Source organism: Schistocerca americana, chromosome 3 (genome assembly GCF_021461395.2).
Source record: "Schistocerca americana isolate TAMUIC-IGC-003095 chromosome 3, iqSchAmer2.1, whole genome shotgun sequence".
Taxonomy (NCBI): domain Eukaryota; kingdom Metazoa; phylum Arthropoda; class Insecta; order Orthoptera; family Acrididae; genus Schistocerca; species Schistocerca americana.
Genome location: NC_060121.1, coordinates 531178109 through 531250197, shown reverse-complemented (window position 1 = coordinate 531250197; position 72089 = coordinate 531178109). Strand labels below are relative to the sequence as shown.

Sequence of the window (72089 nt, the reverse complement as noted above, 5' to 3'; positions counted from 1 at the left end):
TTAGTCATTTACATCTGTATTCCCCAAGCATCATTTCTTTATGTGCCTTGGAGAATGCAGTACCCATACCATTGCCTTGTGTTCCATCTCCTGCTCGAATTATGTGTGCCAAATATTAGCAGCATTCCCATTCTGCCTCTACCACTGCAAAGGACAGTTTGTGTCCCGTGTATGGTGTTGCTTTCTGTGCCACCATTGTTGTCACTGCTGTTATTGTTACTGCTCGCCCAGAATGAAGTAGCCTATTCAAAGAGTTCATCTTGACAGTGTCGAGTTTTTTTAGTTTTGTGCATCATGAAACGAGTTTCAAAAATAATATCTTTCTTCTCTAAAAAGCAGAAGACAACATGTAAGTTGCTCCTTCATATTATATGACTGTCGTTTTTTGTTCCTATATTAATTGATTTCGGAGTTAAGGTTATTAAAGTAACATTATTTAAGATTACTCGCGAACTTTTACATTTTCTCGTCCACGGTGAACAGTTTTTGACACTGTGGCTGCAAAATTAACGTAGAAAGCTCATTCTTAATGGCTATTGGGGCCTAGGCCCACCAAAAATTTATCTCATATAATTTTACTTGATGTATTTTTTTCAGTATTGCATTACACAGTTTGGATATGACATTATTTTGATGCAGTATGAGCAACAGAGAGATCAGAGGTAATAAGGTTTAGTTTCAACTTCCCCAGTCGCACCCCACCCCCTCCAGAAAAATCACCTTTCTGCAATTTTTTCCACACAAACATGGAAAATTTTGTGGTCAGTGGGCTTAATAAAAATGATATATTATTGAAAAATGTTACTTTAGCGTTGTAGTAAATAAATAACAAATTGTGTATACCTGCTAAAAGAATTGAAAGTAAAACAAAATCTATGTCTTATTGTTTGTGGCAACTACTGTACATCGACTTCAACATGATGTATAATAAAGAACAGGTTTTATTTCCATCTACTAAATTATTAACAGTTTATGAATCATTAACATGAAATAAAGGAAAAAGGGATGAAATTAAGTGCTGAGAACAAATTATTCCTTTCCAAGAACCATGTTCTTATTATTGCTTCACTTTCCATTTCCTTGGTTTGAGAGTAGCAAACTCATTGATAATGTCACTGAAGTCAAACTTAGAACCTGTGTTATATGCTTACGAGAAGATAGTTGAATTTGACAGTCTGCTTGACTTATGCTCGAGCATAAATAGTTTTTTATAATAATTAATTTACTGAAACTGCTTTGAAATTATTGTAAATATCGTCCAAGGCATTTCTATGTTCTGATAAGTATCTCATAACCCACACATCGAAAAAAATTCAAAATATCCAAATGGGAGTCCATATCAGTGCTTTCGTTAAGCTGTGTCCACTGGAATTTTAAAGCAGATCTGCTATATCGATATTTCTGTTATATGTTGTATTTGGCAACAAAATCTGCTACATATTTCTCGAATTAAAATGTGGAGCTCTCATTTAACACTTTCCTGATAGGAAGTTAAAGTGAGGTGGAATTGTGTGTTATATGTGAGACTTGTTTCTCATGTTACTTACTACTCTGTCAGACATTAAACAGCTTCACTCAAGTCGTCAGTTTGTAGAAAGCGGCAAAAATGGAAAGACTTCAGTTGAACAGCACCTTATTCACTTCACGACCTAGTGCTTGGCTTTTGAGATCCTACAACACTGTAACGAAAATACCAGGAATAACGCCATTGTTCAAAATAAGCTAGCTGTATAGGCAGCTGCTGTATGAATTAAGCACAGTGTTGACACATAACACAAGTGATGCATACTCAGTATTGCATTCATCATTCATCCCCCCTCCCTTCACTGCCACTTGTCAAAGGGAAATGTTGCAAGCAGCAAACAGAGCCATCTCTGAATAGTGTTCCATAATCTAGTGCTGTATGGTTGATACTCGAGTATCCTTACAGTGACTTTAAAATGAATAAACTAGATGATTTGCTAAAAACGACCTTTAATGTTTACTGTGATTGAGCATAGCCTTACTCTGTACTGCTGTGACTTATAACCCACTGCATGAGATAACCTGATGACGCCCACGCAGACGAAACCCCAATAAAGAGTTTCGTGCAACCTATGAGTGCCCCGGGAGTATACAACATTCCATTAGAATTACTGACGGCCTTGGGAGAGCCAGTCCCGATAAAACTCTACCATCTGGTGAGCAAGATGTGTGAGACAGGCGAAATACCCTCAGACTTCAAGAAGAATATAACAATTCCAATCCCAAAGAAAGCAGGTGTTGACAGATGTGAAAATTACCGAAATATCAGTTTAATAAGTCACAGCTGCAAAATACTAACGCGAATTCTTTACAGACGAATAGAAAAACTGGTAGAAGCCGACCTTGGCGAAGATCAGTTTGGATTCCGCAGAAATACTGACCCTACGACTTATCTTAGAAAATAGATTAAGGAAAGGCAGACCTACGTTTCTGGCATTTGTAGACTTAGAAAAGCTTTGGACAATGTTAACTGGAATACTCTCTTTCAAATCCTAAAATTGGCAGGGATAAAATACAGGGATCGGAAAGCTATTTACAATTTGTACAGAAACCAGATGGCAGTTATAAGAGTCGAGGGACATGAATGAGAAGCAGTGCTTGGGAAGGGAGTGAGACAAGGTTGTAGCCTCTCCCTGATGTTATACAATCTGTGTATTGAGCAAGCAGTAAACGAAACAAAAGAAAAATTCGGAGTAGGTATTAAAATCCATGGAGAAGAAATAAAAACGTTGAGGTTCGCCGATGACATTGTAATTCTGTCAGAGACAGCAAAGGACTTGTAAGAGCAGTTGAACGGAATGTATAGTGTCTTGAAAGGAGGATATAAGATGAACATCAACAAAAGTAAAACGAGGATAATGGAATGTAGTCGAATTAGGTTGGGTGATGCTGCCAGAATTAGATTAGGAAATGAGACACTTAAAGTAGTAAGGGAGTTTTGCTGTTTGGGGAGCAAAATAACTGATGATGGTTGAAGTAGAGAGGATATAAAATGTAGACTGCGATAAATAGTTTGGACAAGAAGAGAATAGAAGCTTTCGAAATGTGGTGCTACAGAAGAATGATCAAGATTAGATGGGTAGATCATATAACTAATGAGACGGTACTGAATAGAATTGGGGAGAAGTGGAGTTTGTGGCACAACTTGACAAGAAGAAGGGACCGGTTTGTAGGACATGTTCTGAGGCATCAAGCGATCACAAATTTAGCATTGGCGGGCAACGTGGAGGGTAAAAATCGTAGAGGGAGACCAAGAGATGAATACACTAAGCAGATTGAGAAGGATGTAGGTTGCAGTAAGTACCGGGAGATGAAGAAACTCGACAGGATAGAGTCGTATGGAGAGCTGCATGAAACCAGTCTCAGGACTGAAGACCACAACAACAACAAAGAGTGCCTTTAATACTAATCCCATATATAAAACAGCTTCACACGCCTAATTATTTTACAAATGAGTTATTGTGTTAAATACTTGACACTAAGCATATACACTAGAAAAAGTTTAGAAAAGTTTTAAAATTACACTTAAAGTTTTTGTGAAACACTGGATGAATATTGTCTGGGTAATTTGCATCTCATTTTAAGCAGAAGCTAGTTTTCCAAACATCTAAATTAAAACGCCGTGTCTGGTTATAAAGTTTTACTGCATGAACAGCGAAAGTGTAGTAAATGATGAGCTTTTTTCCTTCCATCATTTTGCGGGCGATCTCAGCAACAACAAATTTTGTAAAGACTTGAAATTATGCACAAATGTTGTTGGAAGGCATTATTTGATGTCATTCTCAAACATTGACTGAATAAAGTATGTGTATGTGCGTATGTCAGTTACGCTATTTCAAGCGAAACTCAGTTTCTAATTGTAATATTTGTGTTATTGCATTAAATTTTTGACATAAGAATGACTAGATTAAGGCGGCATTTTAAAATCGAAATTCAGTCAATAAGTAACCAAAATAATGAAAACCAACTTTCTGTTGCTCCTGGAAACTGTCAGATACAACATGTAACTGGAACCAGGTTATGGGACAGTCGCTTAGTAATATTGATCACTTTGATCAATTCTGTTGTCTTTTCATTGTATATACAAAATTATTATTTGTACAGTTGACTTTAAGTAGCCAAAATAGCCACAGTTTTAATTAGAATTCAGTATTCAAAATAAAATTACGTCCTGCTAAACTTTTTATCTTAAATAGGAAACTAATGTAGTCATTTAATATTTTAAAGAAAGCATACTATTCACAAAAGTTGCAGGGTACAGAATTTTGTGTTTTTACCTGCCCCACAAGAGATAATTTTGGGTGTGTCCTTGATCATTTGTATTAAACTCAGGGCAGTCATGTAGGGTTCTGTAACTGTGTAGGAGACAGAGCAGCTAATCACTCATTTAGGCCAACAGCTGCTTGGACATGGAAACTATGATACACATGCATGCCTGCATGACAAAAGGGTTAAACACTTAATGTTTACGATATGTTACATATGCTTTTTAGGTTCCAGACCAGATGAATGAGCTGAGGGTTCAGAGCCTCCAATGAGTGACACATAGCAAGTCCATGAAGGTCAGATCAGTTGCTCTTCAACTTTTGTGCCTACAGATTATACTTCAGCTTCAAGTTTTTATTAATCATGAAAACGTCTTTTGTCTACATATTGGGACTAAGCCTTCAGACAGAGTACTTACACCATATTTCAGAATCACAGGGAACCTCCTGCTGAATACAGATTTCCACATTTTAATTGCAAGTGAGAGAAGGTTGAAAAACCATTTTTGAAAAAAGAGCACTTAGATAAACGAAAATCATGGTTAGCTTTCTCTCCATCAAAACAAGGCCTATTTTGTAATGTACGTCCTGTTTTGTACCTGATCTTAAGGGTAGTCATCATGGAGAAATGAAGCTAAATTCATTCCCCTAAGAAAATTCTCTAAGTTTCTAGAAAATGATGGTGGCTCGGAATGCTACAGCAAAATGGTGAATCAACAGCAAGCTTTTGGTTTCTCACAAAAACCCCAAGAAATCCATTGAAAATCAAGTGGACACATACACAATTAAAAGAGCAAAACTAAACCGAAAAAAGTTATTTTCTTGACAAAACGTAACTTTTCTTCGGAGGCAGAACACACCTTTTAGAGGGTATCGTGATGTTGGCTTTGTTTACTCAGAAGATTCCAGGCTAACAAATTAAGTTAACTTGAAAAAACTGATTAAATTTCGTGTCTTAGAAGGTAGAGGTACTGAGTTAGCTGCACAGCATAGTTCTGGTTGTAAAAGAGGTACATTTCTTAGTAAAACCGTACAAAATTGCTTGATTGAATGCTGTTGTGAAGAAACTATTTAGTAAACATTATATAGAATGCAAGAAATTGGATCCTACAGTATTTGGTTTCATGATACTGCTGACATTAGTCACAGAACTCAGAATACAGTTTTTATAAAATATGTTTACCAAAATATGATCAGAGAAGGTTTCATAGGTTACATCACTTCGCGAGAGCCAGAAAAAATCGGTGGAACAAATTCCCAAAGTTTACCACAAACATAAATTAAATGAAGACTTTCCTTCAACTCCTGAAAGTGACAGTGATCAAGAACAGTCTTTTGAAGATGATAAAGTTGACAGTATTTGTGACAAAGATAACATGGATGAAGAATGACTGGAGTCAAATTAGGTAAAACTTAGCTTATCAATATGAGAAGTCTTAATCTGAATCTTCGTAAGTGCATTGGTGTTGCAACATATGGTTCTTTGTCATGAATTCTGAGGTTCTGGGAGCAGTCACTACGATAAAGAAAGAATGCAGTAATGCTGAACGAGCCTCTTTTTTAATAATTCTTTAATCTTGTCGATTTTTAAGTGCTGAAAGTGACTGCATTTCTAATCTAAGGCAAGTAGTGGGACAACAGGATTATGATCCCACTCTGCAGTGTTCCCAAATTTATTCAAGATGGCGGATCCAAATAGCGGTGTTAGATGTGGCAACATCGCAATGATGTCATGGTGGGAAGATCAAATTTTGGCGGGAAAATAGGTCAATTGGGCTATCTCAACTAATCTTCCCCCTCTCCTGCCCTCTCCCCTTCCCCTCCCCCAGAAAATGGAGAGAAGTTCAAATTTTGGCAGGTAAAAAAGGGCACTTGGGTTACCTCCACTAACCTAAGAAAATGGAGGGAAAATTGCTCACTTGGGCTACCTCCACTAACCTAAGTCATACAATCATCCTTGGAATAGGTGGGATAAGAATTCAGCCTGTGCAGGGCTTCTGGATACATTGGACATAAGTCTTTATTTTGCATGCAGTGTTTATTTAAACAATTTGAGTTTTCACAGGCAGTAGATCCATCCAGTATGTTCACCACGAGGTCTGGAGTCCAACTAAACTAGTACACAGTACCGCCACCAGAGGGCACTGTCGTCCTTCCTGTAATGTAATCCAAGATGGCTCTCTGGGAAAAAATGGTGGGAACCAATAGCAACCATTATTCCAGTCATGTGTGAGACTTCAGCCAGTAGAATAACAGGATCTGGTAATGTCATTGGAGGGGGTATAGTAGGCTCAGCGGCTCTGGGACCTCAGTCTTGCTTAGTCAGCCAGCAGCAGCAACAGCAGCAGCAGCAGCAGAAGAAGAAGAAGAAGAAGAAGAAGAACCATGATGTGTCAACAACAGTCACAATCCAACGCAGCCCTGCAAACGGAAAGATATGAAAAAGTAAGTACCCACTATCACAATTTTGTCTGTGGTTAGCAATATTATTATTATTATTATTATTATTATTATTATTATTATTATTATTATTATTATTGGTTGTTTTCGCTTCTTGGTTCATATGTAATGTTTCCTCATCTTTGTTCAGCAGTACCCTTTGATGCGTCCAAGTGCCGACAGGCTGACCTCTGCTGCGTCCAGACCTGTAGCAACCTCGGCTGCCATCTTGTCGAGAACTGCACCGAGGACCTGTGGCAGCAACAACCTCCAGCATGTCTGAACCTGTAGCGACCATGTGGGATCCTGTAGCGCACATAGCCCACTTGCTGGAGCAGGACAAGGAGCTGTTGTTGTCTATCCCACTCATCGATTTGCGTGATGAGGACATGCGATCTGCTCCCAACACATCGAACACTGCTGGTGGTCCTAAACAACAGCAGGATGGAGGACAGTACTGGTCACCAACATACGACCCATCCCAGCAGAACATCCCTGAGCTAGTGGAAGCACAGAGTGCAGATGCTGTGGATAAGAGGGCATCAAGTGCAGCCATGCTTGTCAGTTCTGCATGCAATTTGACTCTGAGTGGAACGAAACGTGTAAATGTTGGTACAGAAGCACATCATGTCTGGGGCTTCCATGTGAGAACAGAAATTGAAAATGCTCCGAAGGGTGTTTAAACGCCAATTTCTGAGTCCGATTGGGACGAAATATACCGTGCAGAGCGCTACATCAATCAGCCGATGACTACAGAGTATTATCCAACTCGTCTCCCCCCCCCCTTCCACAGACATTCGCCTTACTGGTGTGACACTATCTATTACAACTGTATGATGACTCTGCACTATGTGTGAAATCAGGTGACAAGTGTGTTGATCTACGACACACCTCAGTTATGAACTTATACAATCTGGATACTGCATACGTCTTGCATTGGAGAGATTGAATAGTTGATTGCCAAGTATGGACTGTGCATACAATGATGCAAACTTCCTACGTGTGCATAGTTTTCATGTTGACGATTTGGAACAATACCTTTGTTTCCTCATGAACGGTGAGCCAAAAGGGAGACAGATTAAATGTGTGTGTGTGAAAAACCCGAGTACTGTGAGGCATCCATTGGCTTGAGGGATACATGCGTCATTTATTGCATGTCTAAAATCTTTGTTTGGCAGATACTGTACACATGCGAAGAAGAATAAGATAAAGAATGAGTGCTGATTTTTTTAAAATACTGCATCTGATGTATGATATTTAAATAAACAATGTATGTATATATAATCTCAAACTGTGGTTGTATTTTATTTCATACCATTCTCATTATAGACCAAGTATTATGCCTATTGATATCAGTATTTTTCAGTGCTACTCCTATAATGATAAGCAGCAGACAGTTACCCCAAACATCTTCTCACTAATCACTGACAAAATGAATCATCAAGATCCTCTTCATGGGTAAAATATATATAGCCAATATCTCTGTGCAGCCAATATAGCACAGTTGGTTAAGTGATGGAGCTATAGTGGCTATACATACTATTACCACCCCTTCAGGTGTATCTTTCTTATATTCCAACTACTTGTCAGTAACTGGCATAGTTAGTATCATGGCAGGGTTTGTGAAACATCTTCATCACAAGGTCTTAGTTGTCGGTGACTGGTCCTGTGAAGATGGAAAACAAGACCTGAAGATGAAGAAGAATGGAATACTCCTTCCCGAAAAAATACCAGCTATTATTGTAGGTCCATCCAATTGTGGCAAGACTAATGTCCTCAGAAAGTGATTCAAGGGCGGAAAGTGGTCCGAGAGAAATTACGATTGCTAAGGTTAGGGTGTATGGAACGACAGCAAACACTAGAACAGATCTTTAAGCCGCTTACTGAATCTCTGAGGCAGCTTTCAGCAAAAGCAAAACCGCACCATAACGATGGTGTTGCCATTGACGAATTCATTATCCGTCACGCCCCTGGTCAGATAGATAGAACATTCAACGTTAGCAGGGGGTAAGACCGCACATGTTAAGCATGCATCCTATAAATGTAACTGATGATACAATACAGATTGGTGACTGGTAGTTTGAGAGAACAGCTGGCTTAATGAATCTTATTTTTCTAAGACCTACCAAAGAACCTATAAATTATTCAGTTAATCATAGGGAAATGTACCGTGAATACTGCATTTTACTGATATACATAAGATCGCAAAAAGCCTGAGCAACAAGAAATATAAACCATTATAAAACCAATACTTGATGATGAAAACCACAACAACAACAGCGATGATGGTATTGATGTTGAGCATAAAGCAGTGAACAATCGAATCCCACAGTGTAGATATGTTATGACGACCCCAACGAGCTAATGGATCGACTACAGCTGCTCATGGCATCAGCTGCTGCAGGTGATACACCCCATTCGAATGTGGCTGTTTGAATAGTCTCTGAGCTTAGAGAGAGTGATATCATCGAATAAGTATGGAGACAGTAGCTGTAGATGTAGGAAGTATGCAGCAGACCTCAGCAGTTACGATGGCTAGGACAGTTGCAAAGTCTAGGAGAAAGAAGAAGGTTCTGCTGTTAGATAGTTCTCATGGTAGAGGTGTAGGCCAGCAGTTGCAGGAAGTTTTGGGGAGTGAGTACCAGGTCACCAGCATTGTGAAGCCTAATGCAGGATTGGCTCAGGTGACTTTTAACATAGGGGGGTTATGTAGGGATTTTACAAAAGAGGATCAGGTAGCGATAGTGGGTGGGGCTGGTAATAGTATTGATAGGAATGGGGAGTATGACATAGATGGTGACCTGGAAAAGATAGCCACTCAGACTGGAAACACGAATGTGCATTTCGTGGAACTGTTTCAGCGTCACAATCGGCCTCATCTTAATACAGCTGTCAGGTGTAATAACATGAGACTTGGGGGTGCGCTAATGACAGAAGGCATGAGTCACATTTCAGTGGTGTCGGTGGAGTCTATCAGCAGGACGGGTTTCACTAGACATGGCCTGCAAAGGTATGGAAAGGGAAGGTTGGCAAAGCTTATAGGTGACAGCATAGGTGGGGGTGGTGGGATCACTCATGGGAAAATTCCGGTAGTTGTGGGTGTCAGAGCTGTACCTTTTTTAGATTGAAGTCAGCTGACAGGTATTCCTGCCTAAGGGAAGTCTCTCTAACAAAGAAACCACTTTCGACAAAGCTTAGGTATCCGATTAATGAGGGAATTAGTATGTTTCATCAAACCATACAAGGCATTAGAGATAAAGTTAGTGAACTGCTTATAGATGTTGCCTCTGAAATAATTGGTATATCTGAACACTTCTTAAATAAGGAGATAATTCAGAGGCTTCCTTTACCAGGATACAGGTTGGCTGGCAGCTTTTCTAGGAGCTCTTTGCGGTGTGGGGGAGTAGCTATGTATGTGGAAAACGGTATCCCATTTGAGTCAATTGATGTTTCAAAGTACTGCACTGAAAAGGTGTTTGAATGTTGTGCAGGTGTGGTTAAATTTAGTGGAGCTTAACTTCTTACTGTTGTTATTTATAGATCCCCAGACTCCAATTTCACAACATTTTTGCTAAAGCTAGAGGAGGTTCTTGGTTCACTTTATAGGAAATACAAAAAGTTAGTTATATGTGGTGACTTCAATATAAATTGTATAAGTGATTGTGCAAGGAAAAGGATGCTGGTAGACCTCCTTAATTCATATAATCTTATGCAAACCGTATTCTTTCCAACGAGAGTGCAAGGGAACATTAGAACAACCACAGACAATATTTTTGTTCATTCGTCATTACTAGAAGGGCATTCTGTTAACAAAATGGTGAATTGCCTTTCAGATCATGATGCACAAATTTTAAGTCTAAAAGATTTTTGTGCTGCAACACATGTTAAATATAGTTACCAACTTTTTAGGAAAGCTGATCCAGTTGCTGTACAGACTTTTGTAAACCTTATCAAGGAACAAGAGTGGCAAGATGTTTATAGTGCTGATACAGTAGACGATAAATATAATGCTTTCCTCAAGACTTTTCTCGTGCTCTTTGAAAGTTGCTTTCCGTTAGAACGTTCAAAACAGGGTACTAGTACAAACAGGCAGCCTGGGTGGCTGACTAGAGGTATAAGAATATCTTGTAGAACAAAGTGGCAATTATATCAAAACGTTAGAAACAGTCACAATCTAAATGCAGAAGCCCATTACAAACAGTACTGTAAGGTGCTTAAAAAAGTTATTAGGAAGGCAAAAAGTATGTGGTATGCAGATAGAATAGCTAAGTCTCAGGATAAAATTAAAACCATATGGTCAGTCGTAAAGGAAGTGGCTGGTCTGCAGAGACAGGTCGAGGATATAGAATCAGTGCGTAGTGGGAATATCCGTGTTACTGATAAGTCGCATATATGCACAGTATTTAATAATCACTTTCTGAATATAGCAGGTGAACTAAATAGAAACCTAGTCCCAACAGGGAATCATATAGCGCTCGTAGAAAAAAGTGTTCCGAGACTGTTACCTGAAATGCTCCTCCATGATACTGACAAGAGGGAGATTGAGTTAATAATTAAATCACTAAAGACCAAGAACTCTCATGGATATGACGGGGTATCTAGCAGAATACTGAAGTATTGTTCCATGTATGTTAGCCCAGTTCTCAGCCATATCTGTAACTTTTCCTTTAGGAGTGGTCGGTTTCCTGACCGATTAAAGTACTCGGTAGTGAAGCCACTGTGTAGAAAGGGAGACAGGGATAATGTTGATAATTATAGACCTATTTCTATGCCATCGGTGTTTGCTAAAGTTATCGAGAGGGTTGTATATACAAGCTTACTGCAGCATTTAAATTCACATAATTTGCTGTCCAGTGTACAGTTTGGTTTTAGAAATAGCTTAACAACTGAAAATGCTATAGTCTCTTTTCTCTGTGAGGTTTTGGACGGATTAAATAAAAGGTTGCGAACGTTAGGTGTTTTCTTTGATTTAACGAAGGCTTTTGACTGTGTTGACCACAAAATATTACTGCAGAAGTTGGAACATTATGGAGTAAGGGGAAGTAGCTTACAATTGATTCGCCTCTTACTTTAAGAACGGAAAGCAGAAGGTAATTCTCCGCAATATTGAGAGTGGTAATGATGTTCAGGCCCAATGGGGCACTGTTAAATGGGGTATTCCCCAAGGATCGGTGCTGGGGCCACTGCTGTTTCTTATTTATATAAATGATATGCCTTCTAGTATTACAGGTGATTCAAAAATGTTTCTGTTTGCTGATGATACCAGCTTGGTAGTGAAGGATCTTGTGTGTAATCTTGAAACATTATCAAATAACGTAGTTTATGAAATAAGTTCGTGGCTTGTGGAAAATAATTTGATGCTAAATCACAGTAAGATTCAGTGTTTACAGTTTCTAACTCACAATTCAACAAGAACTGATATTTTAATCAGACAGAATGGGCATGTTATAAGCGAGACGGAACAGTTCAAGTTCCTAGGCGTACGGATAGATAGTAAGCTGTTGTGGAAAGCTCATGTTCAGGATCTTGTTCAGAAACTAACTGCCGCTATATTTACCATTAGAACAGTATCTGAAATAAGTGACATTTCAACACGGAAAGTAGTCTACTTCACATATTTTCATACGCTTATGTCATATGGTATTATTTTTTGGGGTAATCCTTCTGATTCAAAAAGGGTATTTTTGGCTCAAAAACTGGCTGTTCGAGCTATGTGTGGTGTAAGTTCGAAAACCTCTTGTCGACCCCTATTCAATAGTCTGGGAATTTTGACATTGCCCCCACAGTATATATTTTCTTTAATATCGTTTGTTGTTAGCAATATTAGCTTATTCCCAAGCGTTAGCAGCTTTCACTCAGTTAATATTAGGCAGAAATCAAATCTGCATGTGGAATTCACTTCCTTGACTCTTGTGCAGAAAGGAGTGCAGTATTCTGCTGCATCCATTTTCAATAAGCTGCCACAAGAACTCAAAAATCTTAGCAGTAGCCCAAACGCTTTTAAGTCTAAACCGAAGAGTATCCTCATGGCTCACTCCTTCTATTCTGTCGAGGAGCTCCTGGAAGAGCTAAAAAATTAAGCAAATTCCAGTGTTACATCCTTGATTTTCTTTATTTAAACTAATGACGTGTCGCCTGAATATGTTTCTTATATTTCATTTTATCTGTTTCTACAATCTACAACTGAATATGTTTCTTATATTTCATTTTATCTGTTTCTACAATCAAGTTATAATTTCATGTATTGACTCGTTCCATGACCATGGAGACTTCTCCTTAATGTGGTCCCATGGAACAATAAATAAATAAATAAATAAAATACAAGACAGTGGTTTGAGAAGTTCACAAACCAGCACATAAAACATGTCCTCTTAGGCGCATTATGATTAAAGATTTGGATGACTTATAGCATGCTGATCTTGTAGATATGAAGGAGTATTCAAATGAGGATAATGGATTCAAATATACTTTAATGGTTATTGATACATACTCCAAATTTGCCTGGGCATTACCTGTTAAACCAAAAATGGGTAGAAATATCTCGGATGTTTTTGAATGTTTGCTACAGACAGGGACAACCTCCAAACCTTTCACAGCGGAGAGTTTTAAATAGGTATTTCAAGACCGTGATGCAGCGGTATGGAATACATCACTGCTCAACATTCACTTACCTGAAGGCAAGTATCATAGAGTGTGTGAACAGAAAAATGAAAAGTCGAATGTGCATGTGTTTTAACCCTCGCGGCTCATACCAATGGACAGATATCCTCCCAGAAATAATTAATCAGTATAATCGAACCAAACATAGTACAATAAAAATGAGACCAATCGACGTTCGTGATAATGGACTCATGGATACGGTGCACTATCTCGTTAAAATGCTGGATCCAGGCACACAGAAATTTAATGTAAGTGATTTGGTACATACCTCAAGACACACGACGTCATTTGAGAAATCACACCTACCGAACTGGTCAACAGAGATATTTATGGTTTCAAAGGTGCAAAGAACGAATCCTAGAACTTAAATATTGAAGGATAGTAAAAACGAAGAAATTGCAGGCTGCTTCTACACCAAGGAGTTGCAGAAAAACTCAGAACTGGATGCGTTTCTCATGGAGAGAGTCAAAAGACGTCGGGGAAATAGAGAACTAGTCAAATTGCTTGGTTTTCTTGCAGCACAATCGGTTGGATTGATGCTAACGATTTGCTATATAATGGGGCGCAGAATCCATGACCACTGCAGCATCATAATATGCATGCTAGGAGACACATTAGAGGAGGTGGTGGTATTCTAGACAAACTGCCAGTGGAATTGCACATTCCAGGGTATAACTACTATCGACCTGGAACAAAGCTTCAGAAACGCTTGGCACAAGGTGATAAGGGGGTTAATCTGCTCGTCGAAACATGTATGGAACATGACATCGCATATGCTGCAAATAAAGATCTCTCAAGTAGTCATGTTGCAGATAGGATTTTAGCTGATAAGGCTAAGGCAATACGGAGAAGAAAGGATATTGGTGTAGGTCAATGCCCCACAGCATTTGCAGTTAATAAAACCATGCATGGAAAAATTAAGTTGGGTTTAGGACTGATGAATTTCAAGTGAGTTATGAATGCTGCACGTTGTGCACTTAAGAAGGAGAAGAGCAGGAAGCAGAGCAGTTTGAAGAACTGTGTCCTGACAGCGATGTATGCTGCTAAAAACGCACTGAAGCATAAAGGCGCTGGAAAAATAAAGAAGAGGATTCCTTAAAGCACCTCGAGTTCTACCAATACCCAAGACGTCTGGTGGTTTTCTTCCATTCGTCATCCCAGCCCTCTCCACATTCTTGGCGACAGGGTTCCTCGCTGGTGCTGCTGCAGCTATTACTCGAACAGTCAAGAATGTGCAAAACTCCCAAGCACAGTTAGAAGAGGCAAGAAGATGTAACCGCATGATGGAAGCCGCAGCCATAGGAAAAGGACTATACTTGGAACAGTACAGCAAAGTGCTTGATCTATTCATAAATTAAAAAAAGCCCATTAGCGGTCCTATCAGTTCGACCACTCACAAACACTGATCTACTTAAGTCTGTAAGAAAAAAAATTCAACATTCCAAGATTCCTTGGTGTGTTTAATCAGGGTACATTGCCAAAGATTATGTGGAAAACTAGTGAATGTGGTATTGTGAATTTATATGTTGCTGTCGGCCCCGCTAACTACTGGGTGTCATATGTTATGAAAAATTTGGATAAAGTCTACTACTTCGACTCATTTGGTGAACTGCAACTGCAAGAAGAATTACAACGATACTTTCCCACAGAGAAGACGTGTGTTCTACAAGTTTCGGCGCTATCAGTACTTTAATAGACACCTCTGCGGACATCTATGCATCATGTTTCTCTTGACATTTACAAAGAAGAGCAAGCAGGCTATAGAAAGACGAGCTTTAAACATTCCTTCATCAGTTGAGGTTCAGATGCAATGTCATACACTTTGACGTTAAAAAAATGATCATCTGTACTGTATGCACATTACTTCCCACGAATTGATTTGAACATTGGTGAATGGAGTATTGCCTTGATTGGACTAGAGATGTACAACAGCAACCCAAATATCACCGAGACTAACAACAAACTTCATCTGGATATTAATGGTGAAAAAGACATTGTGGAAATAGAACTGGGTGCATACAATATCGACGATTTAAACGAAGTCTTAAAATAGTCTGGAAAAGGTATTGAGCTACCTGGAAACATCAGTATACTTAAATCTGAAATAAGGACTGTAAATGAAACGATTGACTTTAACCAGGAAGGTTCAATAGGGCGCCTACTGGGTTTCACAAAAGGGTAGGTTTTGAGGAAGGATCGTAGCAAATTTTACAAGTCAGATCAGACTGTGGACATACTGCCCGTCAGCACAAACCGAGTCGAGCGTAACACTGCAACGAACTCCTATCTCAACCATAGTCTCATTCGTACTGTTTACAGATTCTTCCCCTCAGTTTCAACAGGGTATAAGATTCTTGAGACTCCTGCCAATGCAATATACCTTCCAGTGACGGCTCAGACATTGAACTATTTGGAGCTGTGTACTGCGGACCAGAATAATCAACTTACTCACTTTCCTGGTGAGGAAATAATTGTATGATTACATCTAAGGCAGGATGGGCATACGGTATAAAACCGGTGCACGCAATCCACAGTGCGTCACTTCACTCCCGAACTGCAAAGTGATAACATGTGCGAACTACGAGTTTCTTAAATCAGTTGTCTTGAAACCTGCAATGACGTCCTCAATATAATCAGCCCAGTAGAGTATGGTGAGAAAATTATACGTCAGGAATACTTCTCAAATAAACGTTACGTTTCAACCAGTTTAACAGTACCAAGACGCACTGACGTTTCCATGCAAGAGTTTCATATAACTAAAGGGGTCATTCAAGAAGACCGATGGCAGCGATACAGAGAGATCCAAGCTTACTCGTAACACTTTAGCATTCCTGTTCCAAGAAATGCGTTATGAACTCAGTGGGTCTGAGATCGACAGTACACGCAATGTCGGCATAACATCAACACTTAAAACATACATCTCTGCATCACTCGTGGAGTTGCATAGTTTAGAAAATGCGGGACAGTTAATAGACTATTCGGAGGATAGAACAGTTGCAGAGTACAAGTGATTTACTGCATGCATACCTCTAAAAATGTTTATGGGCTAGTTTGAGGACATGAGGCAGATTATCATGAACGCTAAACAGGAACTCATTCTGTGCGACGGACAATAACTCACACATTCAAGGACCTCAAGAGGAGAATATGATCACAATCAGCAAGAGAATATGGAAAATGCCTCACTTCAGTGCATCAGATGAGGAGCGTGTCTATCACTCACATTTCGCTCGTGGGAAGTTTCCAAGTGCCCAGTGTTACCAACTGCGAGAAGACAAACTTGGGCTATTAAAACCTCTTTGCAGCAAGAGACACCTAGATTCATCGTACTTGCGGTTCACAGTGATAGAAGAGGTAATGTAGCAAGTGATTCCACTGTGTTCGACAACTGCAAGTTAACTAATGCCAAAGTTTACCTGAATTCAGAATTCTACCCATATGACAATATACATCTGCAGTGAAATGAAAACGTATGCAGTCTAGCATATGACATGTATGCAAGATTTCGCGCTTCATACTATGATAGTGCTGAAGAAGAAGGGGGAGGGTGTCTACTTAGCCCATGGAAGTTCAAGGGGCTATCACTCATCATCGTGATAAACTGATCGAAACAGAACGAGATAATTAAGTCTGGACCTATAGATTCGCGAACTGAATTTGAATCTTCGATAAATTTCCCAGAACACACTGCCGTGATGCTCTAGTTCTACATGACTGTGTGAGCAACTACTGCCTACTCACCAGTGTTGTGCAGCGAGCTGAATAGGTAAACAGGTGCTACACCATACCTAGAGCATTCCAGAATGGCACCTCAAGGCGTGAACATCAGTGCAGACGCTCAGGGTTTCAATGATGGTGTGCGTGGGCAGTTCATTTTTAAAGATGTTGCATTCGTAGTGTACACAGATGCTGCAGGAATAATAGAGAAATTCTCAGCAAACATTGCATCACAGAGGTCTTTCAAGTATGTGAAGTGTGCTAAGACATGGAAGAATGCAACGTAGTTAACACATTTCTACCATGGAACTCACTGGGATAATCCAGGCATACCCTATAAATATTTGGTGAAATCGCTTCAGTTATTCGACCACACAGATAACATTATCTACGGGAAGGGAAACGAGAAGATCTCATGGATGTGTCGAATCTTTAAGTTTGCTGCTATTCTATGGGTGTTCTTCTCTCCATCGACTCAAGAAGAAGAAGATATATGAAAATAGTGTTGCTGTGTCTGCTTGTGCAAATGTAAAATTACTTTTAAGTTGGATGGCAAATAAATGAATTTTTACCTCACAACCTCTGTATTCTTTCTTTTTCTTTGCAACCTTTTACCTCTTTGACAGTGTACAGTCTTAACTAACATGCTATGTCTGTGGTTTTCTTCAAGCATAGGACATATAATTTTAGACATGTCTGCTACATGTCTTTGGAAGCGGACATGGTCATGTGCCTCCTGCTCCCATACCCAATACATGCTGCATGATAGGCGTAATTCCATGCAACCATTCTATATATTTTGTTATCTTCCATCTTAAACTTCACCTCCTTAATAGCACTCGCCTTCAGCAAAACTAATGTGATTTGTGACCTGCACAGCCTTTATATACATATACGTACATAACAGAGGATAGGTCTTTTGTAAATAACATCATAAAAGTAGTATGGTGACGAATTTTTTTCTTCGTTTATTCAGTTCACACAAATACAACATAGTTGTTGAGGTAAAATATAATTCTTGAGGTAGAATGTAGTTTTTGGGGTATGAACTGACTCTGCGGTTCCAATGCAGAAATACTTTTAGCTTACTCGCTACAACTGTAACACTGGTTGGATTTTTTTTTTTATAAATCTACGCTAAATCTAATTTGGAGATACTTTCTTTACTACAACTAAGTTCCACAATCCCAATAGCATAGCTTTTACAATAATTCTGAAGGACTGTGCATGCTTAGGATCTAATTTCAACAGCCCCAATAGCAAAGGTTTTTACAACAACAATTCTGATGGACTGTGTGCTATGTAGATAATTATATACACTTAAAAACTATTCTGACTTGGATGGCTAGCCGCAAGTGAAAAACTTAAGAACTAGTCTATTTACAAGATGCACATGGTGTGTAGGTATTCATATTTACAGCCTACACATATGTTGCTTATGAACAAATAAATAAATATACAAATATTTTCTTTTTTCTGTTTACGCTTTTTTAATATTTTTATGCTTTTTTTTAAAAAAATTCGTTTTCTTTTTTATCATTTTTCCACACATGCCCCCTATGTATCTATATACACGTGTACATAGTACACATAAATATTTACATCGCACACACACAAACACACACACACACACACACACACACACACACACACACACACACACACACACACACACACACACAAAATTACTTACACTATGATAAAAGAGCCATACTACTACTCTGTAGACTCTCTCTCTCTCTCTCTCTCTCTCTCTCTCTCTCTCTCATTTTTTCTCACTCTCACTCAATCAGAGTCTCCCACCCCTTCTCTCGCTACAACTGACTGGTGTGAGTACAGGAGAGTTTTAGTCTCATCATCACAAATGACTCTTTTATCGTCATGAGGCGACAGGACGATTTTAGATTGCAGCATAGGGTGCACCTCGTGTCCTCTCAATCGAATGCTGGTCTGCCATACCATATGCGGCAGCTGCGGCGCAGCACCGCGAATACTGCTGCTATACAGGCACCGCAAATAGTCTTTGATAGAGAGGGCTCTTGATGCCATACGATGCACACCCTTAGCCCAGCTCTGGGTGACACCTTCGAATGTGTGATACGCATGCATTTTTGAGCGTAGACCTACAAACTCCACAATTGGCAATCCTTCATAAGACCCATAACCTTCTTGTTCTGTGGGATAATACCATAAGGATTATTGGCCTGTATGAGGACGTCTCGAATTCATTAGTGTGAAACCTCATTACTTCATATAGATCACATTTCTTTGCCCTATAGACGAAGCTATCTGTACCATATAAAGTAATTTAGGGTCTGCAAAATGAGTTTTCGCAAACTCATAATGAAAGCGGTACATGTAGAGTTTGGATATGTCTACTATTCACATCCCCACATAAATAGGTTTTGTAAACTCTACTGCAATCTTTACCATCTCCACAGCAACAAAATTCTTATTGATTATGGTGACCCACTCAGAATTTGGACTGGCAATGCATTTTCTTACGCCATTACGTCCATCCCATTCGGTTCTAATCAAATTCTCTATTGTTTGAACAAAAATTGAATTATTAATTTGTAAAAATCTTTCTCAAAGTAACATGTCATGGAAACTCTCTGTCTTGTATTCAAATCAATATACTTCTTCAGCCAGGAGGACTGCTTGAAGGAGATAGCCTGGGTGATTCTAACCAGCTGCTTGCCCAAGCTGAGACACTGCTGGAGATTACGATAATGAATAATGTATCTCCATTTATTCCCCGACGTTATTAGTTTTGTCATGGAGCCTCCTCGCAGAACTAGTTGCTCTGGACACAGCGGTAAATAGGTGTGTGCATCATGCAAAATAATAGTATATATGAGTTCTGCCTCCATCACATACCCTACATCAGAATTAGCTGCCATACCCCTCATGATTTTTCCATCTAATCCCTTGCATTCGTCTTCAGGCACCCATCGAGACCCCCCAATCGCCAGCGATTGCTGCATGGCGTGCCCATATAAGTTATTTACGTCCAGATACATTATGTAACTTGAACCAAGGAATGCGTTGAAGCTGTCACCCATCCGTGGGTTATATGCCTTTGCGTACCTATGTACACATTAGCAAGGTCCCCCATGGATCCCTCGCTCAAAGGAAAGAAGCGTGTCAGCATCGGTCAATAATTCAATGCTGCACTTCGTTTTCTTGAGCACTGCGTCCCAAGACAACCCAGGCGCCGTGTAATAAAATGCAGGCAGGATCCAGAGAATATGTGGCCATGCATAGACTCCAGAATTTCTCGAAAACGTCCGCAAGGAAGCGCACGTCTGTGTCCTTGTAAAGCCATGCGTACTCTCCTAAAGTGGAGATGATGAATTCCCGCCAGACATTCACAGCATGCTCAATCTCTGCATCCATTATGGCATCGCCTGTAAGGTAGCTGGAGAATGCAGTTATGTTGGGTAGCTTGGTTTCGTTGGGTTTCATCATACTATCCACATACTCGTATGAAAAAAAACCTTTCCTAGTGACGAGTTGAAATTTTCCTCGTGGGGAAATGCAGCTCGAGTGATATGCTTATCCTACCAAGGTAGAGTTTCAACGAGTTTCTGGAATGGTGTCTACATAAAACGTAGCGAATCAAGGAAGCGGAGCGTAATTCTTGGCGTCATTCGTTTGGAGAACGAAATGTATTTCTCGACGCTCTCAGGTAGGACACTGACCTGATATTTCTCCATGCCGAAATCAGCCAAGGGCTCAACTAGAGAGTGAGCGTCATTCCTGCTTAAATACGAATCTTCATACTCCACCTATCTGGTAATGGGAACATTCTCACTGTAAAGCTTATAAACCTCCCGTGAAAGTTTGTCGAGCTCAATGAGCAGCAAACTGCAGAATTATCCCCAACATAATATTTGTAGTGGTTAAGAGTGGAACCATAGGACGATACAATTTGGTACACTGCCGCATATGGTACGCGTTTTTCTGTAAAGGTAGTGTGTGAGGCTGTAGGGACACCTTCACAGCGGGTCACAGCAGCGAAGAGGCATTCACGTCGGTGTACACTACAAATGGGCATAGCTCCTGGTGGTGAGCATTCATGAACTTGACGAATTTGTTTTCCTCAGTAGGCATAATTACATGTACCCGGTCATTGGAAGCGCAATCCACTAGATACACGGCTAGTAACTTGTCTGAGGAGAAGTAATTCAGGCACCTTAAGCAAATACGCTATTTTATGTTCTGTTCTGACAATTGACTGTAAAGGAGTCGGGACATGTTTTGATCCAAACATGGTGGTAATTATCACTTTCCGATAGGAGCAGCATGTTTACACGCAACCCACACTCACCATCAAATTTTGAGAAACGCAGGGTGCCGAAACAATGTGCTTGTTTGCTCATCTGACTTGCTTTTCTTCTCCAGGTCACTTACTATGTACCTACATGTTTGGTTTGACTTTGATGCTTCATCACAATATTTTATGATCTGAAGATGACAGTAGCCGAACCTGGTAATAGCGAAGTGTAAACCTTTGTGTGATCAAGACAGACCAGTAAAATAAAGGTCCTGTTAGGACAAGAATTTCCATGCAGGCAAGCTGAGACATCACATAAGCTCCTACATCAACAGCAAAAGAGACTATTGACTATTTCTGAGACACTTTACGAATTTGGAGAAGGGACTCATAGGTATTGGACAGGTTGTCCTATTATAATCGCAATGAAGACTGCATCCTGTATTATTCTGGGAACCACTGCAAAAGATTTCTATACTGCATCCAGAGGGCGACCTGGCTGTTATTTACATAGACATGAGACAACAGTGTAACAATGAGAACCTTTTAGCTGCACCTGCTTGGGTGAGTCACAACGCAGACATCTCTCACTTGGCAATTAGGCCTGCACTGGACCAGCAGGTATGCATGATGGCTCGGTAAACACATATGCGTCTGGAGGTGTCTCACTTGTGAGATGGCTATCCCGTTAGGATCGCTAGGGAGAATGCATCCTGTATTATTCTGGGAAGCATTGTAACAGATTTGTATGGCACAATTCCAGAGGGAGACTTGGCTGTTATTTACACAGACACATGACGTCAGTATCACATTGAGAACCTTTTATCTGCGGCTGCGAGGCTGAGCTGCTATGTAAACATCTCTCTCGGCACTGGACCCACAGCTATGCATCAGCCATGATGGCCAGGAAAACTCGTGTTTCGACCAGAATTTCTCAGGTGTCAAGTATGAAAGGGATACCGGCGCCTTAAGCTTGTGAGTCCCTAACAGACACCTGTGCATGGCCCCGTAGCTGACACTTGCTTTGCAGGGCTGACTGCACTAGTGTGTGTGTGCGTTGGACCTCTGTTGGGAACAGTTCCCCGATATGTCACGGTCGAATTTCTTAATGACAGTTCAAAAGCGATTTTACATGCAATTAGTGTTTGTGGACTGCATTATTTTCGGCAGTTAAGCGTTGTGAGTGTGCTGGCAGAGCGTTATATGTGCATTATTTTTTGACGATTTACGAGTTGTTACCATGTCTGTGCATCAGTGTATTGCATTATTTCGATAATTTAAGAGTAGTTTGCAGGTCTGTAGGTTCTGCAATGCATTCTTACAATTAGTGAGCGTGTTTGCAGAGGATTTTGAATGCCTTTTTTTTGACAATTTACGAGTTGTTTGCGTGTCTGTACATCAGTTTACTGCAATATTTCGGTGACTTACGAGTAGTTTGCAAGTCTGTAGGCTGTGAATTGTGACGCCAAGCACGTCAGAGCTACGTGAAATCCGTCCCTAAATAAACTGTTCCAAAATAAATAAAGTACTCTCCTTCCTCTCTCCAGCAGCCCAGCACAGGCTGAGTCCTTTTCTGGCCATTTTTCCCAAGATCGCCATGGGATGATAGCGCCCTCTGGTGGCAGTACTGTGTACTAGGTCAGTTGGACTCCGGACCTCATGGTGAACACACTGAATGGAGCTACTGCCTATGACAACTCAAATCATTTAAATAAATACTGACTGCAAAATAGAGACTTACGTCCATCCTATCCAGCAGCTCAGCACAGGCTGAGTCCTTTTCACGCTAATTCCAAGGGAGCTGTGATGGTTGGGTGACTTAGGTTAGTGGAGGTAGCTCAAGTGACCTATTTCCCGCCATTTTCTTAGGTAAGTGGAGGTAACCCAAGTGGCCTTTTTTCCCTGCGAAAATTTGAACTTCCCACTATTTTCTAGCGGAGGGGAACGGGAGGGTGAGGGAAGGGGGTTAGGTTAGTGGAGGTAGCCCAATTGACCTATTTTCCAGCCAAAATTTGAACTTCCCGTCATGACATCATTGCAACATTGCCACATCTAGACATACATAAAACAATAGAAGAAATAGTAAACATTATTCTGAAAGTATAATTGACTGGTTTTATGCGAATGGTCTCGCTTTCAATTTTAAAAACACACAAGATAGTCAGTTCTGACGCAATATACTCGGTTCCCGACATTTAGGGTTACTACACCAGTGATAAGTGTAACACATGCTGAGGAAATAATAAATAGGGTAGAAACTTCAAAATTCTTAGGTGTCCATAATGATGAGAATTTAAACTGGAAAAAACACATTTTGGGTCTCCTAAAACAACATAGTTCAGCTACATTTGCACTTAGAATCATTGCAAATCTTGGAGAGAAACAAATCAGTAAGTTGACATGTTTTGCATATTTTCATTCATTAATATCATATGGAACAGTGTTCTGGGGTAACTCATCTTTAAGAAGGAAAGTCTCCAATACACAAAAATATGCTGCAAGAATAATATGTGGTGCTCACCCAAGAACATCTTGTAGACATCTGTTTAAGGAGTGGGCATTCTGACTACTGCTTCACAATATATTTATTCCTTCTTGATGTTTGTTGTAAATAACCCACTACAATTCAACAGAATGATGAACATAATTACAGTACCAGAAGGAATAATGGGATTCATTACTCCACATTAAGGCTGTCTTTAGCACAGAAAGGGGTGCACAATGCTGCAACAAAAATTTTTGATCACTTACCGAGTGATATAAAATGTCTGACAGACAGCAAAGTAAAATTTGAAAACGAATTAAGAAAGTTTCTCCTTGACAACTCCTTCTATTCTGCTTAAGAACTTGTATTACTGTAATGTGTAAAAAGTTGTATATCTTTTTTTGTTATGAAAAGAAACTTAGATAGCTTCAGCATGTACCCAAATATACAAATTAATTTATGGTGTCAATGAAAAATGATTCACTCCACATCAGTGCGATGTAGGATGCGAAACAACCCATGTGACATGAAACTAACTAACTAACTGTAGAAGATTAGCCAATATCCAAGTAATAGCTCAAACAGTGCAAAATGTATTTAATCACTGTTGGCCAGCTTTGACTTTTATTTAAAGTACATAGAGCATAACAAGCTTTTGAAAACTTTGTTCCAAGGATTTTCATATAACAGTCCCATATTAAATTGTCTTGTAGAACTGAAATTTCAGTAACTGATTGCAATCGTCTACTGTCAAGACTTTGTATTATATCAAAGTCTTATTGAAATGGGGAAGAACAGAAATTCATGAAAATAGGTATTTCTTTACATATTTATGATTATCTTATTTTGTTGAAATCATCTAGTATCCAGACATTAAAGTGTCTACTGGTGATCCAATAGTCAAATTATTTTCAGCCATAATTTAAACACTGTTCTCATCTGCAAGTAAATAGCTTTTTAAATGCTTTTTTTCTGAAGCTCTTAAAATGAGTAGAATGATTTGAGTACACATAGCACTTCAATTTGCCCCATAAATAAGAATCACAGAGAGAGAGATCAGGTGACTGAGTTGACCAAGAGATTGTGCTGCCTCTGCTGATTGTCGTCCCCTCACCTAATATCTGTGCACTTCTGACAATGTTGTGCTGTCCTCCTTCTTGCTGAAACTATCTATTCATCTTGTGTGAGTATATCCATGTATGAGTTAGACAGGTCCTAGACAAACCAGTTAGCATTAACCAGTAAACCCCAGATTCTTTGAAAAATCGAACTATATTGTATAAAACTCTATTTAACTTCTGAATACTTTACTAATGAGTTAATATGTTAAATATTTGACATTAAGCTTGTAAGATAGAAAAAGGTTAGAAAAGGTTTCAAATTATGGTTGAAGTTTGTAGGAAGTTGCTCTCATTATGAAGCTAAAGATGAACACAGTGTAGGTAATTTGCATTCCAAACTTTCAATGATATATGTAGATAATGTCTGCAAAGTGTTGTGAATAGACTTAGTAGTAAATAGGTAATAAATTAAAACGTTGTACCTGATGCTGAAGATTTACTGCAAGAACAGGAAAAATGCAGCCAGCGATAAACTATATTACTTTCATTATTTTTTGAGGGGGGAGGGAGGGTATGAGCGAGAAATTATTTTAAAGCTTGTTGGAAGTCGCTAATTGGTCTCATTCTCAGACGCTCGCGAATCTATTCAGGGTAGTTTGCAAATTGTGAGCTACACTGTCTCAGGATATATATACATATATACATTTTCTAACTTTAAGACTTATGTTAAACTTTTAACTTAAGATTGTATCTCTAATGGGTACATTGTGGCAGCATTTAAAAATTTTAAATTCGATCAATAATCATACGAAATATTTAAAATAAAATATTTTGTCCCTGGAAGCCTTTAAATAAGCAACTTGCAACTGGGGCTGTGAACTATGTGCAACAAACTGAAAACCTGGTTCTGTGGTTAGCAATATAGACAGCTCTTCAAAGTACTGATGGGGTTTTTCTGGTGTATAATGTCATATGTTCTGTGAATTCACATACCGCGACAGGCTGAACCAGGCATCATCTGAAGAAATCGAAAGCGAAATATTCAAAAGTCCTCATTCCACTTCACTCAGTAATTACTGGCAGCACTCCATATGCCATAGTTTGTATGGACGCTTTAACTCATGTGCAAAAGTAAATTTGTACAGTTACAGATACAGGTTTGACATGACAATCTCTTAATTCCGATCTGCATGGACAAATGGCGTTGAGATTTCGTTGGTTTTTTGTTCCAGGGTTTCCTTTGTTTGAGCATTGTTCGAACTCTTGTAAGCTATAGAGCCCCTGTAGCTCCATTGACCACTACATTTTCCATAGCAGGCTTTACTAGGGGTTGTGTCGAAACATTTCCAGTCTTAAGCTCTCATACAAACAGTTCCAGACAGGTTTTCCACAACTTGTGCTTTACATAATACTGAATAATCATGATGAACTGCCGGCTGGGGTGGCGAAGCGGTTCTAGGTGCTACAGTCTGGAGCTGCGCAACCGCTACGGTCGCAGGTTCGAATCCTGCCTTGGGCATGGATGTGAGTGATGTCCTTAGGTTAGTTAGGTTTAAGTAGTTCTAAGTTCTAGGGGACTGATGACCTCAGAAGTTAAGTCCCATAGTGCTCAGAGCCATTTTCTGATGATGAACTTTCTATCTTCAGCTACATTTCGTGCTGTATTCAACTGATCACTAAACTTGTCCGTTCCTATCAGTCACTCAGATGTAATGACACAGCGAATTACTCAGGACAGAGTAATATTTGGAGATGCACATGTTATGGCAGAAACTGATCGGTCCATTGAAATAACAGTTTCTAGTATTTTCTGTTATGGCCAGTTCTCCTGGTCACTATCAAGGATCAATTTTTTCATCAGTCTTTTAAATATTTTACGATCTGGTTTTATTTTTGTCCAGCCCATAGAAAACTCTTTCAGTTATTTTTGGAATAACTGTGAGTTGTGATACTGGACGATATGTTTATTTTATCAGTGTAGTCTTTTTTTAAGTAGGGATAGCTACATCTGCTGTTTTTTAGGTTATGGGGAAAGTTCCAGTTCAGCAGGACGTATCTACAATGTACATTTTAAGTTTTATAACACAATCAAAGGACTTTTCAAGTAGATACCCTCGACCACCATAATACTTCCATTAATATTTGGTTTTAAGTGTATTGTTATTAGTTTCCTCTTTATAGTTTCTGACTTGTTAAGAGGCCATAGACTTCAGAGTAGTATTTACATAATTTGGGAGGCACATGGATAGGTCTGTATAATGATTCTGAATTAAGCAATTTGCTATGTTACAAAACACTCATTAAAATTATCAGTTACATCTCTTCTCTCTGGATGTGTGTTATTTTCTGTTAGCAGGTAAATTTTTTTTCTGATCTGATAACCTTCTAGATAGCTTCAATCTTATTTCCTGAGGCTGACATTATCAGTATTATGTGTGTTGGCTTCTTTCATCACCTTGTTGTATTTTAGTTAGTTCATTATTGATGCTCAGGATTCTAGCAGAAGAATTTATATGTTCTGCTGTTCCGTTCACTGCAAATACAGAAACTGTTGCTGCATTTTCTTTGTTTGAAAGTGAGAACCTGCCCATTATATCCGTTATTTACATAGCAGTATACAGCACAAAAAGTATTTAAGAAGATCTCCCAACACTACATGAGTGTGTTATTTATGTGAAGTATGTTCTAATATGCGCAAAAAATACAATTTACTGCCATGAAAGTAAACTTCTTCCTTTGACCTTGAAAGTAACTGAAACCCCAGCAGAAAAATGCTTACACCATTATCTGAATACACATCGCCTGCATATGTGCTTAATCTGAAAACATTCTTGTTTGGAAAAGACATTTCCTAAAATAACTAGCTTGTAAATTTTCTATTATACTTAACAGGCAGCTGACAGTGAGACAAAGTCCCCTTTTAACTCTTTCCCACATGGTTCACTCTTCTTATGTATTTTGTTTTGACAATGAGTGGTAGTTTGTTTTTACCAGATAATCAACAAGGTTTGAATATTCATTCGCATTCCCATCTTTCATGCTTAATTTGTAAATTATTGACAGTGACAAGTCCCAGAAGTTCTCAGAACTGTGAAAGTGAGCTATAAAATTTTTGTAGATGGCAGGACATGAACCAAAACTACCATATTGACTAGACCACCTCAAACACAATTAAGAACAATAAGCACTACACCACACTTACGTCATGCAATTGATAAATTTTTCCTGGGTCATATCCCTGCTGAAATCTCTAAACATCAATAACTCATTATCTGACATTTAATATTAACAAAATGCACCTTTTCGAAGGATCCCCAACGTGCTAGTGTTTTGTAACAGCTTTTCTTTATAGTATGTAAATTATAATGTGGTTATAATTTAAAACACACCAAATACTAGCTTGACAAACCTCGATATAGTCTCACCCTTGTGCTGAAGCCAAAATATAGCTTTCAAAGTAGCACAGCCACAGTACCTCTCGTAGCATTTATGGGAATAAATGCATGTGATCTCAACCAATGCCACCTAGTGGCATCTAGAAGGTGTCATTTCAACTACAATAACAATGGTATATGTCATGTATATACAAAGGGAAATATAAAGGCTATATAATCGATGTTTCATAACCAAAGAGATACAGCCATTTAATATTTCATAAAGAAAATAATTTTTCTACCAATTTTATGTTTTTAGATAAATCTGTAAGTATGATTATAATACTGAATTTTAGATTTTCTTAAATTTTAATTATAGTATATCAGTTACTTCAACATTCCACAAATTATGAGGTGTGCTGAGCAGCTGCATTAATGTGTCCATAGCCGATGAGGACAGAAATACTGCAGTGTAGCTGTTACCGCCACAGAAACAACAACTTTTTGCACCTCCAGAGAATGTATTTGCTTGGAATCTGAAAAATGTTATTTGATTAATAATATCATAAATTTGTCACATTATTACTAATAGGCTTATTTATTAATTATTTTTTGTCCTATGGAGCAAATCAGTACAGTGTCTTTTACCCCTGATTTGGAATACGTCAGCACAAAAATACATATTGCATGGGATAAGACAATACAAAATCACATGTTGCAACATATACAACATAAATATCACACAGTATTTATATAAAATTTTACACAGATTCCAATGCCTATACCTGTATAGTACAGGCTCTAATAGCTACAACTTCATGTATTTTATTATTTTATATTCTTATATGCTGCATGAATGTGCAAGATGCCATATACTGAAACAGTTACATTTTTTAATTCATTTACTTTCATTTCTACAGATAGCTTAAAATGTGCATGAAAATAGTTTAAGTGATCATTGTTTGAAATACTCTTGTTTATTAGGACAGCTCAGATTCAAAAAATTTCTGAATAGTGTAAAAGCAGTATTTTATTAAGAGAGATTTTACATTCATTTTAAATTTATTTACTTCCCAAATTTCTTTTATTGATGCTGGAAGGTGATTATCTAACTTTATTCCTGTACATTTAACATCATTACTGTACAAGATTCTTGAATGAGGACTTAGTCTTAAACAGGTTTTTGATCTTGTGTTATAATGGTGTCAGTCCACATTTCTGTCAAGTTTGTTAATGCTTTTCTTTGTGGAATGTAATATTTTTAGTACATATTCATACAGAAGGGGCAATACATTCGGCTTCTTAAATAGAGGTTTACATGTTTCTCTTTTTGTTTGAATAAAATCGTTCTGACTACTTTCTGTTGAAGTTTAAATAGTTGACCCCAAAAATAATTCTGTAACTAAGTACCAAATGTACAAGAGCATAACACACTGTTGCCATTGTACTATTGGTTATTGTCTTCCTTATTCATCAAGTCATAATACATACTTGACTGAATTTTGAGCTAGTTAACTCTATGTTTTTTTCAAGTAAGGGCATCAGCTAAGGAACCCCCCAAGAATTTAGTTTCATTGCCAAATTCAATATTATTATTGTCCAGTGATATAGTTGGTGCCAGTGAATTTCTATTTTGGCAGTCCAAATAGTTAATATGACTGTCTTTTTTTACATTGAGAAGCAATCTGTTATCTTTACGCCATGAATCTGACTGATCTGTGGTAATATCTACAGCAGACTGGAGAGTTTTATCTGTAGCAGATATGAGAACAGTGGTGTAATTAGCAAGCAGAAGGGTCTTGGTGTGTGACAGACTATGTGGAAGATAATTTATGTAAAGTAAAAACAATAAGGAACCTAAGAGATGAGCCTTATGGAATGCCTTGATTTATGGTTTTTTCTCGAAGAATGTGCAGTGCTGTCTGTTCCCGAGGGCCCTATTTCATTTAGTTCACCATACTGGTGTCGATCTTTCAGAGCTTTTAGACCAGCCATGGGCGGTTCCTCTTATTCCATAGAAATACGTCTTTTGCAGCAGGATGCTGTGATCAGCCATGTATAAGGTCTTTGTCTAGTCTAGAAAATATCAATGGCTGGAATTTTTTTTTGTCAACAAGCTTCAAAGTAAGATCAAATACTTCATGTATTGCACCAGCAGTACATTTCTTTCCTTGGAAGCCAAACTGAGGAGGTGACAAGATTTTTGCTTTGTTTAAAAATGATTAAGTCTGATGGATATTACATATTCAAGTACCTTTCTAAATATTGAGTGCACTGCAATAGGCCGTTTGTTGCTAGGATCTTCTTACTTCCTTTTCCATCCATGCAGTTTACTGTGTCTGCACATTCCTATGCTACTCTAATATTGTTTCTATACTAACAAATTAGTAAGGTAACTTACCTTTACAGACACATCAGGGTCTTTGGACATCTAGGAGATACAGACATTGTACCTCTTACAATGACTGAAGTCAAAACGATCAGAATTTGTATTTCCCTTAATACAGTACTGTGTCAGTAGTAGGCTTTCTTCACAGTGTTCCCACTTGTCTCTGTGGCTTTGAGATATGTTCCAATAATCTGATAAATCCTTATACCGTTCATACTTAATAGAACTATAATAGATATCGGCAAGGGAATGTTCAGCTGGTTCAATTTTTATATAATTTCGTTCACTGTGGCAGGTATTTGGGTCATACTAAAAGCAAGAAAAATGCGGTTTTATTTACAAAACAAATATTTCTGTGCTTGCTGCAAATGAAAGCAACGCAAAAAATTTGTTAAAATTTCATGATTTGAGGCAGTTCCTTCTTCGCTGTCTTGGCTGCATTGGGAATCAACAACGTTAATGTTATAAAGGTGATTTGGGAATTCTTATAATGGAGTTACAGCGCTGTTTTCTCATTCTGGCTCATTTAAAACAACAGACTTCTCGGCAGTTCGGAATGAATACGAGCATAGAATCTTCCTATGTTGTCGATGATGGAGGGTAAAGAGTAAAAATTTTCTTAGGGGCAAATAAGAGCTAGCATAAAAAAAATCCCGTTTCAAGGTAACAAGAAGGTAATATCATTTCTAATATCTGACCGGACGCTGCTCAGTCACAATTATGACCATGGAAATCTTGACCAAAATATTGTATAACAAAATATTTAATTGGGTTTCTGCTAGAAAAGTGAAAAATATCGGAAAAAATGAATAGCTGTTACGGGAACAATAAGATTTCTGTCTGACACATTTCTTCTTCAAAAACGCATCTATTTATGCCTTGGTATTTAAACTTCCAGAATGAATGATTCGAAAGACAATAAATATCATAAAATTCTACGATCATATTCATAAGTTTTACTTATTTCTGTTTTTGTTACTGTATTTATTGTGGTTCAGAAAGTCAAAGTTTATCTTTATTAGATCTTTACCGTAACAAGTCAGGTTGTCAGTACTGTGTTGCCTTATTGCATGTGATTTTTATTACGTTGTGTTGAAGGATACAGTATAATCGTAAATTTAGGACCGAAATTAAATTGTTGGCAGTGAATTTCAGAGTATGACAAGTACTCTGAATATGATGGCAATAGTGTTTGATGAGTATCCTGTTGTCATTACGAAGAAACTTCAAAATAATGACACGAGTTCACTGTGACATATTAACTAAGGATATTATTAAACTCAAGGAAGACGACGGGCACAATAGTTATGAACGTTGCACGGTGAAGACGGTATGATGTTACTTATTAATGTGATACACCGTAACTTCGTCGGATCAGTTTCAGTACCCCTGATATACATTTGTATTTATAGCGAGTAGGAATCTTGTTTTCCCCGTGATGAAGGTTAAGTGTTATATATTTGTTTATTACCTGATTTCACAGATTGCACACGCTTGAGAATTACGAAGTACAAAATGATGGAAGATTTACAAGGAGCTGACATATGCCGTGTCTGCCGATCGGAGGGTTCCCCAGAACGGCCCTTGTTTCACCCGTGCATTTGTACTGGAAGCATAAAATGGATACACCAAGAGTGCCTAGTTCAGTGGATGCGTTATAGCCGAAAAGAATACTGTGAATTATGCGGTCATCGCTTTTCATTCACACCTATTTATTCTCCCGACATGCCCAGGCGTTTACCTTTACGGGATGTAGCCGGCGGTTTGCTTACAAGCATAGCTACAGCTGTCAAATATTGGTTACATTATACGTTGGTAGCTGTTGCGTGGCTAGGTGTTGTGCCTCTTACAGCATGCCGTATCTACAGATGTCTTTTCACCGGCTCTGTCGACTCGGTGAGTACAAATTCATCGTGAAAAACTAATTGTGTAAGAATGTACAATTGTGGAGTAAAGAAGTAGGTATTTTACTCCAGTAATATGACTTAATAGTTTGTCGACGAAATATTGCTTTGCTTATTTAAATTTATATCATGGTCAGTTGGTAAAGAGGACTTGTTTCATATTTGATGTGTGATAGATGCCCAGTATCGAGTCACTCAGCTTTTCAGCTGTTCTGTGCAGAAGTTACTATGGTTGGAATTACAGAAAGTTATTAACAATAATTTGATTTGAATGCTGCCTTTATTTGGTATTGTTTTCAAACATTTATTAAGTCCCACAGCGTTGTGCGTACATCTCACAGTAACAAATCTGTCAGTAAAATTTAGTTGTCTGTGACACTCATTACAGCACAGCATCCTTCTAGCAGCTGTATGTTGTTGGTCCTGTGTTCAGTGTTGTGTTCTGTAAACATATGTATGTAAATATATTTTGAACAAATTGTGGAACTAGTGAACAATGTAGAATTGTGCTGAGAGCCCCATGGGATACACAAAAATATCATAAAAATAAAATATGACAGGTGGGAATTATAGGGAAGCTGTTAATAAAACCAAGAATGTTCTTGTTATTAATGTCGTGAAACATATTACAAACTTTAAAATAAGAGTGCAGTGGAAAAATAGCTGTTTTGATCAGGTACTATGAAATGTGGAATGTATAGAGACGACTGATTATGTTGTGTTGTATATCAGTTTGTGTGCCACCTCACAACTAGCTTGTCACCTTCCAACCTAACCTAGACCTCAAGCCACGCTAAAGTTCAGTGTGCCATCACAATCTTGTAAAAAGCTTATCTAAGTCTAGTGTACATCACAACCCAAAACTATCTCCACTAGACCTACATGGGTCTAGTAAACAACACGATCTAAGCTACTACCCACAAGAACTAAATTAAATATTATATTTAGTATGAAATACCAATAAGATAAACAAAAATATTATGAGTGGCATCAAGGCAAAATGTCAAGTGAGGTAACTTACCGGAAAAGAGAGAGGTACAAAGATTAAGAATTCACTAAGTAATTTAAAGTAGTGATACATTCTAGTGGGAGGAAGTATAAAGAACTAGCCTACATTGTTTTGCCTACTAAAAACCTGTTTACATTCAGTTGAAAACTGAAGTGTGTGATTTTACTTATGTAACATACATAGTCCTTCTTATAGGTCTTTTTTTCAGATTTTCATTATACTGTAATTGCAAATGTTTTGCATTGAAGTGATAATAATAGTGTTTGATAAGATCCAGATTAATAGATGAAAGCATTGACACTCAGTTAAAAACATTGTATTGAAAGAGGTATTTCCTTTTTTTGCAGATCCTGACTTTACCCCTTGACATGCTCTCCACGGAAAATATTGCATCTGATGTTTTCCATGGTTGTTTTGTTGTGACCTGTACATTATTTGCATTCATTGGGCTTGTGTGGCTAAGAGAACAAATACTTCATGGTGGCGGCCCAGATTGGCTGGAGAGGGACAACCACCCTCAACCTTTGGCAGATGCACCAGCCCCACCAGCTAATCCTCCACACCATCCTGACAACAATAATGTTCTACATGGTGGTGGTCCAGATTGGCTGGAGAGAGACAACAACCCCCCAGCTGTGGCAGATGCACCAGCTGCACCTGCTAATCCCCCACAGCCCCCTGACAACAATGATGTCCTTGAACAGGTAATGTGTGTTAAAAACACTGAATGTGATAAGAAGTGTTTTAATGCAGATGTTCGTAGACTACAGGGTGATAGGAACGTTATTAATATTTGCTTGCCTAAACTGACAGGCAGGCTGTCCAAAGCATGTGGAAAGAGAAGGTTGTTTGGTGTGACATTCATGAATGAAAATTTGGACTCATTTCATATCATAGTGAGAGGTTTCAGTTGTGATGCATGGAAAGTGCAATAGCTAAACATAACGTACAGATTATTAAGATTTGTTAAAATAATGACAATGTTATGAAAAGATTAGATTGCTACTCACCATATAATGGAGATTCTGAGGTGCTGAAAGGTACAACAAAAAGACTGCTAACAAGTTTAGTTTTTAGCCAAAAGGCCTTCTTCTGCATTAGACAAAAAACCGCGCGCGCGCCCACACACACACACACACACACACACACACACACACACACACACACACACACACACACACACACACAGGATGGTCCATTGATAGTGACTGGGCCAAATATCTCATGAAATAAGCGTCAAACGAAAAAATTACAAAGAACGAAACTCGTCTAGCTTGAAGGGGGAAACCAGATGGCGCTATGGTTGGCCCACTAGATGGCGCTGCCATAGGTCAAACGGGTTTCAACTGCGTTTTTCAAATAGGAACCCCCATTTTTATTACATATTCGTGTAGTACGTAAAGAAATAGGAATGTTTTAGTTGGACCACTTTTTTCGCTTTGTGACAGATGGCGCTGTAATAGTCACAAACGTATAAGTACATGGTATCACGTAACATTTCACTAGTGCGGATGGTATTTGCTTCGTGATACATTACCCATATTAAAATGGACCATTTACCAATTGCGGAAAAGGTCGATATTGTGTTGATGTATGGCTGTTGTTATCAAAATGCCCAATGGGCTTGTGCTATGTATGCTGCTCGGTATCCTGGACGACATCATCCAAGTGCCTGGACTGTTCGCCGAATAGTTACGTTATTTAAGGAAAGAGGAAGTGTTCAACCACATGTGAAACGTAAACCACGACCTGCAATAAATGATGATGCCCAAGTAGGTGTTTTAGCAGCTAATCCGCACATCAGTAGCAGACAAATTGCGCGGGAATCGGGAATGTCAAAGACGTCGGTGTTCAGAATGCTACATCAACATCGAATGCACTCGTACCATATTTCTATGCACCCGGAATTGCATGGCGACGACTTTGAACATCATGTACTGTTCTGCCACTGCGCACAAGAGAAATTGCGTGATGATGACAGATTTTTTGCACACATTCTATTTAGTGACGAAGTGTCATTCATCAACAACGGTAATGTAAACCGGCATAATATGCAATATTGGGCAATGGAAAATCCACGATGGCTGCGACAAGTGGAACATCAGCAACCTTGGCGGGTTAATGTATGGTGCGGCATTATGGGAGGAAGGATAATTGGCCCCCATTTTATCAAAGGCAATCTAAATGGCGCAATGTATGCTGAATTCCTACATAATGTTCTACCGATGTTACTACAAGATATTTCACTGCGTAACAGAATGTCGATGTACTTCCAACATGATGGATGTCCGGCACAAAGCTCGCATGTGGTTGAAGCAGTATTGAATAGCATATTTCATGACAGGTGGATTGGTCATCGAAGCACCATACCCTGGCCCGCACGTTCACCGGATCTGACGTCCCCAAATTTCTTTCTGTCGGGAAAGTTGAAGGATATTTGCAATTGTGATCCACCAGCAGCGCCTGACAACATGCGTCAGCGCATTATAAATGCATGTGCGAACATTACGGTAGGCGAACTACTCGCTGTTGAGAGGAATGTCGTTACACGTATTGCCAAATGCACTGAGGTTGACGGACAGCATTTTGAGCATTTATTGCATTAATGTGGTATTTATAGGTAATCACACTGTAACACAATGCGTTCTCAGAAATGATAAGTTCACAAAGGTACCTGTATCACATTGAAAGAACCGAAATAAAATGTTCAAATGTACCTACATTCTGTATTTTAATATAAAAAACCTACCTGTTCCCAACTGTTAGTCTAAAATTGTGAGCCATATGTTTGTGACTATTACAGCGCCATCTATTACTAACTGAAAAACGTGGTTCAACTAAAACATTCATATTTCTTCACGTACTACACGAATATGTAATAAAAAATGATGGTTCCTATTTTAAAAAACACAGTTGATATCCGTTTGACCTTTGGCAGCGCCATCTAGCGGGCCATCTGGTTTCCCCCTTCAAGCTAGACAAGTTTCGTTCTTTGTAGTTTTTTTGTATGACGCTTATTTTGTGAGATATTTGGCCCAGTCACGATCAATGGACCGCCGTGTGTGTGTGTGTGTGTGTGTGTGTGTGTGTGTGTGTGTGTTGTAGTTTATGCAGACTAAGGCAGCTAAATGATAAGTAACAACTATTTAAGGGACAAAATAAACTTTTGCTTTATTCGCACAACACACATTAATACATTTGGCTACGCTAATATATTATATTGCCCATCAACAAATACGGAACATGTATATTCCACAAAGTCTAATGCACTCTGCACATCATATCTTGTGCGCTACTTTGCACGCTGGAAATTGTATGCTCACATGTCTCCAACACTCCCTCTTGAACAAATATTTTTCTGATACTAAGCACTGTACATGCCAGGTTAAACCATAATGTTTCACCAGCTTCTGAAATTTGTCCTTACTGAGAAGTTTGGTTAGGAGATCAGATGACATTTCTTCTGTGTACAGACAACTGAGGATTATTTTTCCCTGTTCCACATGATGTCTTATAAAGTGATGCCTTGTGTCAATATGTTTGGATCTTACACTGGTGACATTATTTTTTGCCAGTTTAATAGCTCCCATATTGTCAAAATACCATAGTTGGCTTTAATGTTGGAGGAGATTCTATTTCACTCATCAGTGTACAGATCCAAAGAGCTTCTTGGATTGTGAAGGACAAGACCATATATTCAGCTTCTACAGTACTCAAAGCAACAATTCTTTCCATCTTACATGACCATGATATCAATCCTCCCATTAGTCTAAAACAACTTCCATTGATGGAGAGTCTGCTTTCCATCTCATTTCCCCAGTCTGCATCACTGTATCCTTCCAAATTTACATTTCCAGTTTTAGAATATTTTAACTTACAATCAGGTGTTCTATTTAAATATCTGAATATTCTCTTGACTGCCATCCAGCGCTTTTCTCTTGGATCACTGCAAAACTTGCTTACTGCACTTGTGGCAAATGCAATGTCTGGTCTGGAAGTCTGTGCTAAGTACAGTAGACTTCCTACAGCTTCCAAATAGGGTACACTTTCCTTACGTTTCTTGCCATCATCAGTTATTAGCAGTTTTGCATTATTTTCCATAAAGATAGAAATAGGTTTACAATTTTCCTTATTGAACTTTTCCAAGATTTTTCTTGTGTACAGAGATTGATCAATCCATAATTCTTCACTGTTGGCACTTCTTAGAATCTTCATGCCTAAGTATTGATTAATTTCCCCTAAATAATGCATATTAAATTCTGACCCTAACTGTTCTTGAAAAAAGTTCATCTGGCTTTCACTACTGGTTAAAATAAAAAATTTAAAAAATAATCTACCTCTATGCCCATGATTGCAATTTCTTCCTTTATGATATGTACTTGATTCTGCCTTTGACTGTAACATGCCTAGTTTTATCAAAGTTTTACGCAAACATTTATTCCAGCAATGCCCACTTTGTTTTAATCCATATATGCCTTTCTTCAAATTGCAAATTCTCCTTTTCCCTCGATAAGGTCGCTTAACTTCATCAGGTGGAATCACATATATTTTCTCTTCCAGCCTTACATTCAGATAGGCTGTTTTCACATCCATTTGATGAATTAATAAGTCTTCCCTTACTGCTAGAGCTAAAAGGTATCTTAATGATGAATACTTCACCACTGGTGAGAAAGTTTCATTGTAATAAATTCCTTCTATCTGGGAATATCCTTTAACTACCAATCTGGCTTTGAATTTTGGTATTGCACTCTCAGGATTTTTAATGTTAAACACCCATCTTGTTCTTAGGGGCTTTTTATTTTCAGGCATGTCAACCTGTTCATATACAGTATAACCTCGTTAGCGCGAACTCGCACAAGACGAACTCATGGTTAACGCGTAAAAAATATTGATCCCGCCAGGAATACATTAGTTCTTATGGTATGTTTTATTGGTTAACACGAATTTCGGTTAAGGTGATTTACGAACTCTGTTTCAGTTCCTAGCATAATTAAATTGCACTGTGTCACGAATTTCCGACGTTAGAGTATTCTGAAGCATAAATTATTTTTTTTTTTCTCGAAATGAATGTAGGAAAGTAGCTACAAAGCTAATTATACTTGTTGTTGACTTGTTTTTAACGCATTGTAGGTCGGTAGCCGTGATTATCACCTCAACAATCAGCGTATGCTGTACATTGTAAGACATTCAATAATGTGTGCAGCAGCATTTAGGAATGTACTCAGTTCCAGATTTGACAGGTGTCCTGTTAGTTGTAGCCATATCGAGTTGGAATACTGAATAAAAACTACAGTTACATTCAGTACCGTAGCACGCGGAAATGGCAAAGAGGAAACAGACATCTCTAAGTGTACAGTTAAAGCTTAAGATTCTAGATGAAGTGGACCGTGCTACCAAGAAAACAGCAATTGCAGATCAGCTTGGAATACTTAAATCTACTTTATCTACGATTATCAAGAATCGAGAAAAAATTATTAATGCTGCGGCATCAGGCTCTGGAAACAAATCTAAACGACTTCGTACCGCCAAGTATGAAGACATCGATGCGTTACTGCTAGAATGGTTCAATCATATGCGTGCATCTAACATACCTTTAACTGGCCCTGTGATTCAGTCAAAAACAAATGGTATTGCTAAAGATATGGGCATCGAAGACTTCCATTGTTCTGCTTGTTGGTTGTATCGGTTCCAAAACAGACATTCAATTTCATCTGTACAAATTTGTGGTGAAGCAAATAAAGTTGATGAAGAAAGTGCGAACAGCTCGTTGCATGAATTCAACCGAGTGAGGGAAAAGTATGCCTCGTGTGATGTGTTTAACATGGATGAAACTGGATTTTTCCACAATCTTTTTCCAAATCACACCCTGGGGATAAAAAGTGATAAGTGTCACGGTGGAGCATGAAGCAAACAATGTGTGACTGTTTTTCTGCGCTGTAACGCTGACGACAGTGAGAAGTTTCATCCCTGGATTATTGGTAAACCTGAGAAACCAAGTTGTTTTAAAAACATAAATATGGACACTTTACTTTGCATCTACTCTCGCCACAAGAAAGCTTGGAGCGATGGCACATCATTTTGCAAGTGGCTTCTTCGTTCAGACAGTCGAATGGTTGCTCAAAAGAGACATGTTCTTCTTATATTGGACAGATGTACTGCCCATAACGTTCATGATCTGAACCTATCCAACATAAAGGTTCAGTTTTTTCCACCCAACGCCACAAGCCGCCTTCAGCCTTTGGACCAAGACATAATCTCTCTCATAAAGAGAGCTTATCGTAAGCGACTTGTAAGAGCTGCAATTTGTGCTGCTGAAAACAATAGTGCAACCCCAAATTGGAATCTGTTTGTCACAATAAAAGCCATCACAGCAGCCTGGAATTCGGTATCGCCACATCATATATCGAAGTGCTTTAACAGAGCTTGGAGACATAGCAACACTGAAGGTGTCCACGAGTTAGAAGATGCCACGTCACCTGCTGAATAGACAGTTCTGCAGGACGTTGCAAACCCTGGGATTAGTTTCGAAGAATTCATTTTCGTAGACGACGATGTTGCCGTATGTGGTTCTGTGGAATCGAATGTGCCAAAAGCTGTGAACGAGGTGCAAGAAGGGCAATCAGAAGAAAGTGAAGAGAAAGAGAGTACAGATACCATTCCACCTACCCGTCAGGAGATGTTTACAGCCTTGGATTGTTTAGAACGGTTCGCTTCAACATTTAACATCACTGCTAGGTTTACGGGTGTTGTGAAATTACAAAATATTATCGTTCCAATGAACGTGAGCGAACCATGACCGAATTTTTTCCAAGAAAGTAACTTACATAATTTGTGAGTGCTTGGATTTTATAATCACTTTATAGTGTTATAAGTCTACAGTAACGTGATTGATAGTGTAGTGTATTACACATTAGTGTACTGTTGTACGTGTATACTTACTAAAATCTGTGGTTTTCACTTAACGTGAACTCCTGATTTTTTTGGTCCCTTCAGATTCGTGTTAACGAAGTTTTACTGTATATTATCCACAAAAGATTGCAGCTCCTTTTCAATAGCCTTTTTTCCAATCTTGAGCATTTGAACTTGATGAAGCTTCATCAACTGTGATTGGCTCACTGTTGATTGTTTAGGCAGCATACATTTCATACTCTGGATATTCTTTTGGTTTTGCTATACGTGAAGACCGCCTTAAACAGACTTCCTCTATTGAATCTTCTTCCTCAGTTTGATTCTTGGGTAGTCCATCAGCTTCCTCTTCTTTTCTTGTCTTCCTCTGTTTCAGTTCCCATCTCTGTTCCAACACTATCACACAATATGCTTTGTTGCATTACTGTATCACTTTGACTACTTTCCTTTATTTTAGCTCTATAATCCTCTAAAAATACTACATCTGTACTACTTATTATCTTCTTATTCACAGGATTATAAAATCTGTAACCTTTTGAATCCTCAAGGTAGCCAACAAAAATATTTTTTTGAGATTTTGCATCCCATTTTCCTCTTAATTGTTTTGGAATCTGAACCATGGTTCACATCCAAAGACTTTTAAGTGCTTTAGATCTGGTTTCTTCCCAGTCCATACTTTATAAGGTGTCATGTGTCTCACAGCTTTGGTTGGTGATCTGTTAATTAAATACACTGCTGTTGACACATCCTCTGCACAAAAACACTTACATAGCTCAGCATCGCTTAACATACTTCTTTCCTTTTCATCAATGGTCCTGTTGGCTCGTTCTGCAACTCCATTCTGAGGAAGACTGTAGAGCATGGTAGTCTGATGCCTAATACCCATTTCATTCAACTGTTACTTAAACCATCTGTTTACATATTCTGATCCATTGTCTGATCTAATAATTTTAATTTTCTTCCAAGTCTGTCTTTTGACCATTTTGCAATAAACAAAAAATACATCATTCACTTGATCCTTGCTACTTATAAAATAAACATACATGTATCTAGAAAAAGCATCTATGAATGTCAGGAAATAGAAGCTACCTCCTAAGGATTTATTCTCGATAGGTCCACAGAGATCTGAGTGTATGAGTTGCAAGACTTCGGTAGATCTGCTCTGACTTGTTTAGATGGCAGTCAAGCCTGCTTCTCTTGCAAAACACACCTCACATTGGACATTATTCATTCCATAATTTTCCATTCCAGTTGCCGTATTCTTCAGTAAAGTCATACTTTTCCTATTCAAATGTCCAAGTCTCCTATGCCACAAGAAACCTTTTGCAGCATCAACAGAGTGATTTTCTGTTTCGGCAGTATTTTGAGCTGTATTCACTTTGTAAATACCCCTTACATTACTTGCAGTACCTACAATATCACCACAAGTCTATCACTTGGCTCCCTCTGTATGGAAGATGATTTTATTACCCTTCTTTACTCTTTCACTTACTGACAACAAATTAGTTTCAATATTCTTTACATAATGTACATCATGAGCAGTAACAATTTCCTTTTCCCCATTCACAAGCAAATTAAGATCCCCTTTTCCTGCGAGTTCACACCTTAACTTAGATCCGTCAATTGTGGAAATTCCAATGTCAGTCCTTGACTGAACATCATGCAAACCTGACGGGGCTTTGGTAATGTGCACAGATGCTCCTGAATCTAGGAAGCATTCTGCATGATCATCACTTGCTTCATTAAAAGAGCAAAAAACAGAAAATGCCTCACCTTTATGGGTAGTCTTTCTCTCAGGACTACTAGAATTGATACTTAACTTTTCGTTGCACTGTGAAGCAATATGTCCAATTATCTGTCATCTGAAACATCTTATTGGCTTCTTCTTCTTCTTCTTCTTCTTCTTCTTCTTCTTGTAATGGGTATTCCCGAATTTCCCAAATCCATAATCATTGGCGAATATTTCTCTGGTAGTCCAGCTAACAATAAACTTCCAGTCCATTTCATCTGCAATTTCAAAACCAATATTCCACAGACGATTGGGGATTGAAATTATTTTATTCACATATTCATCCATGCTTTTACACTTATTCAGTCTTGTGGTTATCAGCTCATGAAGTAATCCTACTTTTGTGGTTAAACCACCATCTTCAAATACGTTTTTCAATTTGTCCCATACCTCCTTTGCTGATGTAGCCTTTTCTGTGTGAACATAATTCACTGGATCAATCAAAAGTATTAGTTTTGATTTCACCTTCCGATCCTTAGTAGCAAAACTTGATTCCATAGGTTCCAATTTACTGTTTACAACATCCCATTTCACTTTAATTCAGTAGCTAGGTACTTAACCTGTTGTAGTTTATTCAGATTAACACAGCTAAATGACAAGTAACAACTATTTAAGGGACAAAATAGACTTTTGCTTTATTTGCACAACACATATTAATACATTTGGCTATGCAAGTATATTACGTTGCCCATCAACAAACATGGAACATGTATATTCTAGAGAGTCTAATGCACTCTGCACATCATATCTTGTGCACCATTATGCATGCTAGGAAATGTTTGTTCACACATCCCCAATAATGCACTCCCTCCCTCCCTCACTCACTCACTCACTCACTCACTATTGAACACTACCTTTCCCAGCACCCTATGGATTCCGGTGTCACCTCAAACAAATCTGGGGTATGGCAATGGGCACCCGCATGACACTATCCTATGCCAACCTATCCATTTGCCATCTAGAGGAATCCTTTCCTAACCACCCAGAATCCCAAACCCCTCACCTGGTTCAAATTCATTGGTGACATCTTCACAATCCAGACCGAGGGTTAGGACACCTTATCCACACTCCTGCAGAACCGCAACACCTTCCGCATGCACTTCACCTGGCCCTCCTCAACCCAACAAGCCTTTTTTCGTCGATGTTGACCTCTACTTCAAAGGTAGCTATATAAGTACCTCCTTCCATACCAAGCCCACTAGCCACCAGGAGTACCTCCACTTCAACAGCTGCTACCCATTCCATACCAAGGAGTCCCTTCCATATAGCCTAGCCACCTGTGGCTATCGCATCTGTACTGAAGAGGAGGAAATAAATCATGGGCCTCACTGAGGCCTTCACAGATTGTAATTACTCTTCCAACATTGTCTGGAAACAGATGTCTTGTGCCGTATCTTTCAAGCCTTCCACCACGTCCCAAGATCTCACTGTCCAGCCACAGAGGAGTGTTCCCCTCGTGACTCATTATTACCCAGGACTGGAACAACTGAATCAGGTTCTCCACCATAACTTCGAATACCTCACGTCATCCCCTGAAATGAGGAATGTCCTCCCCACTATCCTTCCCACCCTCCCACAGTGTACTCCATTGCCCATCGAACCTGCATGGTATCCTCGTCCATCCCTACACAACCCTGGCTCTCAACCCGTAGCCTTATGGCTCATATACTTGTAATAGACCTAATGCAAGACCTGTCCCATACATCCTCCTGCTGCCACCTACCCCAGTGTGATCACAAGCATTACGTAGTCCATCAATAGCAGGGGTACCTGTGAAACTAGTCATGTGGTCTACAACCGCTGTGGTGTGTTTTACTTGAACATGACAACCAACAAGCTGTCTATTTGCATGAATGGTCACTGACAAACTGTGGCCAAGAAACAGGTGGACCACGCAGTTGCTGAGCCCGCTGCCCAACATAAAGTTTTTCATTTCGGTGACTGCTTCACAGCCTGGGCCATCTTGATCGTTCCTACCAACACCAGCTTTTCTGAACTTTGCAGGTGGGAACCCTCCCTGCAGTAAGTTGTACGTCCCCATAAGCCTACTGGCTTCAACCCTCGTTAGTCATTGTCCTTGTCCATCTAGTACATTCCCTGTTCCTATCAGTTTTTTTACTTCTCTTGTTTTCTGCCTCTTCCCTGGACACTCCCATGAGCAGCAGTTTGTAATCCCCCACCCCCACCCTGCTATCACTGTCCCTCTCAGTCCCAGCCTCCTCCTTTCCCCCACCACCCAGATTGCTTATCCAATCAGTCGCAGCTGCTCACAGAGTTGCCTCAACTTCCAGGGACAGTGGTCATATGAGTGTGATTATATTTGCGCATGCGCATGTTAAAAAGGTCAGTTGAAGTGTCAGATTCCAGAGTTGTTGAGCTGTTTGTGGTTTTGTGATGACGTGGATTTTGTTTGAGCTGTATAGGTTGACTGAAATTTCCAATATCAGGTATTACTTGGTCTTTTTGTTTTTCCCCTTAAGAATGCCACTATTATGAATATTTCAAGATGATGATGATGTAGTCACGAAGATTGATATGGGTAACCAGTTTTGTATTTGTGTTCATTCTTTTTTAGACCATTTGTGAATAGGAACATTTGAAAATTAAAAATGAAAGTTTTGACATCTTTCTTAAAGCTTTAAGTTTTGCAGAAAAAATTTCTTCAAGCAAAATGTTTATTGATGAAATAGTGTCATGATGCTCTAAAAACAGAGTCCATTATTTTTGTTTGTTTCACAGGAAGCACTTCCCATGGTAATAGGAGCATTTCTTGGTGGTGGAGGTGGTGGGGGTGGGGGTGTACCTCCACCACCAGTAGCTGGTGCAGAACTTGGAGCTTTCCTTGGTGGTGGTGTCCCTCCACCACCAGTGGCTGGTGCAGAACTTGAAGCTCCAGCAGATGTTTTAGAAAATGGGGGCGCTGAAGGGGACGAGCAGGGTGCTAATCAGGGAGCTGATGAAGGCAACTGGAATCCTATTGAATGGGATCGTGCAGCAGAAGAGCTCACATGGGAGAAGCTTTTGGGCTTTGACGGGTCACTTGCATTTCTGGAACACGTTTTCTGGGTTGTCTCTCTCAACACTCTCTTCATACTAGTATTTGCATTTTGCCCGTATCACATAGGACATTTTGCAGTTATGGGATTTGGTCTACAGCAACATGCTACGGCATCACGTTTTGAAGGACTTGTAACAACACTATGTGGGTATGTCATGATAGGCCTGGGACTTGTTGTGTTGCGCACTATAGCATCTCTTCTGGGATTGAGGCGTTCAAAGAGAATTCTTGGTCTTTGTTATGTTGTTGTTAAGGTAAGTGACTACTCTATATTTTATTAGAAATTAAGCTGTTAGCAGCAGTAGATGAATGAGTTGCCGTAGAAGCATCATTGTTTTCCGTGATACGTTATTATTATGCAATGATAGTGTGCATCCTGAATAAGTGATAAATGGTTTGATCAGTGCCTATAACTATTTATAACTAAGGAAGAGGATTGTAACGGTGGACAAGAACTAGCAACAAATGAGCACACTGATTAGGGAAAACAGCTATATGTAGACAAAAATCATGTAATTCCTTCATAAAAGAGACAGAACTGGTGAAATAGTGATGACAGATTGAGGTGTCTTAAAGTGTGCTGTTAGATATCATGGCCATTTATTATGGACTATTTATATAATGTGGTTGGAAAATCCCTGTGCTTCCTCCCTATAATCCAGCTTTAACTCCTGATTACCACCTATTGGGACTTGTGAAGTATCTCGGGGGGGGGGGGGGGGGGGGGATTCGTGACATGAATTTTGGCTCCTCTGTTGGCATCAGAAAACAAATTTTGAGGATCCCAGAACTATATGCAATTGAATGGAAAATGCATTGAAGAATAAAATAGTTTTAATATTCAGGCATATAAACTTTTATCATTGTTGTTTTTCGTAGCTTAGAAAATATGATCATGACTTTTTGCTTTTTCTCACATTTCAAACTTGGGGAATTGAGTCATGGCACACAGGAAGATCAGTTGCAAAGCCCAGGCATAACTTCTGGATTATTAACTTTTTCTCATACTCGGATACCAAGGAGTATACCTGTAAGAATCTACATTTTGTTAGAGTAAGAACTGAAGACCTCCTCTCTGGTTTGACAGGAAGCAGATGACTAAAACTTCATTCAGTACAGTGGAAAGAGTGCATTGTCATATTTAAAGGAGATATGTGGGTGTAAAGGGTGCAAAATTTAATACACAGTCCTGCCGCCTCTGTCAACAATAATGGCTCTAATCTTGCTAGTTATCAAGTCGTGTGAATTCCTAAGGGATCAAACTGTAGGTATCAAGTCAAACTAAACTTGAATGGTAGACATAGGTTCATCTTTCCGTGCTACTACAACTCTATGCTGGAGTTCATCAATTGTATTGGCTGGTTAGTGGTGGTATGCCAGTCCATCAGCAAGTCATGACCAGATCTTTTCAGTGAGTCAGATACCTGGACAACATGCTGGCCTGGGCAACATTCAAATACTCTCTTTATCAAAGAAGATCAGGACAGCAAAGGCAACATGTGGTCTTGTGTTATTTTGTTCAAAGATAAAGTCACAAATATCTCTAAGATACACCACTGCCTTTAGTTTTAAAACGTTTGAAACACCGTGCATGCTGCCCGAACTAGCAGCCATATGAACCAGAGATCATCTTCTGTAACCATAGCACTGTTTCATCGTGCCAGATGTTGTACCCATGTGACAGTGGGTGGCCTCTGGCAATGTTAGTCCTCCTTGGAGCCTTCATGTATGCAAATGTTCATCATGTTGCTGTATACAGAGAATAGGAATCATCTGAAGAAATGCTGCGGTGTCCGCAGCTCGTGGTCGTGAGGTAGCGTTCTCGCTTCCCGCGCCCGGGTTCGATTCCCGGCGGGGTCAGGGATTTTCTCTGCCTCGTGATGACTGGGTGTTGTGTGATGTCCTTAGGTTAGTTAGGTTTAAGTAGTTCTAAGTTCTAGGGGACTGATGACCATAGATGTTAAGTCCCATAGTGCTCAGAGCCGTTTGAACCAAGCCCAAATGGTGCGGTGCCACTCTTTTGCATACTATATTGTCATTGGGGCCATGTCTGTTGGTGTGCCTCTCTCTGTTGCTGTGTCATCAAGGTACACGATATAGAGGCAGAGCCAAGCGAACAATATGTCTATCGCATTAGGTGCTAATAGTGTGGGTGCTGAGATCTTGCCCTCCTGAACCCATTGATTCCATATTCGGATGACAGTTACAGGATCCCATCCAGTGGAAGCAACAAAATTGTAGAACAATAAACTGCATTCTCAATAGACCATGATCCTGGCACTGTTTGATTCCAACACCTGCAGGTGACCATTTCTCCGTGTTACACAAGGTGTAATATGATCTTGCCAACAAAATCTGAGTGACAAATCCACTGCATAATCTGGCCTTATATGCTTAATGTAGAATTTGTTACTCCAACCTACATTGTGTGGATGGACTGAAATGCTAATTATTTGCATACCCAAATCTATAGTGTAGTTCATGCCAATTTTATGATTGTTAAATGGTGCAGTTTTAATGGCCAGGAGTTCAGCATTCAAACTTTAATTAAATGCTTATTGTGGCTTCCGTTACATATCAGAAAATTTGCATTGCCAACTTCAACAATCAGTCATGTAGAATGGACACTGGAACAACCTAAATGGTAATTACATATTCATATTCTAATTTTGTGAACACATCTGCCCAAAACGAAATTGCGTAATTATGCAAGACTTGCTGGTGTCAGTATTTCAGCTAAAAAAAAGTCTGATTGAAAAAACTGAGTGCAAGTTGAATTTCAGTTCTGTAGTGGCAGTCACAACAAATCATATTAAACCATACAAATTAGTGACTAGAACTGGTGGAAAATGAATCTGGGTAATTGTTTACATTTCACACAGTTTTGCTTCCAAACTATGTATTTAAGCATTTGTGCAATTTAACAGAGATGAATCAATGTATACAAATAACTTCTGTGTGTTCTGCAGTAACATCACACCCATCTGCATGCACATACAGGACTGGCCAATTCTCAGTCTTAAGTCAGACTTGTCTTAGCCTGTCTCTTCTTTCTTGCATTCCTTCCTTTCTTCCTTCCTACCTACCTACCTTCTTTCATTCCTTCCTTCCTTCCTCTAAGCACTCAAGGAAACACATAACTTGCAATTATTGAGTGAGTGTATTGTAGGTTTCAGACTAACGACCATCACACTGGATTCACAACATTGATGGAACGATGGTAGATACATCAGACTGCGACTGTAGCCAACTACAGAGATGTTAATTTAGTTATTGCTCACCATGCATTTGAATTTTATCATTGCTATCACATTGCTTACTCAAAAAGAGAGAGACCCACACTACAACACTGTTTAGTTACCATTCTGTGTGATAGGAGTAGAATTTAGAGACAAAGTTTTGAGCTTCTTTGTGCCATGAAGTGCTAGTAAAATAGAGTACAGTGAAAATTAAATGTAAGACTCTTCTTCAAAATGAATTATTAGAAGGGAAAATTGGTGGTAGTACATGCCAAATAACTATTCTGATTACTGCACTGTTACTTGCACTGTTACCCTGCGCACATTGCTCATGTGTGTCCCGCTCCCTGCTGAATGTTTCCACAAGTATTCCTAATCGGAAAGCAGATCTATACCCTTTGTTCTCTACTTTAATAAATATTTAATATTTGTGAGGCAGACACACAGAGATCACAGCTTTGCCGTTGGAGCCAAGACCATTATTATATCGTGCTACTCTTTGGTAACTTGTTTAAACAATAGTTTCTTAAATTGTTGAGACTGTCAGTTCCTTTTCTTTTCTATATCTTCTGTTGTTTGTTTTGAGCCCACAGTGGAGCTTAATTTGTGAACTTTCTTGAGTAGTGTAACTCATATTCTCTTGTAACATGTGATGATACTTTGCTAATTTGTGTGTAGGGCAGATGAATTGAACATTTCTTCTTTTCATCAGGTTCTACACAAGTGTGAGACGTGGCCACACTCTAGATTTATAACAGCTGATGAAAATGACCAGAGCTGAATCATCATCTTAGACTATCCATTTGTATAGACACTTCACAAATGTAAATGTGAATGTTGACACAGAAATAATGTATTTACTGGGCATAGCATCCTTAAGAGATGCATTTTCCAATTTTTGGGAGCAGCTAGGTTGTTTTCCATTAATGCACATGATGTTGCAGTGTCATTGTTACCTAGTCACATTTACAACAGTTTTCATGGTTTTAACCCTATGCTGAAGTATCTTAGTAATCCATGTATGCTTTAAGCTATATTGCCAGAGCAATTATTGATTGTAGATTTATTTTTAGTTGATATGAGCTGTTCCTTATATTTTTTATCCACTGCACGAATTCAATTAAAATTTACTTTTCTTTGCCTCTGTCCATTCCTTTCTGTTTTTTTTCCCCTTTCTTAAATAAATTTTTTGCATTACGGTTTGATAGGAATAATCTATTGTGATTCATTTTGCTACAGGTCTCGTTGTTGTCCGTTGTAGAGATTGGGGTTCTCCCTCTAATATGTGGATGGTGGCTCGATATTTGTTCGTTATCAATGTTTGACGCCACTTTGCGAGACAGAGAAACCAGCTTCCAAATGGCACCTGGGACATCCATGTTTATACATTGGCTTGTAGGAATGGTGTATGTGTATTACTTCGCCTCCTTTATTCTTTTGCTGAGGGAGGTTCTGCGACCTGGAGTGTTATGGTTTTTAAGAAATCTGAATGATCCAGATTTCAGCCCAATACAGGTATGAACATATATATTTGTTTCTTTTTTTCACTTGTTAAAAAGGACTTTTCATTTGTTACAGATTTGTACATTGAGAAAAATATAAATACATTGTTTTTAGTGTGACTGTAATATTTGTTTATGAGAGAGAATTTTAGTGGCACATGCTAGCAATGCATTGACATTCAAATGTCAATATTAAACAAGATAATTGTTTTCTTCTAGGTGGGAGCAAGTTTCAAATCTCAAATGGAATGGTTCCCATAAACAAATTCTTGATTATTTTCCTCCTCAACTTCTTGACTGATTATGTGACTGTTCTGAATTGTATGATCTTTATGTCAACAGTCCATTAAATCCAGGCCTTTATTCCTTTTTGTTGGAGAGTAACCTGATTGCATGGATGTTGCACATGACATGCTGAGTAAGAATTATGTGTAGTGAACAAACAAAAAAAAGGCTTCCTCTGTAGCTGTAACTGTAACTGTTCGTTGGAATGGTTGTGTATCAACAGGTAGCCCATGGATGTAATAAAACCTTTCTAAGTTGGCCTGTTGATTACAACCAAACCAGTCTTGCAAAAATGTGTGAAGAGACAGCAAGAGAGGTATTTGTATGGGATCATCAAAGAACAAGAAATGCAGAAAGCTGATAGTGCAATGTAATTAGTTCAATGACTTTGGAAGTTGGAAATTACTGGCTTGGACAGGAAGTGTAATATGTTTTTGGAGCATTCAATGGTTTATTGGAAACAACAGATGTATGAAAAGTTGACTGGAATTTAGAGCTGGAGATGTAAAGTAAATGTTAATTTTAAGCACTCAAATGTCAGGTACTTCTAAGGTTTAAGGAACTGAGGAGTGCTCAGGATTACAAAACAAGAGTTATAACAGAGACTGAGAATCTCATAAAGCATCCGGATGAATTGAGCAGTGCTGCACTTCTTTGAGCATACACATTAATCCCAGTATACTACTCTAGGGAATGGCAGTAAAGAAATGAAAAGACCATATAACATTATTGGTTAGGAGACATACCTGGGGTGGTTTGGCAGGCTGGTATAATTGTTTCTGTTTGACTACACTTTGCCAACTTACACATTGATGAAGTGATTGGCACAAAATTAGGTTTTACAATTTAAGTGAACCGGTCACTATAAGGTGCAGGGTAAAGGGTACTTTATAGGTGGAGTGTGGGTAAAATAATTGCTTACATGTTTGATATGAGTGAATTTTCCATTAATTTGCAAAATGATGGGACCATTCATTACACAGTTGATGAATTGAGTGGTTCACTAGCAATAAAAATGATTGGAATCATCACTAATGTTTCAGACAATATCTTTCATTGTGCCTAACAGACCAATAAAAAAATAAGATAAACACAATTGCTTCATTGCCCAGGTAATACTGCACGGCTTAAGTGCGTGCTCGTTTGGTGGAAAGACTGCAAAGCACAAGAAGAAAGGTGGGGGGGAGGGGGACGATGAAGAGTAGGGGTGGATAGCCTGTATGGGGATGTAGCAAAGCAACTGTGTAGGAGTATGGCACCACTGAGCTTACCCCGCCAAAGGCAGGAGAAGTTACTTGTGACACATGATGAAGTGGAGGAGAGGGTCCGGGAATTAGGCACGGAGTCACAGTGTCTGTGGAGAAAACATTGTGGGTGCAGATTAATGACTAGGAGGTTGAGTTAGAGTGGAGTATGAAAGGGAGTGGAAGACTTGGGGACAGGGATGAAGTTAGGCACGGGAAGGGCTTGCCAAGATCAAGTCCTGATGGTTTATAGGATTGAAGGCTGTTCAAAGGACATTTTACAGCTATGCAATTGAGAGACTGGTGTAGGGGTGGGGAAGGATCCAGATAGCAAGGGTTGTGAAGCAGGCATTGCAGTTGAGTGTGTTGTGCTCAGTGGCATGCTCTCACATTGGGTGGTGAAATTTGCTCTTGGCCATCATTTGGCAGTGGCAATTTAGATGATGGTTGGTTGGTGGTCACATCCACGTGCAACATTGTGTAAAAGTTCCAGTATAGTTGATGGAAGACATAATTGCTTTCGAAAGATGCCCTGCCTCTGAAGGAGTAGGATATGTCTATGATAGGAGTGGAATGGCATGTGCTGGCTGATTGTGCAGGACAGGTCATCTATCTTGATCCTGCACAGTGACATAACACATGTATGGAGGGGCCATGAGTGGAGTTCGTATTAGGACAAATCCCCCGTTGCTTCTCTCTTGCCAACCTGTGCACTGGGAGTGTTCTCATTGCTACTTCTTCGCTGCACAGCATGGCACCACTGTCCTCGTGCACCATTGTTGCAAGAAGAGTCATTCATGATCAGACACATTTGATTATTTGTAAGAGGAAGCAAAAATCTTACTAAGACTGTGTTCAAGAAGGTTGCAGGAACTGCTGGCTATTCCAATTGCACAGTAAACAGAACGAAGGAGGGGGAGGAAAACATACCTGCAGGCTCCTCTACTCTCAAAAGAGGCAGAAAAAGGAGAAGAAAATTTAATTTTTTGGCAATATTATCAAACAGTTTGTTATGAGACACAATTTCCATGCAACCCATGTTCATTATTTTACAATGTCAGTATTGTAATAAAAATGTTGTGTTCTCTGCCACATTTTTAGCACTTTTTCGTTTTGAGATTCTCTTCTGGCCATAGGTGGTCAGATTTGTTTTGAATTGGTCGAGCATTTTTGTATGTGACAAATTTTTTTTAGTGTCAAATGAGAAAATGTTCTCTTTGAACATCTTTATTTGTTGAATTGTAACAATGTTGTGAAAAGGAAAGTTGCTACTCACCATAGAGCGAGGTGTTGAGTCGCAGATAGGCTCTACAAACAGACTGTCACAAATATAGCTTTCAGCCAGTAAGGCCTTCATCAAAATTAGACCCCCCCCCCCCCCCCCCCCACACACACACACACACACACACGACTGCAGTCTCAAGCAGCTGAGGCCACACCTCTTTGTGCATATACATTAATCCCAGTATACAGCCCTCAGGAATGGCAGTAAAGAAATGAAAAGACTATACAACTTTATTGGTTAGGAGACCTGCCTTGGATTGTTAGGCAGGCTGGTGCAAGTGTTTCTGTTCAATGCCACTTTGCCAACTTATACGTTGATGAACTGATTGGCACAAAGTCAGGTTTTACAACTGTAACTGAACCAGTCACTATAATGTGCAAGGTAAAGAGTACTTCACAGGTGGAGTGTGGGAAAATAATTGCTTCAGCATCTCCGCCATATAGTTAGTAGAAACTTTCTTTTTCACAATATTGTTGCATTCCATCCTGGATTTTCCATTGTTGATATATTTGCTGAATTATTGGTCATACAGACATAACCCATTAATTCAATCATTAGCCGACTTGCTAGATGTAGCTTATAAGTTTCTTGAGATGTGCATTTGAGTGAAGGCTTGAGCTGTCAAAATCCATCTCCTGTACTGTGTACTGCTCTTTCGGGCTAGAGACCCCACCACCCCTGGTGCCCCCTCCTCTACCACAGATACAGACCTAATTATTTTGTGCCAACTTTAATAACTGGGGTGTTCTTTTGCAGCTGGTTTTTGTGTGTGTGTGTGTGTGTGTGTGTGTGTGTGTGTGTGTGTGTGTGTGTGTGGGGGGGGGGGGGGGGGTTGGTAACTTTGTGTGTCCTGTCCACACGTTTCACCAAGAAGAAAAATGTAGGCACACTGCAGAGATTATTTTTGAATTAAATGAAATGTTAAGAGAGGTACATCTAAAGTGCTGCATGAGGAAGGAAGAATGATTTGGAGGAAATGAGAAATTGTAGGTGCCTGTAGGTTTGGAGTCTATTAGTGAAAATTTCAACTCTCTGTATGCCTTGAAGATATCAGCAGCACTGTTTCTGAGAGTAGTAGGGGCAAGAGACTTAACATTAGAGAAGTTGTAAAACTGTTGTTTGCATAGTGAAATAGCCACAAAGGATTGAACTTGTGTGCTGAGTTGTCACTAAGAACACAATTAAGACAAAATTTTGCCAGCTTTCCAGTCATGTTTGAGTGAAGTGTTACCATGTTGGCATATATTGTGTTTAAATTATAATTGCTGGTACTTTTAAGTTTTTAATTGCTGCCTCCCAATATCTTCAGTAACCGCATAGTTAACTTCACTGGAAATCTTAAAACTGTTATATTTTCTTAAGTTTGTCAGTTAATTGAAAGTATTTTGGGTTAAATCCATTTATATTTCTCCTTCAAATAGAAAGAGATAACACTTCATTAGAATGTGAATTCGTACATCAGCAATAACATTACATGCACTCTGTGTAACATTGTTTCATACACAATAGTTCACTACTGATCTGATGGATAGAATCAGAACTTTGTTTCTCGTGTAATGTCGCTCTCATTGTCTTTTTGTTTCTCGTGTAATGTCGCTCTCATTGTCATGGACGGCACTGTTCTGCGGCACACATCACTTTTCTGAGCCGGGATGTGATTGCGTGGAATAAGTACCCCACCAGCAGGTACCGCAGTTCATAGCAAAAACTGCCATCATCACAGGGCCTTGGAGAGCACTGTTCATGTTTAGTAGAGTGCAAGCACAAATGATGATAATCTTCCCAACAGCTTGTGCGTCTAAACTAGTTAACTAATAAAAATAGTTCCGCTATGTTGATCATCATTTGTTGCCCAGGAACACATTGGATAAGACATTGTTTTTCCAAAGTGATAAGTTACACCACAAATGTTAGAGGGGTGCCCCTAATCCACACCCACACATCCTACATGGCGTGCCACCATTGCACAAACACTCCATCTTGAATGGGGAGAGGGGTTGTAGCAGGCGAAGTGGGCAAGGGGGGGAGGAGGTAGGGAATGGGACAGATCTTTGGGGAGGGGTGCGTGAGGGTTAGGAGGGAGAGGCAGCAGGTACACAGCATAGGAATGTGGCACCAGTGAGCTCACTCTGGATACAGGCAGGGCGGATTGCAAGCAATGCAAAGTGATGTGGAAGAGTGGACTGGAAGAGGATGTTGAACACAGTAAGAGGAGGAACTGTAGTAAAGAGTGTGTGGTGCAGGATGGGTAAATTTGGGGTAATGGGCAGGGGTATGAGTGGATGTGGATGTGGATGTGAAGCAGGGACCAGCAGATTGAGACCTGGAGCATTACTTTTATTGATGAATATGTTGTGGGGAAAGTTGTAAAGCAGTCATTGAAATCACACATGTTGTGCTCAGCAGTGTGTTCTGCCACTATGTGGTCTGCTCTGCTTTTGGCCACAGTGTGATGAGGCCACTCATTTGGGGGACAGCTGGCAGAAAGTCATGCCCACATAAAATGCAGTGCAGAAATTACAACAGAGCTGGTAAATGACGCTATTCCATTCGTAGGTGGGCTCTTCCTCTGACAGGATTGGAGTAGGATGAGCTGAGTGGGTGTCTCTTCTTGCACCTGGGACCTCCACAGGGGAATGGCTTATGTTGCAAGAAGTGTGTGCGTATAGTGTACAGATGGGATGGGCGTGGATGTTGTGTAGATTGGGTGAGTGGTGGAATACTTTTTTTTGGCAGGGGGGGGGGGCGGATTTGCTTTGGGAAGGACTGTTGGTTGGACTACTTACCTCATTTTCAGACACAATAAGTAGTTGAAGCACTGGTGAAAGATATGGTACTGGGGGAGATAAGGAGAGAGAGAGAGAGAGAGGGGGGGGGGAGGAGAGATGAACCGGCCGCTGTGGTGAAGCGGTTCTAGGCGCTTCAGTCCAGAACCACGTGGCTGCTATGGTCGCAGGTTCGAATCCTGCCTTGGGCATGGATGTGTGTGATGTCCTCTAGGTTAGTTAGGTTTAAGTAGTTCCAAGTCTAGGAGACTGATGACCTCACTGTTAAGCCCCATAGTGCTTAGAGCCATTTGATTTTTGGAGGAGAGATGACAATCCTTTGCAGCTGATTTCTGGAAATGATTGGAGGATTAGGGGTGTATGTGGATAGGTCATGTCTGCAAAGGCCTTAGTAAGGTCGTCAGTATATAGGATATACGATTTCTCATCACTGCAAATGCACTGTCCATGGGTTGCAAGACCATACGACATCTCTTTTTGGAAGGGGTGGCAGCTGTCAAATCGCACTTACTGTTGATGGTTTGTGGGCTCAGTATGGACAGAGATTTGGATAGACACAGTAGAGGGGTGAGGTAAATGTCCAGGAATGTGGATCTACAGACTGAGGAGAACTGGGTGAAATGGATGGGAGAAGAGGATGTGGCTTGGAGAGGGGGGGGGGGTAGTCTCTCTTGGCACTGGGTCCAGATTATGATGATGATATCAGTTAACTGAACCAGACATGAGAACTGGGATTTGGGGTATGTAGGAAGGTATCAACTGGGAAGAAATAGTTATAATACTAACAAGATTTACGTATCTTTTCTTCCTCATTTGCACTTCATTTGTGTGTATGTGATTTATGGGCACTCAGCAGTAAGTTCATCAGTACTCTTGCAGCTTGTTTACATCGCATTTGTGCATAAGAATGGATTTGTTATTGTAATGAGTGAAACACTTTTCTCCGCTTGATTTCTTGACAGTTCTTTTCATCGAAATTGTTTCTCACATCACAACACATTATAAAACTGAGTGCAAGGTGTTTCAATAACATAAGACTTGAACAAAAGAATAAAACACAACAATTTTATGACTGTGTGGTTACTTACCAAGAATAAGAGACCTGTTGAACCTCACATGACCTGCAGTTTGCACACTTTCTATTTATAACCTAGTTGTTTGTGGCAGAACCTTCTCCAAAATACTTTTTTTAATTACTGCAGTTTTATAATTAGAGCACATAAATTTTAACAAAAATATGTATTTTGGAAAACTACTATTTTTGTGTTCCAATAACATACTAGCAATTTAAATTATTTTCGAATTCATAATCGAAGACTCTAGAATTTGAAACTTTATTTGTTTAATAAAATTTCAAACAAAAGATTTTTAAACAAAACTTATCATTTCTTTAGGTGGAAACAGAATTACACAATTGAAAAGTAAAAATTAATCTAAAAAGCTTCGTCTGTGTAGAAAATTGGATGACTCTTACTTTGTTTCTCTTGTAATTTTGTGATTTCTCTTCAAATAACATGCTTCTTATGAATCTAACATCATTTAAAATACCTAAATACTGAACAATAAATTTCAATCCAAAACATTTTAAAGAAAATTCTTAAAATTTCAGAAATTCACATGTCACTTACGTATTAATAGATTGTATAACAAAGAATTATTCTGTTGAATAAATAACTAGTTCCTAGTTTATGTTTCTAATTACCTCATCTATGTCTAAAATAACCAATGATGTGACAGATGTTGGTAGATATGTATTGCACAGGGAGCCAAAGGCTATTTACAATTTGTACAGAAGCCAGATGGCAGTTATAAGAGTTGAGGGGCACGAAGGGGAAGCAGTGGTTGAGAAGGGAGTGAGACAGGGTTGTAGCCTATCCCTGATGTTACTCAGTCTTTATGTTACTCAGTCTTTATGTTACTCAGTCTTTATGTTACTCAGTCTTTATGTTACTCAGTCTTTATATTAAGCAGTCAGTAAAGGAAACAAAAGAAAAATTTGGAGTAGGAATTAAAATCCAAGGAGAAGAATAAAAACTTTGAGGTTCGCCGATGACATTGGAATTCTGTCAGAGACAGCAAAGGACTTCGAAGAGCAGTTGAACGGAATGGACAGTGTCTTGAAAGGAGGATATAAGATGAACATCAGCAAAAGCAAAATGAGGATAATGGAAAGTAATCAAATTAAATCAGGTGATGCTGAGGGAATTAGATTAGGAAATGAGACACTTAAAGTAGTAGATGAGTTTTGCGATGTCGGGAGCAAAATAATCAATGATGGTCGAAGTAGAGAAGATATTAAATCTAGACTGGCTGTGACAATGAAAGCATTTCTGAAGAAGAGAAATTTGTTAACATCGAGTATAGGTTTAAATGTCAGCAAGTCTTTCCTGGAAGTATTTGTATGGAGTGTAGCCATGTACAGAAGTGAAACATGGGGACAAATAGCTTAGACAAGAAAAGAATAGAAGCTTTCGAAATGTAGTGCTATAGAAGAATGCTTAAGATTATATGGGCAGATCACGTAACAAATGAGGAGTTATTGAATAGAAATGGGGAGAAGAAGAATTTTTGGCACAACTTAACAAGAAGAAGGGGTCGGTTGGGAGGACACGTTTTGAAGCATCAAGGGATCACCAATTTAGTATTGGAGGGAAGTGTGGAGGGTAAAAATCATGGAGGGAGACCAAGAGATGAATACACTAAGCAGATTCAGAAGGATGAAGGCCCCCAAAACAAATGTTTGTATTAGTTAAAACGCTCTTCGAATGAAACTGTTACTTTTGTGTGATCATCTGTAGCATGTCATACACATTTAAGTAGGATGTGTAGTAAAGCTAACAAAGTTTTCAATCATGTGTGCCTATATCCTTGGCATCTCAACTATTCAGTATGTTGTCGTCGTTACTCCCGTAATAATTTATACCCTACCAAGAACTTCCCATTACCAGATGTAATTGATATGCCACCCAGCAAGAAATATAGTAACTACTTTCTTTTAAGAAATTTGAAAATAGATAATGATTTGTAGCACATGTTCTTAGGTATCAACAGCTACTTTTGATTTTTAAGTTTTAGTAATGTGCTCATCATAAGATTTATGTTGTCATCACATGTACAAAATTGCACTCAGTGGCTTTGTTTACTGTTCCTGTGGCCAAGAAGTATGGTCTGCCTAACTGTCGTACCCTTGTCAGAATTAGGTGTGAACAGTTAAGCTGCCACTAGATGTTTCATGCAGTGTATCATGCTACTGGTGTGTATCAACATTTATGCAGCTCATCAATTCAGAAGATCTTTTAGCCTGTCCTCCACACATTGTAGGCCATAGTATTGCATTTTGAAGTGTCCTTAGAGTGTGGCCCTGATTTGGTACTGATCAAAGGCACAGTGATTTCACGTGTCATACAAGTTGTGTGTAACTAGCACTCTCATACGCAAATGTAAAAGTGGCTTAACTCTCCTACATAACTGTCTCATATGAAATTGTTTACCAGTCTGTTTGAAAAGCCTTTTTGCTATCTATGCTGCTAATAAATTATGTGAGTGTAATGATCTACAATTTTCAAAATACTCTGTGAAAATGGCAAAGTGCAACAAAAAGCAAGGTTGCAGTGAAATTAAAAGTGCACAAAGAAAAGTAAGAGTAAGAAACAAAGAGCATACTTGGAAGGTGAGACGGAAGCTGTCATTCTTGCAGGCTTCCCTGTGGCCAGTCTCATTAAGTTGAAATGGATCCGTTTACTTTCTGGTGTAGTTACAGTATTGTCTCATATTCTCATAAAATGACATTGTCAGTACAACAAGTGGATTTTACTTATGGCTCAACTCATAAGTCCGGAAATACACTCTCAAGCAAGAAAAAAATGTGATTTTCAGCTGTAATAACATTTTGGTTTAACAGTGAGAAATAGTTCTCATCTTTTAAGATTTAATTTTTATTGTATGTTTAGAATGGTTCAGAAGATTGATGACCTTACATGTCTCATAATAAATACTTTCTTGCTTCCAGGAGATGATCCATCTACCAATATTAAGGCATGTGCGCAGGCTGCTTGCATCAGCAGTTATTTTTGGAACAGCTGTATTGTTAATGCTGTGGTTACCAGTAAGAATACTAAGAGCTGTATGGCCAAGCTTCCTGCCATACACTGTTGCTCTGCAGACGGAGACTCAAGTGAATGAACTGTCGCTGGAGCTGTTGCTACTCCAGGTAGCAGTTTGTCTCCAGACAGTAAATATTTGATATGCTGCAATCATTGATATTTTAGATAGTATTATGCAAAAATTGTGTAGCATCTTGAACACATGCGTCAAACTGATTTTAGTGATATTTCATTGCTAATTGTGCATCTGTCTTTTAGTTCTGCACAATATCAGTTTGTATTTTCAAAGGCTTCTTTGTGACATGTTCTTACCTCTCTCCTGCTGTGTATCCTAATACTGTCTTACAGAGACAGTAGTTTATCACTAGAAATAATATATTCATTTAGTCCTTCTCCTATACAAAAATTTGAAATATGATGGTGTTTGTTGCGTCTTTTTAACATTTTTACAGCATAAAAGGCATAAAAATTATTGCTTACTGAGTACACATGCACATTGTAAATGTTTGTAAGTTATTGTAGACATCATTAGAATTATGAACACTTGTTATTTTAATGATTGTTTTGGGTTAGGACTGTCTGAATGAAATTGAATAAAGTATTTGTTTTGACGAGTTTTTTTCACCTCAGTATATTAAGGCATGATCCACAGTTGTGTGTGTTGATATTGTTCTCCATGTGCTTCTGCTGTACTGCTGGTGAAACTGTTGTCTGCCTATAGCGCTAAAAACGATTTTCAGCATGGGACACAAACTGCAAATACGTTCTTTCATAGGTGGTAAAGCGAGTGTGCTTGCATGCACATGCACATAATTTATATCGTGTGTTCTTACTGCTGCAAGCAGAACAACAGCTTCGTCAGCAGTACAGCAAGGGCAAATATAGAACAATATAAAAACACATGCACGCGAAAAGGCCATGGATGCTTTCTTAACAAAATGAGGCAAAGCAAATATTGCCTTTATTCAGTTGCATACACACACTCATAGCCCGAAACTCACTAAAACAATATTAATGGCAATGGTATGACAACATTAAAGAAGTATCCACTCTATGTTCATGTCAGTACGCAGTTATGGTATTGAAATATGGTAAGGAAAAGTGTTGGGATTGTTCGTTTTCTAACTGTTTTACTGTAAGACAGTTTTACTTCATTGTTGTGTATACGTAGCCAAACACTATTGAAATTCAACTGTCAGTTGCTTCCAATTCAGATGGCAGTAACAACAAAAATATTAGTAGGATATCCATGATATCACTGATATTATGAAGAAATTGCCTTGCTGTACAAAAAACATCTCATCAAATCATTCCTGTTGTGTTTACAGGTGATACTACCAGCTCTGCTAGAACAGTCACAGACACGAACATGGTTGAAAGCTCTTGTACGAGCTTGGTGTTGTGCAGTAGCATGGCTGCTTGATCTGCGACCTTATCTACTGGGTGATGAACGTGACCGTACACCTGCTGGAGGACAACAGCAGCAGCAGCCGCAGCCTGCAGGAGAGCAGGTACCTCTGCCTGCTGCCCTCGCAGGTGGTGGGCTGGGAGCTGCACATCAAGCACTCCTTCAGAGGGATGCACCATCCGGCTTCCAACCATACGAGCGTCCGCGCTGGTTTGCGGCACGGCTTGTTGGTCTGCTTGCTTGTGTGTGTGTTACGTTAGTCGCAGCCAGTTTGGTTGCCTTGACAGTACCAGTTTGGTTGGGACGTGAAGTTACAGCAATGTGCCTCCCACAACAGCCACCAGGAGTCAGTGCATCACCAATAACAGCAACGCGTCCTGGTACAAATGGTACAGCGAGAGTGCACGAACTGTACACTGCAGCTGCAGGCACATACTTGTGCTGGCTGGTTGCACGTGCTATCGCACTGGCACTCAGTTGGCTGCCACAAGGTCGGGCAGCAATCCTAAGTTGTTTACGACAATGGTGTATCTATGGTGCCCGTGCTGTGGCAGCCTGCTCTATCCTACTTGGTTTAGTCCCACTGTTGTTTGGCCTTCTGCTGGAGCTGGTAAGTTTTCACTCCTTTGCAACTCTAATTTTCTTCCCCCTCTTTGTGCTGAACATTTTTTTTTGTGAAAGAATAATTTTCAGTAATATTACTGACATATTTAAGTATGATTTTTTAAATTTCTGTATGATTTTTTTAATGGTGTTACTTCTCACTTGTTTTGGTATAGCTTTTCTGTCTCCAATGGTCTTTATTAAAAGTGGACTTAACATTATTACCTTTTTTTGGGTGTTAAATTTTAGAAGTGCTGTCTAAAAGTGTCAACATTAAGCAAAACTACTTCCAGATTGTCTTCTTGCAATATGAAGGGGATGAAAATGACCTTTTATTAAAGTCTTATATCAGAGGAGAGACAAATTTGTTTCTTTGGTACCTCTCGTTAGCCTGGGAAAAATGAGCAGTTGAGTTATGCTAGTGCTCAGCAACAAGATTATTGTAACTTAAGTGAGGCATGTCCTGGTACTAGGAAGTTTGTTAGTTGGGAATTAAATCAGTCTTGCAGAAATCACTTGTTCTTATGAGAAATTATGTAGACACGGTAGGTATGAAAGAGCAACTTACCATGTGTCTGGTGTTCTATCACTCCTTCTCTTCCTCTCAAAGTTAGTTTTGTGACATCCCAGTGAGAGTGGTAATAATTTTACCTAAAGTGATTATTCTTTATCCTTTCTGCTGCATTAGTGGCTGAATTCATAATTTGACAAAATTATTAGTTGAGTGGCACTTATTTCCTTTAAGTAAAAATCATTATGTAACACCGATCTTTCTTTACAGGTTGTAGTGGTTCCTCTAAGAGTACCACTGGATCAGACACCAGTCCTTTTTGTGTGGCAGGACTGGGCACTAGGTGTTCTGTATACAAAAATTGCATGTGCAATTATAATGATGGGTCCAGAGTGGCATGTGCGTCGTGCTATTGAGCGCACATATAGGGATGGTATACGTGATATGAACTTGGGATTTGTTATGCGTGAGTTGGCAGCACCTATTATCTCTTGTTTAGGGCTGGCATTAGCAGTGCCCTATGTTGTAGCTCATGGTCTAGTGCCATTATTTGTAGCCAATCCACAGCTGCGCAATCTGATTGCAAGGCGACTATATCCATTCCTGCTGCTCGTTTCACTCACAGCAGGAATTATAGTTTTCCAGGTAAGAAAAACTTTTATCTCTATTTTAATTTCAAATTAATTTTTGTTATATGTGCTCTATTGTAAAAGGATAAGTGGTATTGGGGAGGACGTACAAGAGCTCACCACCACCCCCACCACCACCACCACCAACAACAACAACAACGTAAATCTAGCTTGTGAGAGATAGTCATAAAGTTTAATTATCACTTCAAAAAATAGTTACATATAGGCACTTGCCTTTAGTATTGGTACTCAGTAAAATGCCTACGCCACAATACCGTAGCACGCCAGTAGAAGAGGCAGAACGAAATTGTGCAGCCCATTGGTGAACTGAAGAATTTTGTGTGAATTAAATTTCTGAATAGGAAGGAGAACAATGCTGCAGCAGTGCATGTGGAGTTGGTGGCAGTGTGTGTTAATGGTGCACAATGATATGACACAGTGGTAAGATAGTACAGACACTTCTGTTGTGGTTACACAAGTACGAATGACAAACAGTGAAGTGTTAGAGCTATGTCTGAAAAAAAGGAACTGCTAGAGAAGTGAAGACCTCGGTTCTCAATGACCTGCTTAACACAATTGAGACTATTAGTGGAAGAAGTGAAAGTCATTCGCGGATCAGTTTTCGACGTTTTGCATGACATTTTGAACATGAGGTCCTGAGATCTGCAACCACTCACATACATTCCAAATGTTAGCAGAAATATTGCAACTATGTCAGGCTAATTCAGATGACTACTTTGGCCAGCTAATCTCCATGCACAATTTCTGGATGTATTCTGTTACACTGAGTCAAAGAAACAACACAGTTGGTGGTAATGTGTGAATTCAGTATCACTGAAATAGGCAGAGACTAAGCTGTTGTTGGGCAAGGTGCTGCTAAGTGTTTTGTGGGAATGCCGTGGTGTGTGGTACTTAAACAGATGATGCTTGTAAGGGGCAGACCATCACAGAAGCTACTACTGAATATGACAAAGTTATGACAGTCCATCAAGACAAAGCATTGTGGGAAAGGGCTGCTTTGCTCCACAACAATGCCCCAGCTTATTCTGCACAGGACGCAAAGTTTTGTCTTCCTCTGTCTGCTCTCACTGTACCTCATATGGCATTCAGTGACTTCTTTTCTCAGTTGAAGAAACTGTTGTGTGGCGGGCATTCTCAGAGTGACAAGAAGGTGCTTTCCAAGTGGAAATTTTCCTGAACGGCCAAAATACACTTCTACAACCAAGGTCTCCATCTGTTATTTGGGGAAAACGAGTCACACAGAATATGTAAAGGAGAACTAACATAACCACTAGGTTTCATGGTTGGCACTTCAACTTCTCAATGTGATAATTAAAATGTTGATTACCCATTGTACTTTTCCAAACTGAACATCTGTATGATCATACAATGCAGACTTTCATGGCTAGTATTTTTGCTGCGGTCAAAAGCATATTTCTGTGCAAATGTTGCAGGCTTCATCAGAGGCTATAAAGACTCTATAGCAGTTTCAGATTTAAATCAGCTCAGCAAGGCCTATTGTTTGTTTGTTTGTATCTCTGCATTTGGAACTGTACATATTTTATCCTTATGTTGTTATTATCATCTTCATCATTATTATTTAAAATGAACATTAGCAATCTGAAATGCTCACTCTGCAGTGTAGTGTGTGCTGATATGAAACTTCCTGGCAGACTAAAACTGTGTGCCGGACCAAGCCTCGAACTCAGGATCCATGCCTTTCGTGGGCAAGTGCTTGACTGACCAAGCTACCCATGCATGACACTCAACTTTTCCTCACAGGTTCACTTCCGCCAGTACCTCATTTCCTAACAATGTTCTCCTGTGAAACTTGCAAGGCTTGAAAGGTAGGAGGCAAGTTACTGATGGAAGTGAAGCTGTGAGGACAGGTCATGAGTCTTGATGGGTAGCTCAGTCGGTAGAGCACTTGCCCGGCGAAGGTCCCAAGCTTGTCTCGGTCTGACACACAGTTGTAATCTGCCAGAAAGTTTCAACATTAGCAATATCTGTCTTTATGATACAGCTTAGACCACGAACATTGCAGCACCTTGAAGATGGTAGGCAGCAAACAATTTGTCGTGAAGTGTATTACATGCTTGTAAATGCAAATGGTGAGCATTTCAGTTCAACTGCACAATATAGGTAGGAGTGACACCATCTAAATTCTCCATATAATGAAAGATTATGCAGTGGATTTCTCCTTCTGAAATAATGTTTGAATGTTTGTTTCTGAGAAGATCTTGTTATGCCTCATGTAAGAACAACAAATGTCTACCAGCATTTGTTAGACTTCACAGTGCTAGTACTTTAGGCTCTCGAGACTGTGTTTTATAATTCCTTGGTAGTGCTAGTTGTCTTGGTTGTATCACATTATTGGTACATGAGTATGGCACTGATGGATTTAGGAGAGCCATTCTCACCACCATGCAGGATTTCTGCAAATATCCACATCGACAGTATGCCAGTTTCTGGAGCACGATTGACTGGCAGCAAGGTGACCATTGTTGTGGCAGAGAGAGGCTTTGACAGTGGTGCGCCCAGCAAGAACACAACACACAGAGTTTCCGTCAACTGCTCCATTCTCTTTCCTTCCGCTTTCCTAAAACCTTCTTGACAACTTGGGGTACAGCACCGCCTTGGCTCCGTCCCCGGATCTGCCTGCTCCGTGACCTTTGTCGATTTCCCAAGGATGGTACCCCTTCACTTGTTTATCGTCGGGCATTTGCTGCTCTATGTGCACAAATGACGGACGCCACATTTATTTACACCGACGGCTCGAAAACATCGTTAGGTGTAGGGAGTGCCTATATTGTTGGCGACACCCCAAATCACTTTCAGCTTCCCGACCAGTGTTCGGTTTATACTGCGGAGCTTCACGCTGTTCTCCAGGCTGTCCACTACATCCGCCGTCATCAGCGGATACAGTACGTTATCTGCTCAGATTCTCTCAGCTCTCTCCTCAGTCTCCAAGCTCTTTATCCTGTGCACCCTCTGGTCCACTGGATTCAGGACTGTCTGCGCTTGCTCCACCTGGGGAGCGTCTCCGTGGCGTTCCTCTGACTCCCGGGACACGTTGGTATCTGTGGAAATGAAGCAGCCGATATTGCAGCCAAGGCTGCAGTCTCTCTTCCTCGGCCAGCTATTCAATCGATTCCCTTCGCCGATCTACGGAGCGTTTTATGTCGACGTGTTGTTCATTTATGGCACATGCATTGGTCGACACTTACCCATAATAAATTACGGGACGTGAAAGCTCTTCCTTGTGCTTGGACCTCTTCCTCCCGAACGCGTCGTCGGGAGGAGGTAATTTTAACTAGACTCCGGATAGGGCACTGTCTTTTTAGCCATTGACATCTTTTAAGCGGCGATCCTCCCCCACTCTGTCCCCACTGCTCTCAGCTGTGGACGGTAAGACACCTTTTAATTGAGTGCCCCTATTTTAATCCGTTACGCTCCCGTCTATAGGTATCGCCTGATGTATCGTCGATTTTAGCAGATGACACGCGCTCAGCCGACCGCGTTCTCAAGTTTATTAGTGCCAGTGAAATGACGTCAGTCATTTGAAGCTTTTTTTGGGGACAACCAACCCCTTTCTGTAGTGGATTTTTAAGCCTGCCTTCTGCTTTTAGTTTCTCCAATTTTATGACTTTCGTTCCCATTGCTGCTGGTTTTCAATTTCGGTTTTTTACTGTTTCCTAAGTCACGGACCGGGCGCTAATGACCATAGCAGTTTTGCGCCCTAAAAAAAAAACCCACACAGAGTGGCACCATGTCTTTCCAGGTGGTGTGGTGTCTTGCTCCAAACAAGCCTATATCTTGTCAAAAGGCTTATGACATAGCTGTGCGATCCTGCAAGGCCCAGTGAACAGTGTCTGCCCTCTCAGGCACTGGACACATGGAGCTGTTTAGATTTTCTGTAGCATTATGTGTGGTCGTGTGGAACAAAACCTAGCAGCAATCTCATGGAATGATAATCTGCAATGTTGATAGGGAGCAATTCCACTGCTGCCAAATTAAGATACATGCTTAAACAATACCAGAGGAGGAAAGCCGCTACTCACCATGTAGCGGAGATGCTGAGTTGCAGTAGGCACAACAAAAAGAATCACACAATTATAGCTTTTGGCCATTAAGGCTTTTGTCAGCAGTTGACACACGTACACACACACGCGCGCGCGCGCGCGCGCGCGCACACACACACACACACACACACACACACACACACACACACACACACACACACACACCTGCAGTCTCAGAGACCGCAGCCGTGTGTGCAAGTTGCGTTTGATTTTGTGTGTGTGTGTGTGTGTGTGTGTGTGTGTACGTGTGTCTACTGCTGACAAAAGCCTTAATGGCCAAAAGCTATAATTGTGTGAATCTTTTTGTTGTGCCTATTGCGACTCAGCATCTCCACTATATGGTGAGTAGCAACTTTCCTTCTCTGGTATTGTTACATTCCATCCTGGAATTTCCATTGTTTGATACATGCTTAAAGATGCTTCTCCTTCTTACATGAGAGATACATGATATCCTCATAAACGACTAACAGTCAAGTGCAATTTCTGAGTGAGAGACCCAATTCATAATTTTTTCCAAAATAAAGATTGCAGATAGTGTTACTCCTACCTGCTTTGTGTGATTGCGGTGAACTGCCAGTAATTTGCATAAAGTAGCATGTTGTACAATTAATGCCAATGTGACGCTTCTTGCATGCCATCTTCATGATTTTGCAATTTCAGTGGCCAGCAACGTATTTACTAAAGTGGAGAAACAAAGGTTTCAAACAACACTGATGATAGTGCAGTCGATATTTTTTTATACTAGCACTTCTCAATAGATATGACTCATGGAATGATTGCTTATTTATGCAATTTGAACTGTTCTTTATAACAGAGTACTCTAAAAGGTGATACTGGGAAGCAGTTGCGGATAAAAAGGCCTAAGTTAATTTGTTCTTTGAGGTTTTCATCAATATACACATAGGTGTGGCAGTCATTTTTATCGTGTCATAGGTGTCGTCTCATGATTTCATCAACAATATCAACATCATGAGTTTGTCTTAGAACTTCCACCTTAAAGGCTCTCAAAATTAGTCTTTCCCTCTATTCTCAGGAACTCTTTTACTAAATTTTCCTATGGCTTTGTAATGGTTTATTATTGTTGGATATCTTTTATTATCAGCTATTTTTGTATTGTGATCCAAACATTTTATCTGATGTGCTTAGAGTTCTTCCTGTATACTCTGTAGTCCTTATTGAGTTTTATATCTTGATGATTTTGTTGGTGAAATCAAAAAAGAACCAAGACTTAATTTCAATCTAACACTCAGTTGACATTACTGAGAAAGACAGTGTAGTGATTAAAACACTGACCTGAGTTGGGGGAGGGGGGGGGGGGGGGGGGGGGGAGAATAGGATCGAACTGTTTCCAGTCATTCAAATTTTCTTTGCTTTCCTTAAACAGGGTGAATACGCCCCAGGACAATTGGGAAATCTAGGAATTTTTTCATCTGGGAGAAATCTGGGGGAAATGCGGGAATTTTTCATTGCTTTAATTTTCAGTTAAATCTTCGTAATTTCAACTAGTAAGAACTAATACTCCTACAAAACATTTTACTTTCGTCCATTGCTGCAAACACTTCAGCAATAAATCATAAACGAGAGAACATCACCAAAATGAAATGCAAATAAAATGTGGTATCTACAATAACAAAACACAGTGCACACGCAAGCACTGTCTGTTTTGCAATTAAAATTCCAAGAGCATACATCTAAGTTGCCATCTGGTGGTAAACATGAGCATGTGTAATTGGTGCAATGTAGTTAAGTTTACATTTGTAAACAGCAAAATATTTTTGGTGACTAACTTTATATGTGAAAATAACAATATTACGAAAAGGAAAGTTGCTGCTCACCGTATAGTGGAGATACTGAGTCGCAGATAGGCACACCAAAAAGACTGTCACAATATAAACCCTCGGCCAACAAGGCCTTTGTCGAAAACCCGTGTGCGCCCCCCCCCCCCCCCCCCCAAACACACGGTTATCAGACTGATAATGCTATTGTTGTTTGCACAAATGATTGTCAGAAAACACAGGAAGACTTGTTTATGTGGAAAAAATGTTTAAGCAGTGTTACATATGGTACTAAATATTTAAATTTAAGTAAATACTGATGATTCCACATAACTGGAAACAAAACAAGGGTCTTCAAGAATATGTGATATGTTTGTGAGTTTCCATTGTCATAGAAAACTGGAAATCTGTGTGATGCACCATGAACACGTGAAATATATTGATAAGTGAGTGCTGGGTTTTTGATGCACATTAGGAAGTCTAGTAAGGTACAGTTTATTTTTGAATTAAATGATTTTTACCTATTGTAAGATACTTCCCAAGTAATCTTCCAATGAATGATTTCCCCGTGCAGCCTGATTGACATGCTGTGTTGGATTTATAAATTATCATTACACAGTATTATACATCTTTCAGAAATATCTTTTGAAACACAGTTATTTGCCCCAAGAAGAACTCTTGATATTGTCTCAAGAGTTGGTAATTCACATTCAAATATTACTGTTATTATGTATGTAATGTATGTATGTATGTAACAGAACCAATAGCCAATGTAAAGGAATGTGTGACATATCGGGATATGTGCATCGTCGTTTTTCCAAAGGAAAATTTAGTTTATGTGTGGCTTAGAGGCAAGGTTGCATGGGAAGCATTCCAGTGGGACCTACATTGCAGATCGAAAGAATACACTTGCAATATAGCAGGGTTTGGGTAAATGTTGGTTTCATAGGTGGCCAGGCTGGGATCTTCAGGGTATGTGTTCGGTGAGACAGCTACCAAACACTGCACCCAACCATGTAGGTAAACAAAGCCGGGAGCAAGCATTGATCCATTGTGACTTGTCTGACGTAGCAGACAATTTATCATATTGAAAATCACTGGCACTTGCATAGAGCTCATATGAGTAGTATAGAGTAATATTGTGCATGAAACTTCTCACCAAAGATAAACTCAAGTGTAGCGAATGAGATGCCCTGTCATCAGGTATACTTTTTCTTTAGAATAAATTTATTTGAGAATAATGCAGCTGAAATTCAATTTTTGTCAGCTATTTCCATATTTTACAGTTCGTGCTGCGCAGTTGCAAATTAGACTGTTCAGTCTTGCAAAGAATTGTGCATTTTTATTGACCACCTGCTGACATATTTTTGTGTTCATTCAAACAATATTGTGAGAAGGAATGTTGCTACTCACCATATAGCAGAGATGCTATATGGTGAATAGCAACTTTCCTTCTCATAATATTGTTACATTCCATCCTGGATTTTCCATTGTTTGATTTTGTCTTTATTCAAAGCATTTTGTGACTTCACTTTAGTGACATTCAAATATAGTGCATTATGTATAAATTTGTTTCAGATTCGACAGTTTCGGAAACTATATGAACATATTAAGAATGATAAATACCTTGTTGGACGAAGGTTAGTGAACTATGATCATCGTCGTCACAAATCACCCTCCATTCGGCATTAGAAGCTATAGCTGTTGATAATACTATTGCCTTAAATTTGATAGCTTCCTCCATCATCTGCGTGGAGATAACTGAAACCTGAAGAAATTTTCTTAATGATTGTAGAATTAATATATTGAGTGTACATGTTTTGAATAAATGCTTACGTGTATAGTGTGTTTCATGAACTTGTCCAGTTTAGTATTGAAATTACTGACGACAGTTTAAACAACTTTTTCTCACAAATACAATGTGCACATCAGCAATAACACCAACTACTTTAGTATTGTGTTCCCTCATATGAGAATTTTCTTCTTGAAATAGATTTCATACTTCTTGCAGAAACAGTTGTATTTTTTCTGTCACTTTTATCTTTGTTAAAAAATTATAAATTATAGAAATAATTAATTTCTAGTTATGTGAAAAAAATTGTAGTCTCTCTCAAAAGCAACCACAACAGATAGTTGTCATCTCAAATATTATTTATTAAGAACTCTCCTGCTTCAAGGCTAGGCTTTTTGACTATAAGACCATTGCCTGGGAATAAAGTACCTATTATTTTTACTATTAATTTTTTAAATACTGAGGCAGATATCAGATAATCTAGTATCAGATGCTATCTGATGTAAATGGTTGAAGACAGTTTTTAAGTTATTTGTTCTTAATTTAAAATGTGAAATGAAATTTCTTCGCTTGCTCATAACTGTACTTTGCCATACTTGTGTATCTGGTTGAAGATGCTTGTATATTATTGTTAATAACTAAAATTTCCCAGTTAATATAAAGACTGTTACAGATCTGGTGTATCTTATCTTTCCATTGTAAATAGCACTAGGTATTTATTACAATATTGTGTTGAGGTTGTGGACACTTGATGTATGAATCATTGAAGTGTTGACTATTGGGCTTCAGAATTTAAGTTTTTGAAGACCATTTTGTAGAAACTCATTCCTAATACGCTAAAGGACTGATTTCAATTACCACTGCAAAAAAACAGAGTACTTGACTGTGCACACAAAAATATTGTCACTTTGTGTATCCAGTCTTCATTCTTCAAATAAACATAATTTTAATTATTATTTGAAAATGTTTGATGCCACTGGAGTACTATTGTTGTTTCACAAATTTTTATTAAAAGCGCTGTGCAGTTGGTGGTGGAGCATTTTTCCTGTGTTTGGGAACAATAACATAAACAGTACAGATACTTACTAAGTGTATTGGTCATGTGTAATAGTGCTTAAAGAATATAGACAATGAAGGAAAAAATGGATTGTGAGAAACTATGACACACACACACACACACACACACACACACACACACACACACACACACACACACACAAAAAATCGCCAAATCCGGTGAGGGAGTTTCCAGTACTTAAAGAATGTAAGACTAGAAAAGCAAGTGGAGTGTACCTGGGGATGTTGTAAGTTGAAGGAGGCTTAGGAATGTGGTAAAAATGAGATTTTTTATAGGAATAGTGTGTAACAAGTCATTGCAATACATTCCTGAAGACAAATAAGACTTATATTGTTCATTTCACAATAAAGATTGTTATTCACCTCCATTTTTGTATGTCAAACTAAAAAATGAATTGTCTTCGATTTC

The 72089-nt window shown here is 39.2% G+C and overlaps 1 protein-coding gene across 2 annotated transcripts; it reads left to right on the top strand.

The window, feature by feature from the left end:
* The first annotated feature begins 31749 nt into the window (after positions 1–31749).
* LOC124607092 (E3 ubiquitin-protein ligase MARCHF6) lies at positions 31750–71559 on the top strand. Of its 2 annotated transcripts, none has more exons than XM_047139285.1 (9): positions 31750–32023; positions 32177–32589; positions 33954–34310; positions 45041–45613; positions 49838–50113; positions 59710–59931; positions 61132–61821; positions 62596–62970; positions 70390–71559. In XM_047139285.1, exons 2-9 carry the CDS (start codon positions 32209–32211, stop codon positions 70501–70503), a joined length of 2988 nt encoding a protein of 995 aa, XP_046995241.1. In that variant the 5' UTR covers positions 31750–32023; positions 32177–32208; the 3' UTR covers positions 70504–71559. The 2 variants fall into 2 exon arrangements, with proteins under 2 accessions (XP_046995241.1, XP_046995242.1); XM_047139286.1 differs by having other exon boundaries at positions 31751–32023; positions 59710–59910.
* The last annotated feature ends 530 nt before the right edge of the window (positions 71560–72089 follow it).

Bases quoted from the DNA above. Each gene is read 5' to 3' on its own strand.
- LOC124607092 (XM_047139285.1), top strand. From the start codon at position 32,209: ATGATGGAAGATTTACAAGGAGCTGACATATGCCGTGTCTGCCGATCG. The intron at 34,311-45,040 runs GTAATGTGTGTT...TTTGTTTCACAG, and splicing joins ACAATGATGTCCTTGAACAG to GAAGCACTTCCCATGGTAAT. The intron at 59,932-61,131 runs GTAAATATTTGA...TTGTGTTTACAG, and splicing joins TAGCAGTTTGTCTCCAGACA to GTGATACTACCAGCTCTGCT.